The 60,948-nt window shown below is 48.9% G+C and overlaps 2 protein-coding genes across 7 annotated transcripts; both read left to right on the top strand.

The window, feature by feature from the left end:
* Window positions 1-1,268: 1,268 nt before the first annotated feature.
* Nadsyn1 (NAD synthetase 1) lies at window positions 1,269-31,458 on the top strand. 4 transcript variants are annotated; one of them, XM_034489043.2, is made up of 21 exons: window positions 1,269-1,462; window positions 2,884-2,944; window positions 4,658-4,774; window positions 7,343-7,396; window positions 7,949-8,038; window positions 12,629-12,680; window positions 13,243-13,331; window positions 13,495-13,612; window positions 14,818-14,949; window positions 17,682-17,756; window positions 18,432-18,556; window positions 19,105-19,153; window positions 19,558-19,660; window positions 20,473-20,641; window positions 22,106-22,241; window positions 22,921-23,027; window positions 26,832-26,963; window positions 28,281-28,350; window positions 28,829-28,957; window positions 29,376-29,552; window positions 31,265-31,458. In XM_034489043.2, the coding sequence occupies exons 1-21, from the start codon at window positions 1,378-1,380 to the stop codon at window positions 31,313-31,315; spliced, it is 2,121 nt and encodes a 706-aa protein (XP_034344934.1). In that variant the 5' UTR covers window positions 1,269-1,377; the 3' UTR covers window positions 31,316-31,458. The 4 variants fall into 4 exon arrangements, with proteins under 4 accessions (XP_034344934.1, XP_034344942.1, XP_076770237.1 ...); XM_034489051.2 differs by lacking the exon at window positions 4,658-4,774; XM_076914122.1 differs by lacking the exons at window positions 1,269-1,462; window positions 2,884-2,944; window positions 4,658-4,774; ... (2 more) ...; window positions 12,629-12,680; window positions 13,495-13,612.
* A 12,843-nt stretch (window positions 31,459-44,301) lies between these two features.
* Mrgpre (MAS related GPR family member E) lies at window positions 44,302-50,363 on the top strand. 3 transcript variants are annotated; one of them, XM_034490043.2, is made up of 3 exons: window positions 44,302-44,566; window positions 45,318-45,399; window positions 46,863-50,363. In XM_034490043.2, exon 3 carries the CDS (start codon window positions 46,909-46,911, stop codon window positions 47,839-47,841), a length of 933 nt encoding a protein of 310 aa, XP_034345934.1. In that variant the 5' UTR covers window positions 44,302-44,566; window positions 45,318-45,399; window positions 46,863-46,908; the 3' UTR covers window positions 47,842-50,363. The 3 variants fall into 3 exon arrangements, with proteins under 3 accessions (XP_034345934.1, XP_034345933.1, XP_076770205.1); XM_076914090.1 differs by lacking the exon at window positions 44,302-44,566 and adding an exon at window positions 44,683-45,122; XM_034490042.2 differs by lacking the exon at window positions 45,318-45,399.
* Window positions 50,364-60,948: the final 10,585 nt, after the last annotated feature.

The following is a 60,948-nucleotide window of genomic DNA, read 5'->3' as shown; positions in this document are numbered from 1 at the left end:
AAATCTCCACCCCTAAGAAACTCTATATAAAGCTTGCCTCCCACTCACTTCTCAGCTGCCTTAAGGCCGATCAGAGGTAGCCACTCTTCTGTGTCTTTTCTAACACATCTCTTGTGTGAGGTTTGCTATGCAGTGTGATTTGGCTTCCCTCAGAACTACAACACTTACACTGAGGAAACCTTTCCCCAGAGCTGCGTCCATTAATAGGTGTCTGGCAGAGGCTGTAACCCATCTATCAGGGCTTATTCTAAGAACTTCTTTCTTGACACAGCCTGAAGGGTCTGGATTGGCTTTCCTCTGAGGGAAGAAGTGCGGTCTGAATCCCTAGGTTTGAGAAAAAAAAAAAATGTCTGAAGAGTGACCAGACCTAGAGAAGTTGTATCCACTTTAATTGGGTTACCCAACGCAGGAGGGACAGAAATGAGAAAGGATTCAGGTTGATGCACAGGAAATCCACAGTACTGTGAGCCAAAGAAACAGGACACATGTACACAATGTTCCTCTGGGACCTCGTGTTGACATGGAGGAGAGTTTTGTCAACTTGACACTAACAGAATACACCTGGTAAGTGGAAACTTTGAGGAATTGCTTCCATCAGACTGGCCTGTGCATGTCTGTGGAACATCACCATAACTAATGATTGATGTGGAAGGCCTTGGCCCACTGTGGGTGGTGCTACCCCTGACTGGTGGTCCTGAGTGGTGTAAGAAAGCAGGCTGAGCAAGCCTTGAAGCAAGCCGGTGGGCAGAGGTCCTCTTAGGTCTCTGCTTCAGTTCCTGCCTCAACTTCCCTTCATAACAGAGAATGAGCTATAAGGTGAAGTGAGCCTTTCCTCCCCAGCTGCTTTTGGTCACATGTTTATCACAGCGACAGAAAGCAAACCTGATGCTACCTTTGGTGGCAGAAAACAAGCCTTTCATAATATATCAAAAGTCGCTAAGATAGCAAAGGAAGATCCAGGATAAACCAGTGTGAGTTTGCCTCTGTGCTCGACCTTGAGCAACAGCAAGCCGCTGAGACAACTTGACTGCGCAGGCGCTCCTTGAGGCACTACTTTAAAGGGTGCTTCGCTCAGGCGCTCTGCGTGGGGGCGGGGTCTCATGGAAGGGCGCGCAGCGCGAAAGTGAGAAGGGGTGTGGTTTAGAAGGCGGGAGGATGGGGCTTCCGGGTAGAACACGCTCTACGCAGGCGCAATCATGGATCGGGTGCAGAAGTTGAGCTATGACGACAGAGGGGCGGGGCTATGGCCAGCCGAGGGGCGGGGCCTCTAGAATACTATGGTACGCAGGCGTGGACTGGACAGTCGGGCTAGTGTCATCTGTACGGTCTCCGTCCCTACAGTCCCTACACCGTCCCAGCCTGGAACCTGCAACCAGGATGGGCCGGAAGGTGACCGTGGCCACCTGTGCACTCAATCAGTGGGCCCTGGACTTTGAGGGCAATTTCCAGAGGATTTTAAAGAGTGAGTCCTGGGGCGGCGGGAGACAGGAAGAAGTCAAAGTCCTCAATGAGTAAAACATGGCGGTCAAGGCCAGCTTTGCCCAGGAGAAACTCACAGTGTTGGGTGTGGGAACAGATAAAAGGATAATGCCTGGTGAGCTTTCAGGACGACTTCCCAGTTTGGGGGATATGTGAGGAAGCAAGGCAGGAGTGGAGATAGGCGTGCCCCGCCAGCCAGGCAGACACGGCCATCCTATAGGATCTGGTGGGTCTCTAAGGTTCCCTGGGGCAGAGCTGCGCAGTTTTGGAACTATTTCAGTGAGATCTGGGTGTTTGCAAAGACTAGAGATCCGTGCTCTAGGGTTCCTGAGGACATTCCTTGTAGATGAGCATTGGTAGAAGGCATACTGAACCCAGAAAGCAGGTAAAGGCTGAGGTCTCAGCTCAGAGGAGGGTGTTGCCGTTGAATATCCCTGTATTGTTGACATTCGCTCAGGTTGTCATGCTGAGCTGCTTCTGCAGGAAGGCTAGACAGGAAAAATAAAAGCAAAACAACCAAAACCCAAATGTATTATTACTTATTGCATGTGTGTGTGTGTGTGTGTGTGTGTGTGTGTGTATATATGTGTGTGAGTGTGTGTGTGTGTGTGTGTGTGCGCGCACACACACATGCCAGGGTGTGTATATGGAGGTCAGAGGACAACTTGCAGGAGTCAGTTGTCGTCTTCCACCATGCGGGTCTAAGTGAGCAGTTCTCAACTTGTGAGTCACAACTCCTTTGAGGGTCAGATGACTCTTTGACAAGGGACATCCTGCATCTCAAATATCTACATTATGGTTTATAACAGCAAAATTAGTTGGGGGTCAGGGGTTTACCACAACATGAGGAACTGTATTGAAGGGTCACAGTATTAGGATGGTTGAGAACCACTGTTCTAAGTGAGCTCAGATTGTCAGGCTTACCAATGAGTGACTTTACCTACTGAGACATCTGGCTAACCCAGGCGTTTTTATTTTTTTGAAGTTATTTATTGATCTGCTCTTGTTGTCTGAGTATGTCTTTGGGGTGAAGATGGGCTGCCTTGCCTGCATGTTGGCAGCAGCTCTCAACCTGCTGTGGGTGCTGGATGCTGGCACCATCCTAGGGATGGAATCCTTCACTTCCTGTCCACAGCTTTTCCTTGTAGCCAATTTGGGTGTCTGCTTAATGATTACCCGTCAAGGTGTGACTTATCCCTCCTCAATGCTAAGGTCACCCTACCCTCCCTGTTTCTGATTTCCTACACGTGGGTATAGGTGCCTGCTGTCCTCTGCTGTTAACACAACGGGCTGTAGTGGGTTGGAGCCTGGCTTTGGCTGTATCTACCGCAGCAGCCTGCTTTTTCTACCTTTAAATGTATCCTAGACGCTGAATTCCTTCTCCCTCCCTCTCTTTCCATATAGGTATTCAAATTGCCAAAGACAAAGGTGCAAGATACAGGCTTGGACCAGAACTAGAAATATGGTATGGCTAAGCACACGGGCACCCCCACCTCCACCCCTGGGAGGGAGGGAATGGAACAAAAGCTGGGAAGAAATGGGGCAGAGAATGAAAGCAAGAGAATGCATTTAGGATGGCAGCAGCTGGAGAGTGGGCCTGGTTCAGGGTGGATGGGGAAGGTGGGATAACTCCAGGCTTCCTGGTGGCCAAATAGGGGAGTGAGGTTGAATTTAAAGCTGGGCTGCCTCACCTTCCCTGATGCTGAGGTTTCAGTGTCCCTCCAACATTCCTCTGTCCCAGGGTATCGGTGCTGAGAGGCAGACTTGGGGGAGGGTATTAAATCACCATGAGTGGTATCTTATATGAAGGCCCCAGGAAGCCTGCTTGCCTCCCCGACATTAGGCCACCTGCAAGGTACCCTCTTTGCTGATCTGAGCCAAAATGCTGAGGAGTGATAAAGATAACGTATTTCAAGCAGGGGGCAGCCTGTAGCAGACATTCGATTTTCTAGCTCCAGCCCCAGAGCTGTGTGTGATGGGCTCTTGTGGTGTTTAACATGGTGGGTCTGTGTACTGAGACACCTTCCTGACTTTTCATTTTCTTTCTTTCTTTTTTTTTAATTAAAACATTTTAGATTTATCTATTTTGTGTGTATAGATGTTTTGCTTACACATCTCTCTTCATGACTGGTGCCCACAAAGGCCCAGAAGAACATGTTGGATCCCCCTGAAAACTGGTATTATGGGCAGTTGTGAGACAGATGGTTGTGAGCCACCATGTGGGTACTGCAGTTGGACCCAGGTCCTCTGCAAGAGCAACTGAGCTGTCTCTCCAGTCCCTTTAAATTGTTTTATATTGCATTTATTTGTGTTCATGTACATTCTCTGTCTGTCTGTCTGTCTGTCTGTCTCTCTCTCTCTCTCTCTCTCTCTGTCTCTCTCTCTCTCTCTGTGTGTGTGTGTGTGTAGGGTCTGAGGGATCAAATCTGCATCATCAGTCTTGATGGCAAGTGCCTTAACCACTGAGCCGTCTTGCTAAGCCCATGTTTTCCTATTTGACCATGAAGAGGTTTCCTTCTGCATTTTCAGCGTCTTTAATGGTCTTTCCCTCGTGCCCTTTTTGTGAGAGTAGAAACTGGTGCCTTGATACTGTCTGCTGTCTTGCTGGGCTACCACCTTGTATATCTCTTACCAACTGCATCTCTCTCTGGTTTGGGAATACCTACCAGCTGTCTGCTAAGCTCTGCTAGTTTCCTGTCTGTCTTTGAGGCTCCCTGCCATTTATGGGTTCCAAAATGCCTTCTCCTTATTTGTCCCCCTCCCTACTCTGCTCTAATGCACAGGTGAGAAGTAGCAATGGAATAATTTTGTGGTTGGGGGGTCACCAAATCATGAGGCACTGTATTAAGAGTCATAGCATTGAGAAGTTGAAAGCCACTGTTCTGTTATGTGGACATAAAGGAAGCAGACATGCACTTCTCTCCCCCACTTTCATATTGGTCCCAAGGCATTTTCTTTATCCTGGATTCACCTGTTTCACCGGTCTAAAGTCTTTTCTTAGAATCCCGACTCCAACAAAGGCTCGGTCTCCCACACTGTCCAAGAGCATCTGTATCCCTTGTTGGAATTATTCTTAATAGCTCCCTCAACTGGAAGGCTTTGGAAAACCTGACCCAACTTGTCATGGTATCCCTGGGTTCCTCCTCGTCCTTCACTGGCTTGCTCCTTCTCTCTTCAGCGGCTATGGGTGTTGGGATCATTATCATGAATCAGACACTCTCCTGCATTCGCTTCAAGTTCTGGCTGCTCTTCTGGACTCTCCAGTCACTGAGGACATCATCTGTGACGTGGGGATGTAAGTGCCTCACACCATGAAGGTGTGGAAGGGGAAGCTCAGAGGAAAGGCGAGTGTGTGGGTGTCCTCATTCTGGATGTGGAGTCCTAAGGAGACACCGAAGTCCTTATGTTGAATGTGAGTTTTGCTTGGCCCTGTAGCCACTTAACCTCCCCAAGGCAGTAGCTTTTGGAAGCAGTTTCTGAGTTCTTCCAGGAGTTTCGGGGCACCCATGAACACACTGTGCACAAACGCAAGCTACATTTGCACCCTGCCACACGGTTTTCTTCATGGTGAGTCTTGGGACAGCGGCATGCTTCTGCTGCTTCTGCACCTAACCGGAGGCTTCCCTGCCCTAATACATCATTCCAAACAAGATCAGAGGTAGGATATATGCAGGAGCACCCCGCCCTTCATCTGTCAACACCTCCTAGTCCTAGCTAGGGGTGGTTGTTGTTTGGTTTGGTTCAGGATTTTTGTTTTTAAATTTTTGCTAAATTTCCTCATTTTATGTGTAGTTGTGCATGCTTGCATACCATAGTATGCATGTGGAAATCAGAGCATAACCTGTCAGCTCTCCTTCCACCATGGCAGTCCTCTGGGTAGAACTCAGGTGGGCTGGCTTGGCAGCAATCCTTACCCTCTACATGGGAACATGCAAGCCATGAAGCCTCAAGTGGCATGAGTTCCTCAAATATGGCCCCACCCAGCACACTGACCTAGAACCTTCTAGTGTGTGCCTGACCGTGCTTTGCATAGTGGTCCCCTGTGAATGGGCCTCTGTAAGAGCAGCAAATGCTGAGGACTGTGGTGCCTCTTCTCTAGCCCCTGATGTGTTCTTATTACCTAAGGAGTTGAGCATTTTCCTATCCGGTGGCTATTGTGTACTGTTATAAAGTTGCTGGATTGGAAGCTCTGTATACAACTGTGTCTTATTTGGTTGAAGAATTCTTTGCATATGAAAGGTCAAAACCTGTTCCCAGATGAAGAAAATGTTTCTTTGTATACTGCCTGCTGTTTAATTTCCCTTCCTAGTTCAACTTGAAAATGTTTCCTTCTGTTCATTATCTGGTGGTGTCTGTTTTTGTTTGAATGGCTTCTTTTAGTGAGAAGACCTTTGTTTTGTTTTTGTGTTGTTGTTTAGTTTGGTTTGGTTCAGGATTTTTGTTTAGTTTTTATTTATTTTCTATTTTTTGTTAAATGCCCTTATCTTGTGTAATGTTGTGCATACTTGCATACCATAGCATGCATGTGGAAATCAGAAAACAATCTGTTGGAGTCAGTTCTCTCCTTCCACCATGTGAGTCTTCGAGATGGGACTCAGGTAGGCTGGCTTGACAGCCCTTCTGAGCCATTTCAACACCAACCTGGTTTGGTTTCTCTGATATAGAGTCTTATATAATCCAGGTTAGCCTTGATCTCTTATGTAGCTGAATATGACATCAAACATCTGCTCCTCCTGCTTCCATGTCCAGAGTACTGGGATGAGGCCCTTGCTTTCTGTAAGTCATCTGTGCATCCAGAACTCTGCACACTGTTGCCCAGTCCAGAACACACCAGTCCCATCCCAATGTGCTTCACTTGGTTTGAGAGAGGACTGGAAGCCTTGGTGACATCAACTACTCACAGTGGCCCTGCATGAGCCATGCTAGGCCTAGGGGCTGTTGACAGATGAAGGGCAGGGAGCCTCTGGCTAGGTGAGGAGGCCACAGAGGCAAGCAGTGATGGAAGCAGTCACCCCAAGCTCTGGGACATCAAAGGAGACTTGTTTCAGAACACTTTGAGTTTAATTTGAAAGCTAAAAAGGGGCGTTAATAGTTTCTCCAAAGATCTGAAGAAGCCTCGCACCAATACAAAGCACCTAGGAGCTCCGGGGGGGGGGGTAGGGGGGGAGGGGAGGGAAGGGGGAGAGAAAGAGAGAGACAGAGAGAGAGAGAGAGAGCACTCTGAGCTTTAATGAAGGCCTTGCTGTGGAAGTCTAAGGATCCCAGTTAGATCTCCAGAACCCATGTAAAAAGCCATGTGCATCAGGATGCTTTTGAAACCCCAGTGCTGAGAAGCAGGGTAGAATCGCTGAGTCTGGATTTGTGAACCCCAGGCTCAGTGAGAGACCCTGCCTCAAAAAATAAAGTGGAGCGGCTTGAGAGATGGTTTAGAGGTTAGAACATACTCTGTAAACACTCCGAGTTCAGTTCCCAGTACTCACATCACAACCACCTGATAACTTCAGCTCTAGGGCATCTGACACCTCTTTCCTCATGCACTCATATGTGCACACATGCACAGATGCATGCATTTAAATGTGTGTACAAATACACATGCATACCTACATATTTGTGCACATACATGCATGCACACATGACCATACACATAAAAAATTAAAAGTAACAGTTAATCTTGACAAACTTAAGGTGGAACTGAATAAAAGGACCTCTGATGCTGACCTCTGCCGTCCACATGTGTATGCATGGGTGTACACCTGTGTATATACAACAACAAAAGAACACATGACTCTGTAGTTAGTGCCACTGCCTCTGCTTGCTGTGCTTGTGTCACAAGACAGACACGCATCTTCCCTCTTTTCTGCAGGCCTATTATGCATCGGAATGTCCGATACAATTGTAGAGTCATCTTTCTCAACAGGTAGGTGAGGGCAGCTGGCATACCTGTGCCTGGCCCTTGTTGGGGATACCTTGTGGGGTACCCTTTAGTGAGCACAGCACACTGGCCCAGCAGTTCCTATGAATCTCCTTCTCTGGGGCTCAGGCACCCTCACTCAGGCTAGAGGAGGAAATTCAAGGTTGGGTTTGTTCAGGGGTTTTTTATTCTTGCCACCTGGACAGTAGACAAGGTGAGGGAAGTCTCCTTGCCACACTCCCCAAACCACCCACAGCCTACAGCAAAGTGCACATGGTGGGTGGATGGAGCCATGGAAGATTGCTTCCCCCACCCCAAACAGAAAGCTTCAGCTTAGAGAAAGAAAGAAGGAAGGACAGAAGGAGGGAAGGAAGGAAGGGGAGGGAGGGAGGGAGGGAGGGAAGGGAGGGAAAGAGGAAAAAAAGAAAAAGAAAAGAGGTTTACCCTGCTGGTCTTAAGCCAGCTCAGTATCCATACCTTATCCTATGGACAGATTTTGTAGCAGTGGCCTGCTTGTCCCAGGTGTTTGGTGTGAACAGTTTTTTTCACCTGCTGTAGGAAGATCCTGCTCATCAGACCCAAGATGGCCTTGGCCAACGAAGGCAACTACCGGGAACTGCGCTGGTTTACTCCCTGGGCCAGGAGCCGGTGAGTGGCAGGTTCTTCAGCTGCAATGTGGTCCTAACCACATACTAAGTGTTCACTAAATGTCCTCAGCAGATGCAGCCTCAGCTGGGAGGTGAGCCAAAAAACACTAAGGGGAGGAGTAAGGTGGGGAGGACTGTTCCTGCCATTCACACATAGTCAATTCCATACTGTCAGTTCAAATCTGAATCAGAAGAAACCATAAAACCTCAGCCACCAGTAAGTAGTCACTGGTCACTCAAGTGGATGGACACTGTGTCTCCAGTTGTCCTTTATGGCAAAACTCTGAGCATAGTCCATTTGACCTTTGGGAACAGGTCATTCTTCATCTGGGGTCAGGAGACTATCCTGTGCAGTATATGGTGGTCAGAGGTACCTACATAGCAAGCTCTAGGTCAGCCTGGGGAACATGGGGCTCCACACTTTACCAAATGTTTCCTAGGAGACAACATGCCCCCAGTTGGGAAGCCCTGCTCTGTGTTTTAAGTTACTGCCTTAGTCAGTGTTCTATTACTCTGAAGAGATACCTTCACCATGGTAATTTGTTTAAAAGAAAGCATTTCATTGGAGCTTGTTTACAGTTTCAGAAAGTTAGTCCAGCATCATCACGGCTGGGAGCATGGCAGCACACAGTTAGACTTGATGCTGGATAACTAGTTGATAGTTTTACGTCTGGATCTATAGGCAACAGAAAGAGAGAGCCCCTTGGGCCTAGCTTGGGCTTTGTAATCTCAAAGCCTATTCCCCCTACCCTCCCATCCCCTGGACACACTTCCTCCTACAAGGCCACACCTCCTAATCCTTTCAAATAGTGCCACTTCCTAAGCATTCAAATATATGAACCAATGGGGCCATTCTTATTCAAACCACTGCAAGGCCACACCTCCTAATTGTACCACTCCCTAGGTCAAGCATATTCAAACCACCACATTCTACTCCTTGGCCCCCATAGGCCTGTTCAAACACATGAGTCTTTGGGGACCATACCAAGCCATAGCATAATGCAAAAATAGATTTAGTTCAACTTCAAAAGTCTCACAGTCTTAAACAGTCTCAACAGTATTAAAAATTCAAAGTTTCTCCTGAGATTTATCCAATCACTTAACTGTAATCCCTTATAAAATTAAAATCAGAAAAGCATATCATATACCTCCAACATCACAGGCTATACATTACCATTCGAAAACATCATAGTTAGGAAATACTGGTCCAAAGCAAGACCAAAATCCAGCTGAGCAAACTCCAAATTCTGCATCTCCATGTCATGTCAAAGAACTATTCAGATCTCAAACTCCTTTCACCTTTTTAACTATAACAAACTTCTTTCTCCTGGGCTGGTTCCACTCCCTGTTAGCAGCTTTCCTCAGCAGGTCACCCAGGGCTCTGGCATCTCTAACGTCTTTGTGTATCCAAGACAACTTCAACCTTCTTCTTCTTCCAATGTCTGGGATCCACACATGATCTTCTGGGCTCCCCCAAGGGCTTGAGTCACCTCTCCAGCTCTGACCTCTGTAGCACTCCAGGGTCTGTTTGACTCCACTCCACTGGCTACTGCTCTTCATGGTGGTCATCCCATGGTATTGGCATCTCCAGTACAATGGCATATTCTGCTGCAACTAGGATTCACTAATAGCCTCTTATAGGCTCTTTTCATGGTGCCAAGCCTCAGCTTCTTTGCATGACTCCTTCAGTCCTGGACCATCAATTGCAACTGAGGCTGCACCTTGACCAATGGCCTTCCCTGGCCTCTCACAGTGCCAAGCCTCAGCTGCTCTTCATGACACCTTCATGTCTTCAAAACCAGTACAACCTGGGTGACTCTTACACATTACCAAGTCCAGCTGCAGCACGAGGTACAACCTTGGCTATCTCTGGAACACAGCTTCTTTTGTGCTCTCAGAAAACACTTCCCAGAAGATTTCACCTCAGTGATGCTGGTCTCTTCTTGATCATCACTAGTTTCTTAGCTCCACTACCCAGCATCAGTTGTCCCAGTAGTCCCTTCTGTTCTTTACTCTGAAGCCAGGGCCACAGTTCTGCTGCTTCCTGGGGCTGCAACATGGCCCCTTGTTCTATTACATTATCACCAGCTTTTGTGTTTTACAATTCCTTCACGGCCAAAGCTTGGTTGCCCCAGAACTTGCTCTGTAAACTGACCTGGAACTCAGAGATCTGCATGCTCTGTTTCCTGAATGCTGATATTAAAGGCATGTACCACCTTGCCTGGGCCTAAGCTTTTCATGGCCGCTATTCTTCAAGATCTGGATCAAAAACCTGTATCTTCCAGCCTCAAGATCTGGATCATAGTTGTGCTCTCCATTTCTGGATTGTAGTTCATTTAAGATTAAAAGTCCAAATGAAAACAATAACCAAGTCCCCTGTTCAACTGCAAAAACATAAACAATAAACTTACCTGGGTGGGATCTTACCTCGAGGTCACCACTCCCTTAATCTGTCTCCTTGAACATAGGAGCCAGCTCCGTTCTACTTCCTGGTGTTTCTTTGTTTTTTGAACCATACATTTTATTTACACTTTCTTTCTAAGCTTGCTATGCTTCATCAAAATGTTCTTTATGAAAGTAAACCACAGCACAGAGTCTAAATTGGGTTGTTTTGAGACCCCCTTTGTCAATGCAATTAATTTGACTCTTTTAACCTTGGCCTCAGATAGACTCTTCAGACAGGGCAAAAAGCAGTCACAGTCTTCACCAAAATATCACAAGAGCAGTCTCTAGGCCACATACCAAAACTCTTCTGAAACTAAAAATACTAAAAATCCTCTGAAACCTCTAGAGCCAGCAGCCCTCCACAGTTCCAATCACCCTCAGTAACAATGTCTTCCATAGTCCTACTAGGATAACCCATTAAGCCCCACTTATAGCATTCCACTGCTTTCCAAAGTCCTAAGATCCACATTTCTCCAAACAAAAGCATGGTCAGGCCTATCACAGCAATATCCCAGTCCCTGGTACCAACTTCTGCCCCAGGGTTTTCATTGCTGTGAAGAGACACCATGACCAAGGCAAGCCTTATAAAGGACAATATTTATTTGGGGCTGGCTTACAGGTTCAGAGTTTCTGTCCATTATCATCATGGCAGGAAGTGTAGCAACATCCAGGCAGATGTGGTGCTGAAGAAGGAGCTGAGAGTTCTGCATCTTGATCAGAAGGCAGCCAGAAGACTGGCTCCTCAGGCAGTTAGGAGGAAGCTCTCTGCCCACAGTGACACACCTCCTCCAACAAGGCTACACCTCCTAATAGTGCCATTTCCTGGACCAAGCAAATTCAAACCACCACAGAAAGCAAACAGAAAAGTGTTCAGTGTCTAAGCAGTGCACTTGGAGTGGCCTATCTGAAGTTAGAAGTGCCAGCTTTTTATTTTATGTGTTTTTATAGTTAAGTCCACTGGCATAGATCTTTAGACTTTCTGGACCAAAGATGTGTGTGGCATGTACTCTGCCTGTCAAAGGTAGTGGACTGTGACTCTATTGTCTCATTGATATGTTAGGTGTAATCATATCTCTGGGTGAACTCAGGACTTTTCCAGGGTTGGGGATCTCACCTGATTTCTCCCTTGAAACAGTGACCTAAGTCCAATCTCTCTAACCCCCAGTCTCTCAGAAAACATGAGCCCTGTGTGGATGAGTCTGTCATAGGCTTCTGTGTGGACGGTGGCTGTGCCTCTATGCACCTGTGTCGTGCTTCCTGGTACCCAGGACATCATCTCTGTGGGATAGTAAACCATGCCAGGAAGATTGGTAAGGTAGAGCAGGTCTGAGTCCCCGGGAAACTCAGGGTACACACCTGAGACAGTTGGTGGCTCTCTGCTCCCTGCCAGATTCCTGGCCTGGAACACGTGCCACACTTAAACACATAAGGAAATGTGGCCTGTGTTCACATAGGCCCATAACAGAGCTCTCTTTGCCAATAAGGCACCTAGAGGCCCTGAGGATTTAGCCAATAAGCTTCCCTTCTTAGATATTCCTTCCTGCAAAAGGTATTTAACCTTAGGGTCTACCCTGAGAGGTCCATATGTATCTATTTTCCACAATGAACAACCAATAAATGGTTTGGAACCAAGGACTGTCTCTTTCATCTACCACTGCCATGGGGAGCATGGAGAAGGCCTTCATCCACAGAGCCGCAGCTGAATTCTCCTGTAGAAGTCCTCTCTGCATTCCCAACAATAGCCACTGTCAAGCTAATAAAAATCACTGCTGAGCTAAGTCAGAGCTTCCCCTGCCCCAAGGCTAGTCCTCTCAGCAGTGCCTGGATGTCTTAAGGGTCTGAGAATCACCATGAGCCCAGCCTTGTCACAGGCCCAGGGACCTCCAACACTTCGTTCTTGACTCCTCTGTCTGGCACCTCAAGGATGACTGGGTGCCCAGGGGTCTGGGAATGCCAGCTTCAGCTTTCTCACATCTTAGACTGCATTTTCCCATGCCCTGAGTCCCCAATGGCTGTGGCGTGGGATAAGCAAAGTCAAGTACTTCCTGCGTTTTCACCTCCCCAGCGGCAGTGCCCAGCAGTGGGGTGGAACTCGGACCCACACATCTCAGCTTTGCCATGCTTTGATTTTTTTTTTTCCTTTCAGACAAACTGAGGAATATGTCCTCCCTCGGATGTTACAGGACCTGACAAAGCAGGTGCATCCTCCCTAGAGCTTCCTGCTGGTGCAGGCTGAGGGTGGGACACGGGAGAAGCTCTTGGGTAGTCAGAGCTTAGCTGGGCAGGTGGGAAGCACAGAGTGGAACCTCCATGCTGACTGTCGGAGGGCTGATTACAAGGCAGGCTGCAGGAGTCAGCCCTGAGGGGTTAGACTCCAATTCAGGGACAGTTTTAGGAAACCACAGACAACCAGCTGGTGGTGGGCATATTCCTGAGCTTTGTCCCTCTTCTTGCACTGTGGACCTAGGATTGTGGTTCTTCTTGTAGCCTTGGTGAACGGTGGCATTGTTGGTGGCAGGCGATGGAGTGGAGGAGAGGGCCTGTTGCAGCCATAGTAAAGCTGTGTGGCCTATAGTCATGAGTGGGAAAATGGGAGAGTCTGGGATCAGGAGAAATAATGTATGCTGAGATGGTACATACCCATGGTGAGGAAGGAAAGCCTTAGGCATGGGACAGTATGTTAGCCTTCAGGAAATCAGAGCAGTATGTAGCCCAGTAGATGGCCCTGGGATCTAAAGTGGTCTTTTCTTTTCACTGCAGAAAACTGTGCCCTTTGGAGATGTGGTACTAGCCACCCAGGACACCTGTATTGGGAGTGAGATCTGTGAGGAGCTCTGGACACCACGAAGGTCAGCCAGCTCTCTGTGGTGTCCATTCCCTGTCCTGGTCCAGCCAGTGGGAGGACCCAAGCTTTGCAGCCTCCTAAGGTCAAATGTCCTTAACTGTGGAGGTAGATAGATAGATAGCTAAGGGGCTACAGGAACCCGTTAGCCACTCCAATTCTCTTTACAGCCCCCACATCGACATGGGCCTGGATGGTGTGGAGATAATCACCAATGCCTCAGGCAGCCACCATGTGCTACGCAAAGCCCATACCAGGGTGGATCTGGTAACCATGGCCACCTCAAAGGTGGGCATTGGGCAGGGTGGGTAGAGCATGGTCATAAATTAGGAGTGTATCAGGGAGCCCCCAGGAGTAATGGCAACTGGGGCAGGGCTCAGCCACTTCTGGTTCATGCTTAAGGCTGTGGTTGCAAGCTGTATTCTATTGTCATGCCTGGTCTCTCCCAGACTCCTCTTCCTGGTATCACCTGGTCCAAACTGCCATCATTCAAAGCAGATTCTGTTGATACTGCTGCAACAGGGAACCAGGGTATGCTCCCATCCATGGTTGTCCTGGAGACTCATACCAACTTGCATGTACCCACCACTGACCTTGGACACAGTGGAACACTACTGTTAGTCACTGGTGCAGATAGACATGTCTCGGGTTGAAGATGGGCACAGGTGAGTGATAACATCCAGCTCTCACAGAAGTCACCCAAGGTCACCAGTGCTTCTGGTGGCCCCAGAGCTCAATGCTGCCACATCACACTCCTCTAGCTGTCGTGGTCCTGCCAGATAGGGTCAGCAGCACTGCATTGAGAGCTGAGGGAAAGTAAAAGTGGATTTATGGGATGCCTGATACCTGGTGTCATGTGGCACGATTCTTGGGAAGACCCAATACAGGTCTGCTCACCCCAGATAGAGAACCAAGAAGAGACCAAAATAACAATAACACCAAAGTACAACATGGTAAACCAATGAGTTCATTTGAATTACCCAGCAGTGTAGGTGAGAGGTTACAGACAGGAGCAGGGATGAATCAAAAGTAGCTGTATCACCAAAGTTCATCAATAGCTCATAAAAGCTGGAGTCTTAGAGCTTTCCTCATAACTTGCAGGCAGTTTGACAGGTCAGAACATCTCTTCCAGGCAGTTTGGCTGATCTGAGAGCCTCTTAGCAGTCCTTACTGTTTATGTCATCATGCAGAGGGAGGGGCCTTGTGCATCTGGTGAATTTCAGGAACTTCCTGAGACTTGTAAATTACTGACTTCCCAATGTTTTAATTTGAAGGAAATTGTAGTATGTCTGGCAAGGCCACATGAATTGGAGCTATAGGGCTTGTGTTCCTTCCTGCATCTACCATTTCTATCAGAGTCTGGATGCCAATGGCAACTTGGGACCAGGTGGAAAATGTCAGTCTGGTGCATCTAGGTATCTTGTACAATGCTAGTTGCAGTCATAGGTTATATCTATCATTGACAGCCGTCCTGTCACCTGTATTTCTTCTAGAATGGTGGTATCTACCTGCTAGCCAACCAGAAGGGCTGCGATGGTGACCGTCTCTACTATGATGGCTGTGCCATGATTGCTATGAACGGGAGCATCTTTGCCCAGGGCACTCAATTCTCACTGGATGATGTGGTAATGGGCCAAGCATGGGAATGGGGAGCAACCTTCACACTGCCAAGTCAGTTGACTGCCAATCTGTATAGCTTTCCCCTGACTGTGAGGAGGGATTTCCCCTTAGAGAATGTTTTGGCTGAACATAGAACAATGGAAAATGTTCATGCTGAGTATGGACTGTAAAAGTTGCTTTTATTCTCCTGGTGTAATTGTCATCTTGGAGGCTTAGTGTCTCCATCTGCTAACCTAGATCTAGTCCTGAAAGCTTCTAGCCCTTGTATGATCTCATCTAGGCCTAGAATGTCTTCAGCCTCTGTAAATTACTGTTGAATAAGCTTACCCCTTCCTAACTCTTTTTGATCTCTGGCTGGCTGATTCAACTCAGCTGTTCTGGCTTGAACTCCTCTCTAAACTGACTGATTCAATTTGGCTTCTCTGGGCTTCTCCTGAATTGTTCTACTTGACCTCAAACTAAGTCCGTCCATCTCTTCTGATCTTCTGGCTCCTTCTCATTCTCTGGTTCCTTCTGTCTTCAACTGTGTCTAGCTTGTTTTCTCTCTCTCTCTCTCTCTGCAAACTGTCTCTGTACAACTGTCCCAGTAAAACTGCCCTCTTTCTCTGTACTGTTCTCTTAAGTAGCTTCCCTTTCCTCTCTTCTTGTGAGAGTTTGTATCCTATTCTGTCAAATCTTTCTCTGATTTGTCACATTGCCACGCAATTAGCCATCACTTCTAAACTTAGGTGCTTCCTTCTACAAACTTACTTTACCTTCATAATTTGGGACTAAAGGTGTGTACTTAAGGGCTGAGCCATACCACAACTAGAAACAAGGTTTTTTTTTTTTTTTTCAGTAAATAACACAATCTCAGAGTTCACAGTGTGATCAAATATCCTGCAACTATGGACTACAGAGAAGGACCCCAGGGTGTGAACACATTGAGGCAGATACCCTGTATCTGGGACATGGGGACACCTGGCTTCATGCAGGGGATAGTGGGCTTGTTTGACCCATTTTAGAAGCTGACAAGATGACCCCCACCCCCCATCTAGGCTTAGCAAACACTAGGCTTGGTCCTGTCATAAGAAATGGTGATCACCAGGCTTAACTGGGGACATTATTTTAGGGGAATTTGGCCTAAGACTTATCAGTTTCCCCATGGTCTGGTAAGCCTGCATTAAAGGGAGGCCTTCCTCTAGCATTAGTAACTTCTAATTAGTGTAACAAAACACCCAACAGATGTTCTTTAGAGAGGGAAGGTCTACTCTGGCTCACGGTTTGAGGGTGCAGTCCATCATGGTGGGAAGGCCTGGAGGCAGGAGAGTGAGGCAGCTGGTCACATGCGTCCACAGCCAGGAAGCACAGAGATGAACACAGGTGCTTGGCTCCCTTTCTCCTTTCTATTCAGCTTGGGACTCCAGCCCATGGGCCGGCGCCATCCACACTTGGAGCACATCTTTCTACTTCAGTAAACCCAATACACTCCCTTTGAGACAGGACCAGAGACTTGGATCCATGGTGATTCTAAATTGTATTGAGCTGACAAGCAGCATTAACCATTACATCCCACTTGGGCCCCCCGGTGTTGGGAGGCAGAGAAGAGACCCCTTCCCTCCCATGGGAAGGGGTTCTCTAAGCATATGAGGCCAGCCAGGCAAGGGACAAAGTGGGAGTAGCACAGTTCTTCAGCAGATGGGCTGGAAGGCAGAGGGCAGCCATACACAAACCCCACTAATCCACCAGAGGGGCTAGTGAACTGCATGTTCAACGCCTGGAAGATGTGGGTGTTTGTTGAGGACCACACTGCCCCATGCTTTGGGACTGAGTGCTCTGGTCCGAGGGGATCAGACAACAGGATCTAGCAAGAGAGAGTGAGGATGGAGTGGCAAGAGACGTGAAGAATAGAGACAAGACAGGGTGTGTGGTCAAGTCCCGTTTACTAAAAGAAAAATCCTGGGTATATATACACTTCACCTCGTGCCTTGCAGCCGTGGACAAGCAGGGGAACACAGCTGAAGACACTTTACCATGTGCACCTTGCAGCTGGGGCCATTAAACAACAAAACAAGATATGTGGGAAAAACAAGATGTTTATCAGAGGGTGCTCAGCTGTTGTAGGCTGTTGAAAACAAGTCTCTTGTCAGGGTATATGGTTCCAGATGGCTGCAAAGCTGATAGCTGCTTTCTGCTAGGAGTCAGTTCCCAACAGGTGTTGGCTGCCATGTTGCTCTCCATGTTGTTCCCCGCCCCCGTCTATCTTCCTCTGCTCCTAGGATGGCTGCAGCAGTTCTAGTCATCCCATCTATAAATGGCTATGTTCAGAGTTAGAGAAGAAACCATTGCTTTCTGTGTGTCTTTCAAGTAAAAAAGATACACCCCTACCCCAAGTTACTGACAGAGTTGTGTCTCCTGCCATAACTGGTGGGTTGCTGGGAAATGTCTAAATGTAGTCCAGGTGCTGGTGTCAGCTGACAGATGCAGCTGGAGGGAGTTCAGGTCGCAGCAGCTTCCATGTCAGGCAGCACTCACAAACACCTGTAACTCTAGCACCAGGAGTCCAGTGCCCTCTTCTGGCCTCTACAGGAACTGCATTCACATGTACATACATACAGGCCCACACATACTTGTGAATAAAAATAAAACACTTTCTTTTCAAAAAGGAAAAGGTTCAGGAGGGCAATGGAGCCCCTGCTGTGAAAGTTTGACCCATGCACATGAGACAGCAATCCTGTGCTTTCTGCTTCCCACACAGGAGGTGCTCACTGCCACACTGGACCTGGAGGACATCAGGAGCTACAGGGCAGAGATCTCATCTCGGAACCTGGAGGTAAGTGCCCTGGAGACACCAGCCTGAGTGCTCAGGTAGGCCTTGCAGGTGGCCTGGTATGCTGTGGGCTTGGCCGAGGCCATGGGGCCAGCATGTGGAATCATGCAGAGACCTGTCAGCTTGTTCCCTTCCCCTGCTCCATAGCCACCACTGGTCTGCTTTCTGCCTGTAACCATGGGAACGCTTTCAGAGATAGTGCTGTACCACATCTGCTGTTGTATGCCTGGCTCCTCTCACTAAGTATAGCATTCTTGGAGTCCACCATGTGGAAGCATAGTGGGGCTCTGCTCTTTTTCAGGCAGGGTACAGTGGTATTCTACCCAGTGGCTATACCACTGGGTTTCTACCCACTACTCCAGAGTTTTGGGTGAGTATGGGTTTCTTTTTCCTGGGTGTGTCTGTCCAGGAGTAAATCCTCTGTCTCACATGTGGCTATTGAAGAGGACTGCTCTCCTGAGTGGCTGTTACCCCCCACCCCACCCCCCATTCCCACAGTTCAGGGAAAGCTCTGTAACTTCTCTGCCTTTGCAAGCACTTGTCGGCAACTGTCAACTTTGATCAGTCCTTCCAACTTCCCCATGAGCCTGTGTCTCCGATGGCTGCTGGAGTCCTGTGCCTCTCCCGTGAAGGCTCCAAACTGCAGCTGTCCCTGTGTCCTGATATTTCCTCTGACAGGCAACCAGGGTGAGCCCATACCCCCGGGTGACGGTGGATTTCGCCCTTTCGGTCAGTGAAGACTTGTTGGAGCCGGTGTCAGAGCCTGTGGAGTGGACATACCACAGACCTGAAGAGGAGATAAGGTGGGTGCCCACCCCCTGGGCCTAGATCCTGTTGCTTTGTGGACACCACTGTCCCAGTGGCTGCCAAGGTTTGTCAGGTGTTGGGGCTGCAAGGATTCCCAGAGTCTGCCTAGCTTGGGTGTTATGCTTCATTGGGGTTAGAGATGCAGTGGCTGTTGCATAGTGAATTCAAGGACAGCCAGAACTGCATAGTGACATAGTGAGGCCTGTCTAAAAAAAAGCAACAAAAAATGTTGTGGCTGATGAGACCAGGCCAGGCTGCCTGGTTCTTCTCAGGGTAGTCTGCCTGGACTATGATCCTAACCTCTGAGGCACTGTTCCAGACCTCAGTGTGGTACATGAGGGATCTTGGGGGGGGGGGGGGTTTTCCAGCAGACTTGTTTCAGAGCTAAAATGCCTAAGTTGACATGAAGTGCAGATAGCAGATAGCCTAACAAGAGCCCAGGGTTGTATCTCTGCACTGCCTTCTGGGGGCTCATGCAGGGCTACTGCATAGGTGCAGTGAGCCAGGCTTACGGCTCCAGACTCAACACTGTCGTCTCCTGCAGCCTTGGACCTGCCTGCTGGCTTTGGGACTTCCTTCGACGAAGCAAACAGGTAGGCTGTTTTTTCTCCATGTGCTCTCCTAGTTGGTGTGTGAGTCTAGGGTAGGTTGATGCTGTTTTTCTTTGGGGGAGTGTATGTGAACTGGCCAGAGACCAGATGGATGAAGCCTGCTTTGAAACTGGTGTTCTGTGGAGCTGTTGAGAGATGGAGGAATTCCCACATCTCCTGAATTGTGCTCATCATAGAACTGCAAAAGGCAGCCTGGGACCCAGAACAGCATCTCCTGTCCTTTAGGAAACCTCTTGTCAATCACGTGTCATTTGTCCACCCCTGGGATGGCGCTGAGCCCTGCATTCCTGTAGGGCTCTGGGACTCACAGGGTTGTGCTAGGCTGAGGACTGAGTGGGGCACAGCCTATCTGCAGCTTGGTTCACACAGTCCTTGGCCCCCTCCAGGCTGGATTTTTCCTGCCCCTGAGTGGCGGTGTGGACAGTGCAGCCAGCGCCTGCATCGTTTACTCCATGTGTTGCCTGGTCTGTGAGGCTGTGAAGAGCGGAAGTAGGTGACATGATGGCCATTGATCTGAGGAGGGTGTCAGGTTTGGAACCAGGCAGAGAGCAGAGGATAAACCCAGGTCATGGGTGCTGTGGGTGAGGGAGGCTTCATGGCTGGGGACAGATGTCATCTGTTCTACTCAAGTCCCAGAACCCAGATCCAGTAACAGCCATTCCTGGACAGTTAGATGATGTGGCCTTATCTACCTGCCACTGTCTGTCAACAGTGCAACCCTAGGGGCAGACACTGGTTTTGGGGTCTGGCAACCTAGATCAACCCTATTCCTCCTCCATGGGTGTAGTGGTACTAAGAATAGCCTGAGCAGCAGAGGAGCTGGAAGTTAACCTGGCACAAAACACAGGTTAGCCCAGTGCAGAGCAGTGAGTTAACACAGCTAACCCTGTGGGAACAGGGGCCAGTGTGCAGGCACCTGGAAGAGGGACTTGCTCTTTTTTTTTTTTTTTTTTTTTTTTTTTTTTTTTTAATAGGACTATGGGCAATGGACCAGGCTAGATTTGTGGTCTCTAGAGTTATCAATGGGAGCTAGATGCAAGGGAACTTGGGAGATGAACTGTGGGAGATGGATTATGATGGACCTTAGCATCAGACCAGGGGTAGCTGGGTAGGCTCTAGAGATGAACTGGATTGACGTGTGGGAGCTTAGGATCAGACCGGGGTACCTAGGACCTATAGAGTCTCCAGGGAGATAGACAGAGGCTGGCACTTGGAAGATGCTGCCTGGCTGCATGGGTGCTTGGGAGGGAGACCAAGACTTTGTGCAGATAGTGATTCTCATCCTGCCCTGGTGGCCCCAGATCAGCAAGTGCTGACAGACGTCCAAAACCTGGTGGACGAGAGCACCTACACCCCTCAGGATCCCCGGGAACTCTGCGGACGGCTGCTCACCACTTGCTACATGGCCAGCGAGAACTCTTCCCAGGAGACCCACAGCAGGGCCACACAGCTGGCTCAGCTGATTGGAAGGTAGGACTCCATCGTCTCCTGAGCTCAGGCTGGCACCATGGCAAAGGCGAGAGCTGTGGCTGCAGGGTCTTCATGTGCCTCTGGCAGCTGAGTGAAATGCTGTTGTGGGTGGAGTCAGAATTTAAGGAAATGATACAGCCAAGCCCCAGACTATACAGTTCACATGTACACACACAATACACATGTGCATGTACACACATAAACATGTACCACCCAGCCTTGCCCCTAGGTGCAGATGCAGGTCAGATATCCCTGTCAGCAGGATGCCATAGAGCTGGTCCATCAGGCTTTGGACATAGCTTGCAGGCTGTGTGGGGAAGATCAAAGAGACTTTTCCAAAAGGTGTGACTGCCTCATCCAGAATGTTCTTTTATTCTGGCTCTTTAGAAAAACAAGAAACTGTCTGTCACACAGTCAAAGCCTCCCACCAGCAGTTCTGTTCTTGGGCTTATGCCTGAAGGAGTTACAAGTCCAAACAGTTTCCTCTACGGGATGTTCCTGGCTATCAGCTCGCCACAGTAATGAGAGGAGGGAATGACCCAAATGCCCATTGGCTAATGAATGGCTAAACCAGATGCCATCTGTGCACACTGTGGATTGTTACTCTGAAGTAAAAAGGTGTGGAGTGCCTTTGCAGCATAAGTGACCCTTAGAACTGTCATGCTGAGTGAAACACAGCAGGTGTTAAAGACCACAAGCACCACTCCATTTGCATAAGTTACCCAGCCGGGCATATCCATAGTGGATCAGTTAGTCCCGACAGTGGACTGGTGATTGTCAAGCTGGGGTGATGGGAATGGCGAGTGATGGTTACTGAGCAGGATTTCTTTCTGCAGTGGTGAGCAGTAATGGTTTTACAGTGTTGTGACTGTGTTGACCATGGCTGGGTGCCATGCTGTCGGGTGGTAATAGAGGACCAGAGAGAGGGCTAGTAGCTTGCCACCAAGCCTGATGCCTGAATTCAATCCCTGGGACCCACGTGCTGTAAGGAGAGAACCAACTCCCAAAAGTTGTTCTCTTACCTCCACACACGTGCCATGCAATGTGTGTCTCCTCTGATACATGTGATAAGAAAATGTTTTTAATTTATTTTTAAATTATATATGTAGTGTAGGCATGTGCATGTGAGTGACAGAGCGTATTGAATCCCGGAAACTGGAGTTACGCAGGTGATTATGAGCCCCCATGTAAGTGCTGGGAATCAAATCCAGGTCCTTTGAAGAAGTAGTCAGTACTCTTAATTAATGAGCCATCACTCCAGCCCCAAGGGATTTTTTTTTTTTTTTTTTTTTTTTGAGACAGGTCTTGCACTGGAGCTCTGGCTCACCTGAGATCCACCTGCTTCTTTCTCTCCAGTGCTGGGATTAAAGGCATGCACCACTACACACAGGCCCAGGAAATGTTTTTAAAGGTAGTTAAGGCATGTCTTAGCACATTGTGCTGACCTCTCTCCCCTCCCCCCAGCTACCACATCAGTCTGAGCATTGACACTGCTGTCAAGGCTATCTTGGGCATCTTTAGCCTGGTGACCCGGAAGTTCCCTCAGTTCTCAGCACATGGAGGGAGCAGCAGGGAGAACCTGGCCTTACAAAATGTGCAGGTAGGTGTTTGAACCTGGCTGTGGTCCTCACAAAGATGTGAAGGGGGAGGTAACAGCAGACAGGAGCCTGGGGATGAGATGGGCAGTGCAATTAACCTTCTGTAGTCTACTAGTGACACTGGCCACACAGCCATGCTTTGGGTCTGTGAGTGTGAGAGCGTGGGAAAGTGTATGTGGGCATGTGTGCCCGTTTGAGCCTTGGAGAGGCTGTGTGCCAGAGCATGACCACACACGAATAGATGTGGGGACCTGTGCATTTCATCGAGGCCTGGCATGGCTGGCCCTGCCCTATCCCTGGGCTGTCCTGGTTAGCCTACATGCCTCGTGTCAACAGGAAGAGAAAAAGTTTCCAGGGTTTGTCTGTTTGGGCGTCAGCATGCCATCTCTGTTTGCCCCTTGTGTGCATGGCCACCTCTTCAATGGCAAATGGTGTGGAGGGCACTGCTGAATATCTTCCTAGCCACCATTACTCAGTGCTAGCCTCCTGTCACTCTTGGTGCTATTACCCTACTGTGGACTGGTGCAGGGGGAGCCCGGGAGGCTTTTCCCAACAGTGCACGGCACAGCTTGATTCAACCTGTTTGTGTTCTAACTTGGTTGCTCCTACACTAGGATTACATTATAGTGCAGCTGCTTCCTGGGTCCTAGCACAGGATAACTCCCCTTTTCTCTCACCCAGGCTCGGATTAGAATGGTCCTTGCCTACCTGTTTGCTCAGCTGAGCCTCTGGTCTCGGGGTGCTCGAGGAAGCCTCCTTGTGCTTGGATCTGCCAATGTGGATGAGAGGTATGTTTGGCTTGGATGGGCTCAGGCACCCCAAGTCTCTAGATGGAAGTTTGGTCCTTTCAAGACACAGCCTACCTGTAATCTCAGGATCTCCAGAGAGTGCAGACCAAGACACTTCTGTCTTTCTCCAGCCCAGCTCACACTCATCCACTCAGGTGATTTCTGTCTCTGGTCTACCTCCAGCTCCTGTCAGCCATGCTAGGACCACCACCTCCTCTTCCTTTCCTGGCCCATGCTTCAAAGGTCATGTCATTGCAAAAAGTTTTCCAAATTTTTTTTTTCTCTGTGAACTGAAGACAGATCCCTTTGTTCTTTGCTTTAAAAACAGCCAGTGGTTCTCTTGTTTCCAGGTACAATCCACCCAACCTCTGACCCAGCAGTGGAGACAGTAGATCCCCTTCCCAGGCACGGTTTTCCCTTTTTCCTTGGGTGAGCCACCATACCTCCTAACTGTCCCCACGTGCTCCTCGTTAGCTGAGGAATTTTAAAACATCATGTATTCATTGATTAGTCTTTTCACCTGTCTAGTCATAAACTGAGTCACCCATCTGTCCATTCATTCATTACTCTGACTACCCATCCACCAGCTAACCCATACATACATACATACACCTACCCACCCATACATACATACATATATATATACATACATCTATCCACCCACCCACCCATACATACATATATACATCTACCCACCCATACATACATACATACATACATCCACCTACCTACCCATATATACATACATATATATATCCACCCACCCATACATATATACATACATATATACATCCACTCACCCATACATATATACATATAATACCCCACCCCACCTATCTATCAACCATACATACATACATACATCTATCTACCGACCTGTCTATTCACCCACACATCCATATATCCATCCCAATTCATCCATTCATCCGCCCACCTGTACATACATATATCCCCACCCATCCATCTCTCCATCCACCCCTACATACGTACATACATACATACATACATACAAACAATACTGGTACTACACCCCATCCATCTATCCATCTACCCATATATACATACATATATCCCATCCCAACCCATCCACCCATCCATACATCTACCTACCTATCCATTCACCTACACATCCATATATCCATCTACCTATCCATCCATATATCCATACATCCATACATACATACAAACAATACCCCATCCCATCCATCTATCCATCCACCCATATATACATACATACATCCCATCCCAACCCATCCACCCACCCATACATCTACCTACCTATCCATTCACCTACACATCCATATATCCATCTACCTATACATACATACATACATACATACATACATACTTACAAACATCTACATATATCTTCAATCATCTATCTATCCATTCACCTACACATCCACATATCCATCCACCTGTCTATCCATCCATACATCTATATGCACCTTTATTTATCTATCCATCCATCCACCCACCCCCCCACATATACATACAAACCCCTCCCCCCACCCCTACCCCCCAATATTCACAGTTTGGTTTGGTTTGAGACAGCTTCTTACTATGAAGCACAGGTGGCTTCAAACTTACTGTGTAACTCGGACTGCCTTCAAACTGGAAGCAATCCTCCTGCCTCTGCCTTCTGAGAATGGGGATTATAAGATTATATCACCACACCTAGCAGGTTGTGAGTGTGTGTGTGTGTGTGTGTGTGTGTGTGTGTGTGTGTGTGTGTGTATTTGCAGTCAACGTGTGCGCCATGGCATGTGTGTGGAGGGCAGAGGACAACTTCCGGTGTCAGTCCTTATCTACCTGTGTGAGGTAGGCTGTCATTGTTCACTACTATGTACTCCAGGCTGGCTGCCCTCCAAGGTTCTGGGAATTCTGTCTCCATAGGAGTGCTGGGATCACAGATGAGTACTCTGTGTCCAGCTTTATGTGGGTGCTGGGGATCTGAACTCAGGTCCTCGTGCTTGTGTAGAGAATGCTTTACATACAGGGCCATTCCCCAGAGCCCAAGACTGTTCTTTTTCTCCTCAGTGAAAAGGGGGGCAAGAATCACCAGTTGAGAGGAGGAGACAGGAACATGATGGTTGCCACCCCTCTGCAGTGGCACCCAGGTTTGGTTTTGTTTTTTTGCCAAGGATTTTTTTTTCCCCAAGAGATGGTGCCAAGAGAAGCAGTGAGTCTGGGGGAGCTTGGAGAGAGATGAGGCACAGCCATAAGGATGATGGTATAGTGCCTGTGGCATCTTGGGCCCAGTAAGTTCCATGAGTGGCTTTAATGACTTGTTAGAGGACTTGGGACTTGGTATAGAGTTATCCTGGGGCTGTGGCCTCTACTGCAAACTGACTAGCAGTGGGCTCAGGTCAGGACAAAGCAGTCTGGCACTGCTTGCCACGCCTACTCTCAGTGATGTTACTAGGGATATGTCCAATTCTACATGCTGCTGCCAGGTGGTGTCAAGGGCCACCTCCTGGGCAGCTGGTTACTCAATATTTGGGCTTCAGGTAAACCCAGACTGTCAGGTACCTTCTGATGATACCTGCCAGAAATCTCAGCTCCCGGGAGGAATGCAGGGCTTCAGAACAGTCCATGGAATTTGTACACATAACTTGAGCCCAGAAACCTCCATCAGGGAGGTACAGGGGAGCCTACGAGCCTGGGTTTCTAACATTAGCCAAGCCACTTGGTGGCTGCCTTCTGAAAGAGGGCTGTTGTCCCAAGCCTGTGGGTGACTCATAGGTGAGTAAGGGTGGGGTGGATATGTTCTTGCTAACAGAAGGCCAGGGCGAGGCCAGAACAATGGCCAGGAACACACTATAGGCAGCCATGGCTGATGACTAGTGTCACCTGAGCAGGAGGTAAAAGAATGAAGCCAGATCCCACCAGGGTCCATGAGGCCATGGAAAGTGGAGATCATCATGTGTTCTGGGCCCTGCTGGTGGCAGTCTGAGTCCCACCACAGTTGTGCTATCCCTCTGTCCCACCGGAAGACACTTACCTGAAGCTAGCAGATGCATCCATCACTGTTTGCCGCTTTAGCTCGGAGCCACTGGGTCACCAAAAACTCCTATATGGCCAGGAGATGGGGTGATGTCACCTTGTGACACAGTGGCTGGGGACAGAGCTGTGGCAGTGCTTAAGTTGGGAGGTGTGTAAACCCTGAGTTGTTTGTTCTCACGGCCACTGCAGGGTAGCTGCTCCAAGCCCTCCAAGTGTTCAGGCTGCTGGTCCCACCCCCAGGGCCCTGGAGGCTCCTATGCCCACCATCAGCCCCACCCTCCCTGTACTCTCCAACCATCAGCATCTTGATGGTACCCTGTGGCCTTGGCTCTCTAATTCTTACTCCCTTGGAGGAGGCCTGTGGTTGCTTCTCAAGCCCACCCTGTAATCCAGGTCAATCTCTGTCTGGAGTAGTTTACCTTTAGGGACCTTTTTGCCATGTGAGGTCCCAGATCGAAAGCTGTGGCTCAGAGCTTTATACCAGGCTGAGTGTGTACTCGTGCGAGATCCTGTCTTCCCTTCTGAGGCCTCTGTCCCTTGGCTCCACTTAGCTGACCCTGGCCTTCTAGACAAGCTGTTCCAAGTGGGCTGATTGTGGTACCCAAGCGTTTTGAGCCAAAACAGGTGTCTAGCCAGTGTGCTCAATATAACCTTGATGGCTTTCTCTAGGGCCTGGGCTGTGCTGGGCTTCTGACTTCTAGGGCCCCTGGAAGAACAGAGCCCTTGGCCAGCACCGGTATACCCTATAGCCCTCAATACCTCAGGAACCATGAGGACTCTGTCTGTTCTCCCTGACAGTCTCCTCGGCTACCTGACCAAGTATGACTGCTCCAGTGCGGACATCAACCCCATAGGTGGCATCAGCAAGACGGACCTGAGAGCCTTTGTCCAGTTCTGCGCAGAGCGCTTTCAGCTTCCTGTTCTGCAAACGTGAGTGCTCCTGCCAGTGTTCCTGTGACTCCTGGGCCACCAGGACCATGCTTGCTCTACTCAGCCACCCTGCTTAGCTCCCTGTGCCCTGCTCTTCAGCTTCTGTTCCTGCACCCACAGTTCTAAGTTGTTGGGACCCCGCACTAGTCCCTGTTCGGGTGCCAAAAATGTTGGGGCCTAGGCTGGCCCACTTTGGCGGCCACTGTATCCCAGCCCAAGCTGCCGCTCCAGTCCACAGGTCGGGCGGGGTTCAGCAAGAGAGAGAGAGTGAGGTCAGTCTCGAGGAATGGAGACCAGACAGAGTGTGTTTCAGTCCCGTTTATTCTTCAGTCTCTCTTCTTAGTCCAAGTCCCAAGTCTTGAGTTCCTAGTTCCTAGTCCCTAGTGCCTCCAAGTTCCAAGTTACTTCTTCCAAGTTCTTTCCCAAGTGCCTGCTTCTCTGTCTCCTCTGTCTGCTGTGTCTGATCTCTGTCTGCCTCTGCCTTTTATATATCTCACTTCTAAGCCATGCCTTTTGGTCACACCTTTAATCATGCCCTTAGGTCTTGTCTCTAAATCTGATCTCTAGGTCACTTATAAGTCACACTCTTAAGTCACACACCTTTAATCTCACACACCCAAGGTATCTAAACCAAGATTATCAGAGTGTGCTCAGCTGTTGTAGGCTATTGTAATCCAAGTCTCATGTCAGGGTATGTGGCTCAAGATGGCTGCAAAGCTGATAACCGCTTTCTGTTAAAAGTCAGCCCCCAACACTAAGTGTCTTAAGTGACAATTCTTCCAAGACTGGCTCTTCTGCTGCTGCTGTCTCAAGGCAGGGAGACTGTGCTGGCACCTGGCAGGCCTGATCTCTGGGTACCTGTTGAGGACATCCACAGCCTATCAGCCTGTCTGGACACTGCAGCATTGCTCCTGGTACCAGGAAAAGTCTGTGTCCTTGCTCCCCTCACAGGGACCTCCATCAATATGTGGAGATTCTTTTGCTTGTCACAGAGAGTTTGTTCCTGACAGCTCACAGGCATAGACTGGGGATCTTCCCAAGAGTCCTGCAGTGTGTCAGACTACCCCATCATACCTGCTCTGCCAAGTCTGTTGATCCCAAGAGCCCTGCAGTGGAGGGTTCCTGCCCTGCACTCATCAGCTTCTTCTGCCCTTGATTCATCATTCTTTGGGTCTTGAAGACCCAGGACCATGAATGAGCCCAGGCATAGCCCTGCTAGTCATGGCCAACCCAACTGCAGTTTGTCTAGGGATGTCCTGCCAGAGCTCAGGAGCACATTTGCAACCCTGGTGACTAACTCGGTGTGTCTCCCTGCAGCATCCTGTCAGCACCAGCCACTGCAGAGCTAGAGCCCTTAGCTGATGGGCAGGTGTCTCAAGTGGATGAGGTAACGATGGTGGATGTGTCTCCCCTTCTCATTTGGTCCTTCTGCCAAGGAGACTTTGCTGCCCTAGGCCCCTGGCTAAGTCAGGCTGACAGAATCACTGACCTCAGATACCCTGAATTAGCTTTCTCATGGTGGGTAGGGCTGGGGAAAGGGGAGATACAGGTGGGTCAGAGGGAGTGTGAGGACAGCAAGCAAGGACTCACAGCAGGTTCCTCACAGCAGGTTCTCTACCTCAGAGCAACCTTGGAATAGAGTCCACCACCTCCCATGCCTTGCAGGGTTTTAGTCATCTTCCAATGACTGTATTTCCATGACCTGTATTTCCTGTCATCCAATGAGTTATGAGAACACAGCTGGGCACCAATTTCTGGCCCTGGGGAGCCTCACCTCCCTGGACCTTTGGTCCCCAACTGCAGAGGCTCTAAGGACCCTCCCGGCACCACCCCACTGCATTTTGAACATACTTCTGTCCTCATAGGAAGACATGGGGATGACATACCCAGAACTCTCCATCTTCGGCAGGCTCCGGAAAGTCGCCAAGGCAGGGCCCTACAGCATGTTCTGCAAACTGCTCAACATGTGGAAAGACAGCTGTACACCGAGACAGGTGAAGCCATGTGTGACATCAGGCTGAGCCACCTGGGCATCACCCCAAAATAATGACCTCATTTCACACACTGTAACATTTTTTGGTTTTCATCTTTACCAGCATGGGGATTCCTGTTTAACCTAGGTATGGACTAGCCATGTGGGTATGCTCCTGCATTATAGTAGGTCTCAGAATACAGTAGGTCTCTGGGCCAGAGGCCTCCTGGAGCATAGCTCTGGGCTGTCAGAACCAGGTCTGTAGAGTCCTGCAGCTCAGTGAGTGCCAGCCCAGCTGATAAATCTCCACACTGCTATCAGGAAAAGCCATGGGCAGGGCTGGCACCTGCTGCCTGCTTATTTCCCCCCAAAGCAGGGCTCTCAGCTTTGAGTCTTTCCTGCCTCTCTAACCTGGAACCTGTGTGCCCCTTGCCCACCAGGTGGCTGAGAAGGTAAAGCTATTTTTCTCAAAGTACTCCATGAACAGACACAAGATGACGACCCTCACGCCAGCATATCACGCTGAAAACTACAGTCCTGATGACAACAGGTTTGACCTGAGGCCCTTTCTGTACAATACAAGGTGGCCCTGGCAGTTCCTCTGCATTGACAACCAGGTAGGCACGGCAGAGAGCTTTTTGTGTCATGCCTGGGAGGACGTACAGGGCCTGCCTTCGAGGAGAAAAACTTTTTAAAATGCAAAATGGCATGATATGGATGATTTTATTTTATATGTATTTATGTATATGCACATAGATAAGCATATATAGTTTTGGTTTGATTTGGTTTAGTTTTTGAGACAGGGTTTCTCTGTAACAGTCCTGGCTGTCCTGGAACTTGTTTTGTAGACTAGAAGGGTCTTGAACTTACAGAGATCTGCCTGTGTTTGCCTCCTGAGTGCTGGGATTAAAGGAATGCGCAACCGCAGGCAGACATATTTTTGTGACAGGTTCTCTCTATGTAGCTCTGTAGAACTTGCTATGTAGACCATGCAGGGCTCAAACATCCAGAGACCCTCCTGCTTCTGCCTCCCGAGTCCTGGGGTTAAAGGTACAATTTTAATTAAAGCAGACTTAGCTCCCTCCCTCCTTTCCTTTTCTTAAGACCACAGTGGAAACACCCACAGATGGCAAGTTAAACCCAGCTCCTTCCCAGCCTGGCTCTGTTCTGCTGAACAGAGACAGTTGTTCAACCCAGATTAAAGAGGGCAAACCTTGGACAGTACTGTGCCAAGCTGCAGAACCCAAGGGACTAGAAGGGACTGGTAGGAATTTTGGCTGTGGCAAGGATCACTGAGCAGCTGGCATGCTTTGAAGTTGCAAGGTGTACTTCCCACCTCCATGTTGTTAGGTGGAAGTCATCATGACTGGGCTGGGGTCAGTGCCTCTGACATCCAGAAAAAAGGTAGGGATGCTGCCAGATGGTCCCCTGTCCGTAAGAGACTCATCCAGTCCCTTTGATCAGTAGTGCCACAGCCAAAGAAGGCTGGCATGGTGCTGGAAAACCCTCTGGGCTTCTCCTTGTAAAGAAATGACTCTGTGTCCAGCTGACTTTGGGAACCACCCCGAAGTCTACCCCCCAGTAACCCAGAAGACTTGGTGGAAGTCAGTGGGAAGAAGAATGGCCACTGGGAGCAGGTGGAGGCCACTGGGAAGCTGAGAGACATGGGTCAGGACGTTATGTCCTGTGTCCCCGCTGGCTGGGCAAGCCTACACCCTGTGTAGCTGATGTAGCTGATGTAGCATGCTTTGTCCCTGCATCCTGCTGTCACTGAGTCACAGGAATGGCACAGTTTAGCCACCAAGGCAGAGGGTGGGAGCTGCATCCTCTCTGTTTAATTTACTGTTGTCCCTTGTAACTATTGTGCATATCTATGCTATGGAGTTGCTCCTGTGAGGTACATGTCCATGGAGGCTGGAGACACTGGATCTCCTGGAGCTGGAGTTACAGAAGCTTGACGTCGCTACTGGGAACTGAACTCAGATCCCCTGGAAGAGCAGCAAGTGCTCTCATCTACTGAGTTATCTCTCTAGCACCAAGCTCTGACTTCTTTAGTAGCAATAAGGGCTTGGCTGCTCTACCTCCCAGAAAGAGCCACTTGGTGGCAGTTTCTACAGATCAGCAGAGGATTCTGATGCTCTGTGGCCCCACAGTGGGCAGAAATAGAAGCACCTGGAATCTCACCATCCACAGTGGCCCCTGTGCCAAGCCTTTCCCCAGTGCTATCTGTACTCTATCCCTGGGTGTCCATAACCTTCATGGCCCTGGTGGGTAGTTTCAGCAGCTGGTTCTTTGAAGGGTGATGGTTCTGATGGGCTTCTCTCTCCAGGTTCTACAGCTCGAGAGGAAAGCATCACAGACCTGGCAAGAACAGATCTAGGAGAACTTTGAAAAGCCATCACCTATATGGAAACAGTTCCTCCCCAAGGACCACTAATATGAATTCAAATCACCAATGGCTCCTGACATAGCCTGCCTGGAGCTATGTTCTGTTTACCTTTCAAGGAAGATAAATTTATTCTAAGGAAATAAAAAATATAAACAAAAAATGTTCTTTTTAAGATTATTTTATATGTATGGTCTCTGGCCTACATATATGTCTGTGTACCACACACATGTCTGGTACCCACAGAGGCCAGAAGAGGGCATTAGGTCCTCTGAGAGTAGAGCTAAAGATGGTTTTGAACCATCATGTGGATGCTGGGAATTGAGCCCAGGTTCTCTGTGCAAGCAGCCAGTGTGGCTTTACAGACGTGTGTATAGGGGGAAAAAAAAGCCATGTACATAAAAATAAAACTAAATAATATATAAAAATATAATATATAAAAATAATAAGATTCTAAAGGCAAAATAAGCTTATTTATGTGTACATACGTGTATATGTGCTTGTATATGGATGCCCACAGAGGCCAAAAGAAGGCATTAGATCATCTGAAGCTGCAGGTACAGGCAGCTGTAAGACGCCTGGGATGGGTACTGGGAACTGAACCCCTGTCCTCTGAAAGTAACAAGCATTCTTAACCACTGAGCCTCAAGCATGCTGTCACACTGCCCAGTCACAGTGCTGTCCAGTGTGAGTATGGCATGGCCATCATGGCTATAGGATGTCCCATGTGGGGATGGGCCTGTGTAGCAGAATTGTGATGTGGTTTCTGACCAAGGAGGGGCATCTTAAGCCTGAAACACATGAGAAGCCATCCTCCTCCACCCACACCTGCCTCCCTGTTTTGGGTTCTAGTGGGAACCTGGATGGTTCTGCCAAGTTTGCTCATGTGGAGTCTGGGAGCCAGCCATCCTTACCCTGACCTTACCCTGTGGGAACCTGCCTGGTCTGGAAGCAGTGCTCGGATGGGATGGCATCTGGTCCCTTGCTCTGCCCACAGGGCCTTCCAGGGCTGTCCTCTCCTCTGCATCTGTTCTGTTCACATGCAGCTGCATCTTCTGCCTGGCTCATGGGCTTACGTCCTTCCTGCTAGGCTGGCTATCCAGGTGTAGAGGAGGGGCTACGTGCTATATCAGAAACAAAGATGAACACATTTGTGTCTTTTCCACAATGTCAGAGTTCATTGAATAACAATATATTCACAAGATATAGAGAGCTGTTTCGGCAGTGGCAATAATGTGCCAGACAATCCCACTTTCCTTGATAACCTGGCCAAGGCAAACGTTTCTTTCACTCCAGTCTTAATTACTAATATGAACTATCAGAATATACATAGCACATCATATAGTGTGTGTGTGTGTGTGTGTGTGTGTGTGTGTGTGTGTGTGTAGATTATTGAGTAACCACAAAGGGTTGACAAGGAGTTCCCAAGAGGTCAAATAAGTCAAAACTGAAAAAACAGTAGAAGGCACAGGAGCCTCTATTGATAAGATATCAAAACAGAAGCTGGGGACGCTGTGGCAACCACTATAGGAGAAAGGGCAGGATTGGATCTAGGCAAAAGAACCAGCAGGGATGGACAGATAGCAGTTCAAGTAGGGTGCATACAGTGGGGAGCCAAGCCACGCTGCAGCCCCTGGTAAGTCAGGAGTTCTCTGCCTTTCAGTCTCTGATGGGCACACATTGGCTGTCCAATAACAGGTCAGGAAGGGCTGGTGCCATAACAGCAGTTGGATTTTTGAAGGCTGGTGGAGTTGGGGTTCTAATGTGCTTCTCTCTCCAGGTTCCAGTTTGAGAAGAAAACACCACAGGAAGTGGGATACGGAAGCTATTGCCTACAATGGAAGCACCTACCCCAGAGGTCCTTAGTGTGACTTTTTTAAAATTAAGATTCTCCTTTGTGTGTGTGTGTGTGTGTGTGTGTGTGTGAGAGAGAGAGAGAGAGCGGAGAGAGAGAGAGAGAGAGAGAGCGAGAGCGAGAGCGCGCATGTATGCACTGCACTCTGTGCACAGGTGGCTGCCAAGATCAGAAGAGGATGTTAGAACCCCTGGAACCAGGGAGGCATGCAATTGTAAGCAATCTGATATATATACTAGGAGTTGAACTCAGGTCCTCTGTAAGAACAGTAAACATGTAATTGCTGATCCACCTTTCTGTCTTCCTACTGTGACTTTTTACTCACCAATAGCCAGTGTCCTGAGTCCAGCGGGGGGGGGGGGTGGGGGGGGGGGGCAGGGGGCGGGGGAAGCTGTGCTCCTATCATCAGGTGGAAGGACCCTGGGGATCTGTCACGTCTCTCCTTGCAGACAGTCTGAAGTTGGGGGAAGTTTGCTTCAGAGGGGACAGGTGTTCGGCTGTGGGAACATGGAGGACAGGAAGCTAGGGAGGAACTGGGCCCCTTTTTGGTCTCAGGGCCTTTCTTTAATTTCTCAGGCTGACCCCACTAACCAGGATGGAGGAGGCAGGCAGGAATATGGCATAGATTTCCTGCTAGGATAGAGGCTTAAGTGCTCAGCCTAGACAGCACTATCCCTCTGGCAGAAACAGAAGAGGGCAGGTGAGGTTTGAAGGTCCTTAGGGGAGGGCTATGGCGTGAGACAGGAAGCTAAGGGTAAGACTGCAAACCCATTTATGTCCACCTCCAGCACAGAGGTTAAGGAAGTCTTAGTCAGATACCTTTACTTCCGTATTCGTAGCCTGTACTCTCCTCCACCTTGGCATGGTGCCCAGCCCCAGTCATTGCCGACATTGTCACTGGCCTGCAGCCATTAGTCACTGAGCTGAGTCCTGCCTGGCTGTGTAGGAGTGGTGCCCTCTAGTGGCAGGTCTTGGGGACCTGTATGTGGATCACATGTAGGTTGTGTCAGTTTATCTGTGTCCATTCTGCTTGAGGTCCTGCAAGGATCGTTTCTGATATTTTCCTCTCTGTTTCCCAGCAATTCTCATTTATAATAGACTTTTACAGAGACTTGTGTAGTAGGCTGGGCTTTCCTCTGATTTTGTGGTAGGTTCATAGTTTTATCAGACACTGGATGTGTGCACCAGCCATTGGCCTGAATCCTCTACCTCATCTTAAGTCTCATGTGCTTCTGGAAGGAGAGTAGAGGAAGAGACAAAGATCAGGGATACAGGGCTGGAGTCAGGTGTTATTCTCAGCAGCATTGGGACATCTAGGCAGTAATGGACATGAGCCAGGGGAGGTGAAGCATAGGGCCACACATATGATAAACCTAGCCGTGCCTTTTGTGATACCCAGGGAAGCAGCCTGACTGCAGTGGGGTCCTCTGCAGGAAGAGAGTCACCTTAAAGACAAATTTAAAAGCTGCAGACCTGGCATAGAGCCAGTGTGTATCTCCGTGTTGAACAATGTTTAGTGTGTTTTCTCTAGCAAGGAATGGAGGGAAAGACCAGTACTACAGGGTGTGGAGATGCCCCAAGGCTCAGCTATAGAGGTGTCTTGGGTCATGTGAGAGTTCAAATCTAACCCCTGCGGGCTGGAGAGAAGGCTCAACAGTTCATGGTGTTTAAGAGTACACACTGTTCTTGCAGAAGACTCCAATTCAGTTCCCTGCACCCTTGAAAGGTGACTCATAATCACCTGTAATTCCAGTCTCGGGGGCTCCTACAGCCTCTTCTGGCCTTCAAGTACCTGTACTCTCACACACACATTTATACATAATTAATAAGTTTTTGAGGCAGGGTATTCATTTTGTGGCTCTGCAACTAACTCAGTATGTAGACCAGCCTGGCCTCAAACTCACAAAGATTCACCTGCTACTGCCTCTCAAGTGGTGGGTTAAAGGCACTGTCTGGCTTATATACAATTTTTTAAAAATATATTTACACATAGAAAAAAAATCCAGTAAAAGTCCTTACCACCAAGCATGGCCACCTGAGATTGATACTTGGGTCCCATATAGTAGGAAAAGAGAACTGACTCCCAAGAATTGTCCCCTGATCTCCATGTCAAGGCACAAACCTACTCATACACAAAAATAAATAAATGTAAAAAATTAAAAATCAGGAGCTCGAGAGCTGGTTCAATGGTTAAAATTGTATTTAGCCACTTGTAAAAGAGCTGGCTGCTATTCCAAAGGTCAGGGTTCAATTCACAGCACATATATGGTGGGTCGCAACCATCTGTAGCTTTAGTCCCAGGGGATCTGAGGTCCTGTTCTAGTGTCCAAGGGTATTCTATGCAGGCAGAGACAGGGTGCACAGACAAACATGCAAGTGAGACACCTATACACATAAACAAACAACAATAAAAACCTCCTCCTGTGTGGCAGTGCCCTAACGGAAGGAAGACACATCTCATTGCCACACCCTGCACCAACACCAGGGGCCTTTTCACTTTGGGAAGCTGGCCACATTTCCTGCTGCATGTTGAGATTTTGTGCTATCTTCTGAACTCTGGGAGCAGCTATCCCTGGGGCCATGGGTCGCTTGGAATTTCCTCCACATTATGAGGAACACAGCCAAGTACTTCAAAAGACATTTTTTTTAAAGATTTTTTTTTTTATATATGTGAGTGTACACTGTCACTGTCTTCAGACACTCCAGAAGAGGGTATCAGATCCAGTTACAGATGGTTGTGAACCACCATGTGGTTGCTGGGAATTGAACTCAGGACCTCTGAAAGAGCAGATAGTGCTTCTAACCGCTGAGCCATCTCTCCAGCCCAAGACACTTGTTTGTACCAGAATCTTCCTGGTATCTTCGAGGTAGATCTGTCACAACATATCTAGTACATTGTTGGGAGCCAACTTTTAGCAGAAAGCAGCTATCATCTTTGCAGCCATCTCGAGCCATATACCCTGATAATAGACTTATTTTTCAACAGCCTACAACAGCTGAAGCACACTCTGATAAACATCTTGTTTATCCCACATAGCTTGTTTTGTTGTTTAGTGACCCCAGCTGCATGGTGCAGTGGTAAAGAGTCTTCAGCTGTGTTACCCTGCTTGTGCTTCTAAATACCCAGGATTTCCTTGCAATAGGAGGAGACAGACAATAAAAGAGGCAATAAAGGAGACAATAAGAGAGAAACAATAAACAAGAAACGAGACTTGGTCACACACTCTGTTTTGTCTTCATTCTTCGTGTCTCTCCCCCTTCTTTCCCCACTCTCTCTCTCTCTCTTGCTAGACCTGCGGACAGGAGCAGCAGAGCAGTCCGGAACATTTTGGCCCCCAAGCGTGGGTCAGCTTGGGCCGGGACAGTACATGACCTTCCAGATGTACAGGGAGGCCACCCCAACATTTGAGAGAGGGTTCCAAAATGTTTCACCTGAAGCTATCCACAACAAGTTCTTGCCTCCCACTCATGGCACACTAGAAGCACATGTCCTTTGAGGTCACAGCCATGAGCCATCCCTCCCATTTTCTTTGGCATGCTGGAACAAGATAGGGCTGAGAGATGAGGGAAAAACCAAAGCAAGCCACACACAGAATTCCACAAATGCTACATCCCTGAATCTACAGGGGACAAGGGTCCCCTAGACCAGGAAAGTTGCCACACTGCGCCTCCTGTGAGTCTACACTACCAACTCCAAAAACCACCATGGAGGAAAATGATGTCTCAGGCCAGGTACTTCCTGAAAGCAAGCTGAAACAAGGATTTGAGAGAGAATGGTTGCCTAACAAGACCATCCTAGGATGCAGAGCTGAGAAACCAAAAGGATCAAACCAAGGTGGCCCCCAAGGGAGAGTTGCCCAGTCAGTCATGCCTGTGGGAAATTGAACCTGAATCTCTCCAGAACCTTCTGTGAAGCTCTGAACCATCCACTAAAGGTTAATGAGAAATCTCTACTAACTGGCCCAGTCACTCTTTGCTTTGGGGCCCAAAGGTACACTGACCTCTACACAGTGCCAGGCTGCTTAGTGACTATCTGGTGCCTCTGCCTTCCCACAGTGCACCATGGGCTAAACACATGGAGTATTCTCACAGTCACCGGTGGCACAGAGTGAGTCCAAACCCATCTCTGTTCGTGGATGAGCAGTGCAGTCAAGAAAGCCAGGAAGTGATGAAAGAGATGTTTGTAGTCTGTGTTGCAAACTAGCATTCATGCACTGGAGGTGGCTCGGCACGCGCCACCCTTACAGAGTTCAATTCTCAGCATCCACCTGAGTAGCTCACAACCCTCGGATCATGGAAATAGATGACATCTCAGTGCCACCTGTCACCCCACAGAGCAAGGCTGCCTTGGTAAAACACTGTCCCTGACCTGACACAAATGTTCGTGGTGGTGGTAGTTGGAATAAGAATGTCCCCCTCTGTAGATTCATGAATTTGAACACTCGGTCCTCTGTTGGCATTGCTGTTTGGGGAGGCTGTGGGACCTTTAGGAGGCAGAGCATTGTTGGAAGTAAGTATGTCACTGGAGGTGGGCTATGAAGTTTACAGCCTTGCCCCAGATCCTGATCTATTCCCTGGTGTGTGTGTGTGTGTGTGTGAGTGTGTGTGTGTGTGTGTGTGTGTGTGTGTGTGTGTGTGTGTACCACATATTCATGGTGCCCTCACAGGCCAGAATAGAAAGTCAGATCCTCTGAAATTAGCAGCCAGTGCTCTTACCCATCTGTCAGCCATCTCTCCAACCAGATAAAGACTTCTCTTCCTTTATCTGCTTTTGGCTGTGGTATTTTATCATAGCAACAGGAAAGCACATACACAAGGCATAGGGCAAAGCTCACTGTGCAGGTCTGTGAGAGAAGACAGAGTTTGGGAGTCGCCCAAAGACATACCTAGTTCAAGACCCCAATTCCTTTCCCCTAAAGATACTTCCAGGTCTTCCGAAAAGCTGGTACCTGCTGCAGCAGACCTTGGCCTCAGACCAGCAGAGTCCCCAGGCAAGGAGGCTTCTAGGGAGAGAGTTGCCACTACACATTGGCTTAGATTTTTCAAAACCTACTTTAAAAAGGGTTCTCATTAAAGGGTTCTTCCAACCTCCCTTTTGGCCCACCACCCACCAGAGGTGGTGGAAAAGAAAGATTAATAGGAAACGGGGCTCTGGACCTGTTTAGAAATAGTTTTTAAGGGCTATCCCAATCTTTGTTGTCAGCAGTCCAGTCCATTAATAAAACACCAACCCACATCAGCAACTGCAGTCTAGTCCACTTGGCAACTACCACTCAAATCAGCAATGGCGTATCATGAGAAGTTCTTTGGCAAGTTACTCTCCACGAAGTCATGAGGAGTGAAGATCAGCAATTCAATACAAGGTAAACCAATGTCAAAGTCTCCTCCACTGTCTGTGGAGTCATATTTATAGTCTTTTTATATGAGAGGACATCATGTGTCTGCTTCACCAAAACATCTTTTCACCTGTGTCTGCTTCACCAAAACATCCTTTCACCTGTCTGCCTCAGCAAAACATCATCTGACATAACTGAGTTTCCAAGGAAACCAGAAATTATCACTTCAACACAGTATCCAGGCCTGATCTACACAGAGACCAGTGTAGCTGCAACCACACTACAGAATAGAACACAGCAGACCATCTGCAGGTGCAACCAACATCAATTGGAAAACATATTTAATAAAATCTTAAAAGTTCTAGAAAGTGGAGCTGTACAACAAGAACTCCAGATGTTTCTAAACACCTGGAGGATGTGCACATGCTTCTTTATCCACTATGTATGAGACTTGAACTCCCAGATTTTGGTTGTCCTCAGAGATAATCTGAGGAGCAGTAGATGCCAGAGTGTCCATTTTATAGATGAGAACAGAAAGGCTCCAAGGCCTCACTACAACTGATGAAGCCTGGAAAAGAACCATGCGGTACATTCCATCCCCCTGCCTGTATCTCAGCCTCTGCCTTCCTCATCTAGGGCTTACTCAGATGCCCAAAATCCCACTCCTGATTATTACTTCCACCTCTTACTCTAGAGAGCTTAGCCACACCGGTCAGAGGGCCTCAGAACACCACTCACTCATGCTAGCTTGTTCACTCACTTGGTTGCTCACTCACTCACACTTGCTCACTCACTCATACTCACACTTGCTCACTCACTCACATTTGCTCACTCACATTTACTCACTCATACTTGCTCACTCACACTTGCTCACTCACTCACACTTGCTCACTCACTCACACTCACACTTGCTTGCTCACTCATGCTCACTCGCTCACTCACATAAAGTCTCTTCCATATTCTAGGCTTGAGATCAAAGGCACCTCCTCAAACAAAGCACCCCTCTGCTGCACACAGACTTTCAGTATTCCATTCCTGCCCTCTCTACCCATGCCGCATCCCTCCTGAGTGTGGTGGACTCATCTGTCCCTGAGTCTTCCTTGAGCAATCTCATCCTGTTTTCTATGGGCTCTGAAAAGACTGCAAGGACCCCCCCACCCCAATCTCTGGTCCCATCTGAGATAGACCTGAATGCACCAGGCCAGGCTTGAAGAGCTGTGTCCATGTTATGTATCCATAGTGCTCCCCATGCCGGAGCCCTTTGCCTTGTCTGTACCTCTCTGTTTCACACTCCAAATCCCTGTTGTTCAGGCTAAGCTCAAATCTTGTAATAACCTCTAATTTGGGGCTCAGAACACTGAGTCCTAGGCAGAAGCTAATAGTTACTGATTTTTACTTCCAGAGAATTCTGGAACCAGAGGGGGATCCTCCTGGCTAGAGCCTTAGGTATGATAAGTAGTTGAACTTCCAGGCCTGGCCTTGATGCCCTAATCTGCCCCACGCCAGCCACATGTCCTCTCCCACTAGCCTAGCTGGACCTCATCTAGCTCCAGAACCACTAGACCCCCCACCAAAGGACCCCCTTCTCCCCACCAGCCAGCCTTGGTGGAAGCCCTTCCCCTATGTTTCTCTAAGGCCAACTGCCCCTTCTGTTTTCTTCAGGCAAACAGATCCCAGGAGATGTACCCACCCTGGCCTGCCCACTTATGTCCTGGGATTGTGGGGCTGTTTCAGCAACACAGACTTCTCAGGAACAAGATGTCACCATAACATCAGAGCTGGAACAGCCAGCATTTCCAGGAAGCTCTGTAAGCCTGGTTCAGCACTGGAGAGCCCTGCCTGCGTTGGCTAGATGGCACTCTCACTGCCTACTCCACCCGGTTTCATGCCTGTGTGAATAACTGTGCTTCTCCTGAGACCTATGGAGGCCTTGATTGTTTCTCAGCTGCCCCCTTATCTCGCAGGTTGGAAAAGTACAGCCAAACTCCAGCTCTCGTTTCCAGGGTTGTATCTTTTACAGCCTAGCTCCCTGCCAATCTGACCCTGGTCCCAGTGTCCAACCTCTGCAGTATCTGCAGAGCCAGCCCCAGGGGCCAGTAGGCAGCAACAATGGAGGTGCATTACAGGATGTGGGTGGAAAGTTTTCTGTGTTCATAATGTGTGTGACCAGCTTAAATACCAGAACACTACTGCCTTTACAAATGGATGGAAACTATTTTCTAAAGAGTTGCAAAGCTGGGGCTGGAGAGATGGCTCAGCATTTAAGGGAACTGACTACTCTTCCAGAGGTCCTGAGTTCAATTCCCAGCAACCATGTGGTGGCTCACAACCATCTGTGTTGGGATCCAATGCCTTCTTCTGGTGTGACTGAAGACAGCTACAGAGTACTCATATACAAGAAAGAAAGAAAGAAAGAAAGAAAGAAAGAAAGAAAGAAAGAAAGAAAGAAAGAAAGAGAAAGAAAGAAAGTTGCAAAGCTAAAATCACCCCCTTTCTCTTTCTGTGTACATGTGCTCAAGTTCCTGCATGTACACATGTCCGTGTACATGTGTACAGGGTGTGTGGTGCAAGTGTGCGGAGAATGAAAGCCAACATTAAATGTCTCCCACAGTTCCTCTTCATCTTATTTTTGAGACAGTCTCTCACTGAACTTTGAGCTCAATGATTGGCTGGGCTGACCAGCTATCAAGCCCTAGAACACGCCTCGCCCCCTAGCCCCAGCACTCCTCCTTCCCCAGTGCTGGGGTTACAGTCAACACATGGGGCTCAGGCCTGCACAGCAAGCATTTGCAGACAGAGACATCTCCCTTGTCCAGATGATTCATTTCTTAACTGCCTTATGGACTTACTAGCTTCACATGCATTGTGGATGCAGAATTATTTGTGTTCAGTTAGAACCCCAATTCCTAGCTGGGTGATGGTGGCACACACCTTTAATCCCAGCACTCAGGAAGCAGAGGCAGGCAGATCTCTGAGTTTGAGGCCAGCCTGGTCTACAGTGAGTTCCAGGATGGAGGGCTACACAGAGAAACCCTGTCTTGATAAATCATAGAAAGAAAGAAAGAAAGAAAGAAAGAAAGAAAGAAAGAAAGAAAGAAAGAAAGAAGGAAGGAAGGAAGGAAGGAAGGAAGGAAAGAAAGAAAGAAAGAAAGAAAGAAAGAAAGAAAGAAAGAAAAGGAAAAGAAATCCCGATTTCTTTGGTTGAGAGCTCTTCACATTGACTATTTGCAGCTTTGAAGGAGGCAGACCATGTCCTTAACCCTGTCATATGTATCTGTACACAGCTTGTGTTGAGTGTCCACCAGAGCCTCTGAGTACCTCGCCTCCATGGGAGCTGCCTCTTGGCCATAACACATAGTAGGAAGACATATAGGTGAGTGGTAGTACACTTGCCTAGCAAGTACAAGGCCCAGGGTCCAGCCCCAGCACTGCAAGAAAGTGTCTCTGGGAGGGAGACATGGTGAAATACCAGGACTGGGAGGCAGAGGCAGGGGCATCACTATGTGTTCAATGCCCACTTTAAGGACATAGCAAGTGCCAGGGCTGGACAACAAGTCTGTTTCAAAGAGACACAGGAGAGGCATCCCATCTTAGTAATTTGTATTTTTGTTTTCTAAGTTAATCTACATAGAAGTTCTTCAATTCCATCAATCTTCTAATTATACTATTTTTATTTTTAATAATTTTAAAATTTTTTCTGGTTTATTTTCTGGGGTTCTTAAGTTAACATTTTGCCTTCATAATTTCCTGAGGTTTCCTTACTGAGCTTCCCCTGGTGAACCCCTGTAATGCCTCCTCCCAAGTGCTAGCTGGAGACCTCTTCTGTAGACACCTGGGAGGCATGCCCCATCCAGGTGCATTCTCTTGGGGAGCCCTGTCCTGACTGCCTGGTGCCAAAGTCTTCAACATCACTATCGAGTTGCTGGTTTCTGTGATGGGGCAGCGATTCCTGCTGGTACTCTCCATTACTACTGGGAGCGTAAGCGGCTGTTGGTTCCAGGCCCCCAGAAGACATCACCCCACGCTGTACTCTCTGCAGTACTTACAGCGGTCACAGGACACTCCCACACTCATTGCCTTTTGCTTCATCCACAGTTCATCATGACTGCTCTTCTGACCCACCCTGAGGCCACACATACCACGGACCGCTAGCATTTCTCGTAACAGTTGCCAAGAACCCTATCACTCTGATCAAAGCCAACAGCACTGCCAGACCCAACCAAATGGCATGTTTGTGTGGGACTCCTGGGACAATCCCAACACTAACAGGGACAGTCAAGAGGCAAGAGCTGCGTGTCTCTGAAAAACACAATCTGGAAAGGGAACCGTAAGACAGTGCAGAAGCAGGGCCTGCAGGAAGTTACCTTCTCCTTCGCAGTGCAGGAGGCAGCAGCTTATACAATCTTCACCCACCCCACCCCAACCCCAGCCTGGGACTCAAAGGAGCTGCCATTGTTAGCATTCATTCAGCCTTGAGCCCACACAGTCACACCTCAGGCGTTTGAGGAAGGCAGTCAGCCAGCTGGTAGCTGGTATTTCTCAAACGTCAGACAAGGAGCAGTTTTTCAAGTTTTACAAAGACCACAAACTGGAACCAACTGCTACTGCCAGGCTGGGAGAACTGCTGAGCACTTTGGACTGTAACAAAAGCCAAAGCAAGAGAGAAAGAGAGGGTTCAAAACCTGAGGTGGGGCTACAATGGAGCTCAGGTGGCAGAGTGTTTGCCTAGCAAACACTATGTACCTATCACCTTGGTTTGTAATTTCAGCACTTGGGAGATGGACTCAGGAGGATCAGAGATTCCTTGGCCATATAAAGAGCTCAAGGCCAGGCTGGGCTAAAAGAGACTTTCAAACGAACGAAACAGAAAATGTGGTGCATACACAAGACTAGAGAGGACCCTTCTCTTCTGCACTGGACCGCTCCCCTTTCTAGTGGCCCCTGCTGGCACAGCCTCTCAGGGAGAGGCCAGCCAAGCCAGCAGCAACTTGCAGAGATGTACAGAATCCCAGCACCAAATAAGGCCGAGAATGGAGCCTGGAGACATACCCCAACAGGTGGCACCCTCAGAACTCAGCTGCCAACAACCATCAGACACCATGATTTCCTGAATGTGACTGTCACCCTGTGGTCATGAGGGGAGATGCCAGAGCTTCAGGGCTGCAGCCCAGATTTCTTAAGGGACACTGTCACTGTCAGAAACTTGTTCCAGCTTGGCTCCACAAGTGATAGGAACACAGGCATCGTTGCCATGGGGACCCTTTACACTTGGTGGATTTCCAGTTCCGCTTGGGACTCTCCCATATATCTAAAACGTTTTCCCTCAACACTAAGGTAAGAAAGAGAATTGCTAGGGCCTGAACTTCCAGAGATCCCGAGCTAAAATATGTGCATACTCTTTCTCATTGAACACCAGCTGTGACCAGTGACTCATGGTTTTAAGATGATCAGAGAGCCCTGAATTCTTAGGGTTCACCTGTATAAAACTGTTTCTGGTTCCCCTCTCTATTGGAGACTGTACACACACCAGCCATTGTCCTCTACCTCAGCCACAACCTAGCCTCCCACTGCCCTGCTGCCTGGCATTGCCAGGGTTAGTAGCCTCCATTTTCTGCTCAATAGAGACGGAGGAGTCTCTGAGGCCTGGCACATGATGGCCTCTCTGTGCCATCAGTAGACAGAAGTGATCTCTAAAGGGTCCCTGGATGCCTGAGTCTAGACAGGAGAGCCTGTGAGGTCATTGCTGGGCGTGCCTGGGCTTCCTTGAGCTATCCTGGTTTTCTCTGAGTACCAGGCTTTCCAGGAAGACTGTAGGAAGGAGCTAGCTATCTCCTGCTATCCTCACCTGAGCAGAAGCTGAACCCAGCTTGCAAACAAAGTCCTTAGAGAGGCTATTTCCTGACCAGCCCTATCCCCTCCGACACCATGTGACACTGAGGAGCCAGCCGGCTGACGCGGAGTCTGAGCGCCCGCCTGCAGCTCGGCAGCTCAGGCAGCAGTAATTTCCTGGCCAGTTCCTCCAAGGCCTGGGGTGGAGCCGGGAGAAGCAGAACGGTGAGCAGCAGTGGGATACTGGTCAGAGCTCTGGGGTGGCCCAGGAACTGGATGTCTTCTGGGTGATGGGGGGGGGGGGGGGCGGCGGCTGGGTGAGTGGGGGAGGAGCAGCTGGCCTGTCCTCCATCCTCTGACTTGGGCTGTGCCATCTGGTTTGCAGGCAGCTCTGGGCCACTCCAGAAGCTGAGTTAAACTGCACTTTCCCCCCACCTGTGGTGAAGCTCCTGTCCCAGCAGTCCCCCAGCCTCACTGTACTTATTGTGTCCCCTGAGGGAGAGGAGGATGGGTCTTACTCCATGGAGAGAGCAGGAGATCCAGGAGACAGCTGCCCCGAGCACTGGTCCTCAATCCTCACTGTCCCCAGCAAGAGCAGAGCCAGGGTGGGGTGTGCCTGATGCCAATCTATAGAAGGCAGAGCCACGCCTTTGTCCTACTCCAACCTCCTGTGTTTCCAAAGGGAAGCTTTCTCCTCCATTGTTGTCCTCCCTCTCCCTGGCTCCACCCGCAGAGCTCCTTCCTGCTAGCAGCCCTGGGACCCCAACCTACAGCTGGGCAGGTGACCCCTAAACAGCCCCTATACAGGGCTCTAGTGGAAAAGGGACACTGGCCTTGCCCTGCTTGTCACCCCATGTTGTTGCCCTTGTCATTCCCCAGTGTGGCTATAGCTTACCTCCTCCCACCCCTCCCTCTCTTCTTCTTCTCTCTCCCCACCTCACTATTTATGTACTCTCTCCTCTTCCCTCCTTTCCAGGCTTTCTCTGGGGTATGTAGGACTGTGTTCTCCCTAGCTCTTGTTTCTAACTGGCACGGAGGTCCTTGGTATACGGATACAGGTAAGTGAGAAAGCCAGGCCGGAAAAGGAGAGGGAGGGAGGTTGCCGTGCCTCAAGGCTGGGAAGACCACCCACTCCTTCAGAGCCAGAACCTCCCTGTGGTCCTGGAAGCTGCTCAGTGCATGGGTGGAAGTGAGTGGTTGAGAGGGTTCTGTGTCAGGGGTCTCACCTCTGAGTCTTCCTCCTGATCACGGCAGCCTCTCCAGGCTTCCTAGGTGTGGGGACGATGGCTCACCCCACCAGTAAGGACAGGAATGCCTGGGGCCATGGTCAGTGTTTTCTCCCATGGAGTACGTGGAGTACGGGCTTGGGCTGCCTGGCTGCTTAACGTGGGAGAACTCGGCTCCACCAGCTAGACTCCAATCACCCCACCACAGTCTCTATACTCTTGCCCGTTGCCCCTCAGTGCCTTTCGAGCTAAGAGAGAACACAAAGCCAGGAGTGGAGCCTTTAATCTCCACTTGGGGATTGACATCCCTACTACCCAAAGGAGAGCAGAGGACCAGCTGCACCAAGGCAGGAAGAAGACTTCGGCCAGTCTCTAGGGGAGAAAGGGCCCTGTCCTATCTCTACAAATCACACACACACACACACACACACACACACACACACACACACACACACAGCTGAAGACAGAGAAGACGGTGATGGGGACAGATGACCACAGGTGCTGGGACAAGACAGGGGACCATGCTGGTAGGATGTGGGTGCCTTTCTGAGGTCTGGGTATCTAGTGAGATATGGAGTTTAGCTGCCTCAAGGGCACTGCCCAGCTAAGTCAGGATTGTACTACCTCTCCAGCCCCGCCCTTTAGCCTCAGTGGGTCACTGCCTCAGGCAAAGAAGGCAGGAGGTGAAGACTCTGTTTAGCGCCATCACCTTCAAACAACTGCCTCTTCCCCCTCAAGGAGGGAAAGGGGCAGATGAGTGACCTCCCTGGTCCCTAAAGGGTTGGACTTCTGTCTGGCTGAGGCACATGGCAAAGGAGAGATTGCTGGGCCTACCTTTCCTATAGGGTATGATGGCCAGCTAGAGGGTCCAGAGGGTAATACACCCTCATGAAATGTTCCAGAAAGGCCTAGAAGACTTGAGAACTTTTTGTGCTGATGGCAAACACAAGGGAGCCTCCAGAGTTATCCCTCCAGGTCCTATGTCCCCTGTACAAAAGGAGCCACAGGTCTGAGTCCCTCTTTCACTCCCCCCATGTTCCAGATCCTCCAGATCCTCCGGGGAAAACACAGAGCACACAGTATGAGTAAGCCCCTGGGATGGGGGGCTCTTTGAACAACTGACAGAAACCTTTCTATTTCACGCTCTGGAGGGAGGTTAGGTTAGGTGATGAGACAGAACTGAGAGGAGTGCACCTCCTCCAGGGGCTGTCACCTATTATTCCCTGGCTACCTGGGTCCTCAGAAGTGGTCAGGTGCAGGCTCAGGCCCCTGAGCTGGTGTCATTATGGTTGCAGGGGTGTCTGGAGAGCGAAAACACAACAGAGACTTGGGCAGACAGCCATGATGTCACTGAGCGTGAACACACATTCCCCCAGCACCCAGGGAGACATGGTGTTCAACCTGACCATCTTGTCCCTCACTGAGCTCCTCAGCCTGGGCGGGCTGGTGGGCAATGGAGTGGCCCTCTGGCTGCTCAACCAGAACGTCTACAGGAACCCCTTCTCCATCTATCTCTTGGATGTGGCCTGTGCCGATCTCATCTTCCTCTGCTGCCACATGGTGGCCATCATCCCTGAGCTGCTGCAGTACCAGCTGAACTTCCCTGCATTTGTCCATATCAGCCTGGTGATGCTGCGGTTCTTCTGCTACATTGTGGGCTTGAGCCTCCTGGCGGCCATCAGCACAGAGCAGTGCCTGGCCACTCTCTTCCCCGCCTGGTACTTGTGCCGCCGCCCACGCTACCTGACCACCTGCGTGTGTGCACTCATCTGGGTGCTCTGCCTGCTACTGGACCTGCTGCTGAGCGGCACCTGCACCCAGTTCTTCGGAGCACCCAGCCACCTCCTGTGTGGGATGCTGTGGCTGGTGGTAGCAGTTCTCCTGGCTGCCCTGTGCTGCACCATGTGTGTGACCAGCCTGCTCCTGCTGCTGCGGATGGAGCGTGGTCCAGAGAGGAACCAGCCCCGGGGCTTCTCCACCCTGGTCCTGTTGGCTGTCCTGCTCTTCCTCTTCTGCGGCCTGCCCTTTGGCATCTTCTGGCTGTCCAAGAACCTGTCCTGGCACACACCCCTCTACTTCTACCATTTCAGCTTCTTCATGGCCAGTGTGCACAGTGCAGCCAAGCCTGCCATCTACTTTTTCTTGGGCAGCACACCTGGCCAGAGGTTTCGGGAACCCCTCCGGCTGGTGCTCCAGCGAGCACTGGGGGATGAGGCTGAGCTGGGAGCTGTGAGAGAAGCTTCCCAAGGGGGACTTGTGGACATGACTGTCTAAGCACAGTGGGTCACAACTGCAGCTCCAGCCCATGGAGGCCTTGGGAGCTGCCTGATGATGTAGGTAAAGCTGAGATCAGAGCTCCATTGGTAAGAACCTGGAGGGACATCTTTGCTGGTGACCCAGTCATGTGTCCCCTGGGAGGATTCTGGGAAGAGGCAGACAGAGAGTGATGTTTCTGGGGTTGTGCATGTTAGGCAGAGCTCCAGGACCACCTCATGACAGCTGCTTCCGTAGCCACCCATCCCCCTCCTCCGTGGCTACAGTGAGGAGACAGGGCAGGCATGAGACAGTCATGGTGGTGGGCAACTTCTCTCTACCACTAGCATCCTCCTAGCTAGAGTGTGGGGTGACTTTTCTCTGTGCCCCATACTCCTTCCATTAGTGAGGGATAAATAACCCTGAAACTGGACATTCAGTTAGGTATGGGGAAATAAGTGGCTTGGAAGTCCTCAGTGGCTGAAGTATAGCAGAAAGCATCCTCCTGACTCCACATCACCACCAGAAAGCAAAGCTGCCACAGGCCTGCCATCCCAGCTGCTTGAGAAACCATGGCAGGATTGTAGCCTTTGACTGGGCTATATCTGTAACTCTAGTTCCAGGGGATCTGTCTCCCTCTTTTGGCTTCTGCGGGCATTGCATGCATGTGGTATACACACATATACATATATACATACATACATACATACATACATACATACATACATACATGTGTGTGAGTCCAAATGTTCGCACACGCGCGCACGCGTTCACACACGCGTGCACACGCGCGCACGCGTGCACACACGCGTGCACACGCGCGCACGCGTGCGCACACACACACACACACACACACACACACACACACACACACACAGTGAAAATAGAGTTCAAGGTCAGCTTAAGTTTTAGAGGACCCATCTCAGGAAACAAAGCACAGAGGGAACTGTGTAGAAGAGAGAGACCACTGGATGTAAACCCCACCCAACACTTCAGAAAAGCTAGTGGCTCTTGGGTCTGAATCTCAAAGTGAGGTTCTCTGTGTGGGCAGCAAGATCCCTCCCAATGCACCTTTACCTAGCAGGACAGAGCCCAGGGCTTCAGCACCTGGACAGTTCCTGGCTCATTCTCTGTCCTGGAGAGGACCTACCCGTCTAGCAGGGGTTCTCTGAGGAAGCAGCCTGGCTGCAGGCCACCACAGGTGCCTGAGCTCCTGCCTAGCCAGAAGCACAGAGATGAATGGGAGCCGCCCCCCCCCCCCGCCCCCTGCCACAATCCAGGCACAAGCGGCTGAGATCCAGGACTTGGGAGCCCACCAGCCTTGGGAGGGCTTGCCACCATCCATGGATCATCGCACTAACTCAGCCCTTACTTTTCTACACTTCCTCTTTGAATACAGTCAGTTGACTTACACATATGCAGTGCTCAGAGTTGTGTCCAGCAAGTCCCAAGAGGATGTTATTACATCATCAACACTCCAGGCCCACATTCATGACTTGCTGGTCTCCTTTGACATCTGTGTGGGTGTAGTTCTGACTTGAACCAGGCCAACAGATGGAGGGACATTTGGTCTCCATCACAACTAAACTTATTCCTGAGTCTGGACATGGACAGCAGAACCCCGCCTGGCATCCCAGAATTGGCAACTCACTCCCCCCATCTCCACTCAGGTTGTGCTGGAATACATCCTGTGGTATGGTGCCTTCACCTCAAATTCTCTGGCAAATATAAATGCATGGATACCAGAAGGCTAGGAGCTTGGCGTGCTGGTCCTCCTCTTCCAAAGGAGTCCTTTGCATCCCCCATGAGGGCCTTCCCTCCTCCACACTGGAGCTTAGAAGCCAGTGTGGCCATCTGTCCGCCTCCAGGACAGGATTCCTAACTTCAGTTTCTCAGCTTGGAGAACTGAGAGCATTAAGGGAAGTAGCCTGCCCACAAGTCCAATTTTTGGCCTCTGGACACCCACTTCCCCCTGGAGGAAAGTCCATGCCAGCCTTACAGGTGTCTACGCAACTGGGCATTAGCCCAGAGTCTTTGAGGCTCAAAGAAGTCCGTGAGACAACCTGGAACATGGCACAGACCCTCTACTCCTCCACAGTTAGCTTCAGCTGCTGACTTGACACAGTTCAAAGTTATCTGAGGGAGTCTCAGCTAGGAAACTCTTTTGGTCTGTGTACATTGTCTTGATTGCTAATACATGTGGGAGAGCTCACTCCACTGTGAGCAGAGCCACTCGTAGGCAAATGGACCTGGGCTAGATAAAAAGCTAGCTGAGCACCAGCCCAGGGGCAAGTCAGTAAGTGGCTTTCCTCCATGATTCCTGCCTCTACTTTTACTTGAGTTTCTGCCCTGACTGCCCTCAGTGATGGACGGCGACCTGGAAGTGTAAGTCCTGAGTGCCCTCAGTGATGGACAGCAACCTCGAAGTGTAAGCCCTGACTGCCCTCAGTGATGGACGGTGACCTGGAAGTGTAAGTCCTGACTGCCCTCAGTGATGGATGCTGACCTGGGAGTGTAAGCCAAATAAAGCCTTTCCTCCTTGAGTTGCTTTTTGTCATGTTGTTTATCACAGCAACAGAAAGCAAACTAGTACATATACCATCTGCCTTGTTGGGCCAAGGCTGGCAGGAGTGTCATAACCTACCCTGGGTGCCCATGTCTCCCATCTACTCAGACCCCTTAGCCACCCTGGGGTACAGTCAGATCGGGAGCACTCAGGATACACCCTTCTTCCCAAATGGGTTTGGGACACCTGAAAATTCTTCTCCACTGGACTTCATGCATAGAAGACTCTTCCCAAAGATCTCCAAATACATATGCATCCTTCTCTGAGATCGCCATGGAAACAACCCACTCCACTACCTCTATGGTGTGTGTATTTGTGTGTATGCCTGTGTGTGTGTGCCTGTGTGTGTGTGTGCCTCTGTGTGTGTGTCCCAATGGCCTAGACTTGTTGGTTGTTCTCTAGGCTCAGGTCTGCCTGCTCAGTCTTCTTGTCCAAGAGACCATCCTGTCTTTGCAGCCAGCTCCCATCCTAACCACATCTCCCCATTTGCTCTCAGAGCAACAAAAGTCTCACAAAGGACCCCCAGCCATCTTGAACACCACTTCCACCTAGTGTGACCTCAAAGCCAGGTTCTGCAACCTACCCTTCCTAGTAAAGCCAGACCCTGAGAGGCCCAGGGTCTAGGAGAGCTAGCTGGGCTAGCACCATCATGGCCCACCCACCTCAGAATCAGGGGACAAAGGAGCTGCTCTGGAGTACAGATTTCTCAGGAACAGGACATTGTTGTGATGTCACCACTGAGACAGCCAGACATTCTTGGGAGCCACTGTAAGCCTGGTCCCTCCCATGGCCCACAGGGAGCATGAAGAAGCCCGGCCTATGTTGATAAACAGCATAGATTGATCAGAGACAGCGGCCTAGTGGCCAGTGGCCTGAAATAACAACAGACTGCTCACCCCACCCTGTTGCACGCTAATAAAAAACAATGTTTCTCCCAAGACCTGCAAGGGCCCTGCCAGCTCATATCTCACCTATCTCTTTGTCTTAAAGGTCAGAAAGTGCTTTCAAGCTCCAGCCTTCCCCTGACCTCCATCTCCTGCTGTTTCCAGGGCTGTGTATTTCACAGCTCCTTACTGCTCTGACCCAAGGTCCAGCCCTTTGGTACCTGCAGGGCCACCTCCAGAGAGGCCATGTGAGCACCTGAGGTGGTGGCATCTCACTGGCTTTTATGCTTCCATACCATTTAACAGGTGGTCACTAAGACACATCAGGCCTGGTTCTTTTAACGAGACTGTGTTAAAATTTGGGGTCTATTAATGACATTCTCAGGTGTGGAGTCTAGTCTACACAAAGCTGAGGATCACACAGTGACAGATGCCATGTCACATAACCTTCATGGGACTCCAGAGATGGAGAGGACCAAACAGGAGCTACAGCCCAGGAGATTGTGCCCCTGGTGGTGAGAAGACACAGGCTGTTCTCAGTATGGCAGGCTGTCTCTCAGCCCAGGGGAAGAACAGGAAGACCTTGGCCTCAGCCACCCCTCCTTAGGAACTCAGCACCCCCTGAATCCCAGATCATGTTCTGTTTTCAAGCTGCCCTGGTATCTGATATCTCTCTGATGCTGAAAGACACCCCTTCCAGAGCAAGTTAACTCCTAGAGATGATTAGGTACTGGTCCATGGTTCCAACTACAGGCCTAGATGCAGAGCCCACAAGTCTCCTTCTTTATAGGGTTCTTATCCTCCTCTGTCACCTCTGCCCTGAGCTCCCAAGGCAGGAGCTAACCAGCTAGGGAAAGCTTTGCACCCAAGGCCCTGACATTCTCTACCTGGCCCATCAAAGTACTGTCTCTTGCCTATACATCTTCTGCCCCCTGACTCATTGTGGTGTGTTAAGATTGGAGCCAAAGCTGCAGTTTCTAGGGTCCCAAAATAGCATGGAGGCATCAGACTCCATGTGTGTTATGTACATCAGCCAGAGACAGGAGAAGTGGCCTAGAAATGATGTCCCACACAGGCTGATGAGAAAAATGTGGAAGAACTTGCACTAGGTGTAGCCACCAGGACAGTGGCAGGCTACTGGAATGGAACAGGTTATCACAGGCCTGCCTTTGATTCAAGCCATACACACACACACACACACACACACACACACACCACATGCATATGCACGCACACACACACACATGCACATGTGCGTGCACACACACACACACATGCACACGCACACACACACACCACACTCATATGCATGCACACACGCACACATGCACACGTGCATGCACACACGCACACACACATACACACACGCGCACACACTTTGCATTTGAAAGTCAAGTACAAGGGTCTGGAGAGATGCTCAGAGGTTAAGAGCGCCAATTGCTCTTCCATAGGACCCAGGTTTGGTTTCTAGAATCCACATGGCAGCTCAAAACCATCTGTAACTCCAGTTCCAGGTGATCTACTTTCTTCTGGGCCATGGGGGCACCAGGTACAGACATACATGCAAGCAAAGCACATATAAAATAAACTAATTTTTTTAGAAGAAAGAAATCCAAACACACTGAGGACAGAGCTGTTGATGTGAGAGCGGTCCAATGAGTTGGGAAAGCAGAGGCAGAAAGGTTAGGCCGAAGGTCACACAGCCAGAAAGGTTAGGCTGCCAGTCACTACATGGCCTGTGCAGGGAAACTCCAGATTCATGTGTACCTCCATAGCATCCTGAAGAGCACCAGAGTCCACACCCATTCAGCAGCCAGGAGGTGTGGTTCAGCCCTCGCTGGATACAGAGCATCCCCAGGCTGACCCAGAGTATGGGATCCAACTGGTCTGGCTGTGAACTTTGCAGATCCACACTTCTAACAATCCTCCAACAAACTGTGTGCCGTGTGGTACTGGGCCCATCTGCCTCTTTCTCAGGGGTTTCGTGGCATCTCAGGCAGGTCCTCAGACAAAAAAATTAGAGAACCAGCAAGGAGGTTGTGATAGTTTGAATATGCCTGGCTCAGAGAGTGGCACTATTAGAAGGTGTGGTCTTGCTGAAGTAGGTGTGTCACTATGGGTGTGGGCTTTAATACCCTCGTCCAAGCTGCCTGGAAGCCAGTCTTCTAGCTGCCTTTGGAACAAGCGGTGGAACTCTCAGCTCCTCCAGTCCCATGCCTGCCTGGACACTGCCATGCTCCCACCTTGATGATAATGAACTGAGCCTCTGAACCTGTAAGCCAGCCCCAATTAAATGCTGTCCTTATGAGAGTTGCCTTTGTCATGGTGTCTGTTCACAGCAGTAAAACCCTAAGACAGTTTCCAATGTACATCCTAACACCAGCGGCTGAACTTAGGAGTTGTCTGCTGGGTATCACTGGCAATCAGGGAACATGGAGTGTTTAACACAATAGACACAAGTCACAATAATCCCAGTACAAATGATACCCTCCTCCTGGCTGCCCCCAGAAGATAGTTTCTTCCTGGCTGCCTGCCTTTGGATCAAGAAGTAAAACTCTCAACTCCTCCAGCACCATGTCTGCCTGGACATTGCCATGCTTCCCACCATGATGATAATGGACAGAATCTCTGAACCTGTAAGCCAGCCCCAATTAAATGTTGTCCTTTATAAGAGTTGCCTTGGTCATGGTGTCTCTTTATAGCAATAAAACCCTAAGACATCCTAACACCAGTGGCTGAACTTAGGAATTGTCTGCTGGGTCTCACTGTCAATCAGGGGACATGGGGGTGTTTATTACAGTTAATAGACACAAGTCACACAAAGCCCCACTCCTACAGGAAGGAGGGAAGTTATATGGCACAGGGGCTGGGAGGGTGCTAACACCCCATCCTGTGCAAGAGGTCTCAACCTTTCAGGGAATGTGGTCCTCCTCGGGTTGCTGTGAGGCCATCAGGTGTGACTACAGATGCAGGAACAGCAGCCAAAGTTGACAGGATCAAGGCTGTAAAGGTCAGCGTAAAGGTCCACACAAGGACTTGAAAGGTGGGCCTGGCTTGCTATAAAAGGAATTGTTTGGCCTGTATGCCCATTTTTCTTTCTCTGATTCCTTTCTCTCTCTCTCCTTCCCCCTCCCCCTCTCTCCATGTGTTCCTGGAAGACCTTCTCCCTTCTTTTTCTCTTTCTTTCTGTCCCCTCTCTTTCTCTGCCTCTACTCCCTTCACATTCCCCTTCCAACGCTCCAAATAAACTTTATTCTATACTATACCCATCCTATGGTTAGTACCTCAGGGCCTGGCCAATTGAACTACCATGCAGGACCTGTACCAGTTGGGTGGTAGACTTAGGTGCCCTGTTCCCAGCATCCTCATATGTCAGCCTGGGAGACACTGAAGGCAGAGTAATTGCTATTTGCCTCCATGTTGTTTAGACAATTAGACATGGGTGCAGACTGAGATCCTCCTTTGGACAAGAGAATCCATGTTGCTGTCATGTGATACAGGAGGCATAATTCATCTTCATTTGGATAAGGAGGCCTACACAGCTGGAACTGGGCAGGGCCAGAGACAGGAGCAGCAAACATCAGGCAGGCCTTATTTCCCATGCATGCTTATCCTGTAAAAAGGCATGTGACTTACCGTCATTGGTTGTGTTCCATCCAAAGGTAAGGATACTCCTGAGCTTTGGAATGTCCTGCTATACAAGTGTCCTGAAAATTTAAACTATTTACTCAAGCATTTAACTGTTCACAGCCATTTAAAACATATGTCTGATCTTGATCACATTAAATAAACGTGGCTTTCTTTGAACTTGTTTTGAGTAACTTGCTTTAGACTTGACTTTGACAACATATACAGAAGACTATATATATATAATAGGGAATTGGTCTCTCTCTCCAAGTTTGCTCCTGTAACTGAATTACATTTAGCATGATTACAAACACAATTCTGAGCACAGCAAAGAATTTGATCATTTATAAGATGGCTGAACTTATATCTGTTAGTAATCTTTAATAGTTTACAATAAGTAACTCTCATAAGATTAGGATTTTATAATTTTACATTTAAAGATTTTATGTTCTTACATTTATATTTACATTAGTCATTTTAACTTTTATCTATTTTTAAATACTATGAGGCTTAACAGAATAGACATAACAGACATAATAAATAAATTTTTGTTGTATTTTCTTATAAGAAATTTTTCTAATGGGAGGTGTTAGGTAATATTTTGGGCCTCTACTCAGTAAGTGAAATAGCCTTTTATTGTTGTATAAGGGGACGTCTTCCACGTTTTTAGTTTTTAGCCTGTGCATTCAGAAAAACTCAGTTTGCATGTAATTGGGAGCTGGGAGGAATGACCGGACACTCAGACGAATGTCCAGCAGCCTTAATGTCCTAGCTCCTTCCTTAAAGAAATATGTCATTTATCAAGTTTTCTTTATTCAAAGCAGGCACAGTTGTACTTCTGGAGATGCCAGTTGCTCAGTTTAGAAGATACAGTACAACATCACCTCAATAAAAGAAGGTTGAGTCCAAACGATACACATAGAGTAATGCAATATTACATGTGTACATACTATTAATGTAATTGTGATTGCCTTGAAATTTTCCAGGTATGCTTTATAGAAAACATAAGACAGACTGTAAAGCTTGTGTAGCATGTACAGGTGAGGTTTTACATCATAATCATCATTAAATTTAAGTTTATAACATCTAACAGAACTTAGCTGAAGCAGCCGTGTTAAAATTATGATGTTGAGGTTGTTGTGATAGTTTAGGTGGACAATCCTGTCCATGTATGAGCATCCTGTTAACCGGTTTTATTATAGATACTTTTATACCTCGAGATAAACAATAGTAGCCTCTATTGGAAATAGTTTACCTCTTAGCTGTTCTCAAGCATGCTTCCTCAGCTGTTTTATTGTTTCCCTTTTCCCTGTCACAGAGTCAGGGGCCAGCCTGACCGAGGACAGAAACTTTGAGATAAATATTCTTGGGTCTGAAGTGGCAGGCCAAATTTCAGAGCCAATTTTTCAGTAAAAACAGCCAGTGATAATTTTGCAAAAATATTATCCATATCCAAAAGGCATTTTAATATAAAACTGAACCCAGTGATCTACATAGCCATAACATGTGTGTGTGTGTGTGTGTGTGTGTGTGTGTGTGTGTGTGTGTGTGTTTACAGATGAAAGCTGCCTTGGGCACTGTTCTATTACTGGGAAGAGACACCATGACCATAACAACTCTTAGAAAAGAAAGCATTTAATTGGGGGCTTGCTTACAATTTCAGAGAGTTAGACCCATTATCATCATGGCAGAAAACATGGAGGCATGCATGGTGCTGGAACAGTAGCTAATAGCTATAGCCTGATCCACAGGCAGAGAGAGAAAGAGGGAGGGGGCTTGACAGGAACTTTTAAAACCTCAAAGCCCACCCTCAGTGACGAAGTGACATACTTCCTCCTACAAGGTCACACCTACTCCAACAAGGCCACACCTCCTAACCAGTCTAATCCTTCCCAAATAGTGCCACTCTCCATTGACTAACCATTCAAATATATGAGCCCGTGGGGTCCATTCTCATTCAAACCAGCATAGGGACAGACAACCTGAAAAGCCTTACACGTAAGTGAAAAGTAGAAATAGGAGTCAGAGTATCCAGGCTTGGTGGGCAGAAACAAATGCAGACCAGAGGCATAAAAAAATCCAAAGAACAAAAAGACTGTCCTAGCTCAGTGAAAGGAAGCAGGTTTGGAGACCCAACGGAAATGCCAGCACTGGGGCCCAGTGTAGCTTCTGTCTCCAGTCTCCTTCTGAGCTGAATTAAGTTTCAGCTCAGGTCAAGACTGAAAGCAGGAGCTGGGTGACAATGATGAGAGCAGTTAAAATGATGGGGAAGGGGGCTTAGTGGGACAGGGACCTGGCTCTTTGCTATTTTGTTTAAGAAGGTTGTCTAGGTCTATAAGAACATCAAAACTGAAAGTTTCAAGTTGTGAGGGGCCAATAGTGGCCATCATTAAGAGAGTACTGTGGCCATATTTGAACAGATAATTGAATGAGTTTGGTGGGCTGGAACTCACTAATATGGAGGTTTTAGAGCCCATTTAAAAAATCTGGTTTGAACTAGAAAGGATAGGCAGGACTGGGGGAGACTCTTACCCCACTACCTGGGGTATCCTCAAGTTTAGCAAAAGATTAAAGGAACATTAGTGTTAGGAACCAGGCATCCTCACACTCATAAGCCTTGAGGGACTCACAAGGTCAGTCAAATGTGGGAGTGATGTGGAGAAGGAGGGAGACGCTCCTGAAGCTTGTGGTCTGGTCAGCGCATCTCTGAGTCAGACGCAGGCAGTTACTTTTGTCCTGTAGAATTTAGGTACATGGATGGCAGTGATCACGTGGTGAAAGGCCTCTCAGCCTGGAGATCAGAGTCTGGGAGGAAGTGGTCAGAGGAAGATGGATGGAGAGGATTCAGAGGAGAGCAGAGGGCTGGGTCAAGCTGAGTCTATACAGAGCACCAATAGAGCCCCAAGGACTGAGGGTCTGTCCACTGGATTTTCACTATTCCTGGAAGCAGAGGCTACAAAGTCTAGGATTAGACTGGTGGCTGTTTAGCCTATATAGTAAGCTTACAAGGTGTCCGTGCTCTCAGAAGAATGACCCTGTGGAGGAAGGAAGGGGGACTGTCTGCCCAGAAGACCCTAAGTGTGTCCCCAGTTTGAGTACCAGAAATCAGAAAACAGCCAGAGAAGCCAACAGACTTGACCTCAAGAGGCTGAGATTGCTTTATTAGAGCATCAAGAGGCCCCAACCTTTCCGACTGTTGAAGATTGGGTACAATAGAGTATCTGGGGATATGTATATGTATGTATGTATGTATGTATGTATGTATGTATGTATGCATGTATGCCTACACATATATACAGGTGGCCACCCGGAAGTTAGAGCTATGTTTGTGTAGTTTGACTGGGAGCAGAGTGGGTTGTTTCTAATACTGGCACATTATTCCTGTAGGTGGAGTGGAATGGCCAGGCTGGGACTAAGCTATTTTTTATAGCCAGGGGCTATTGCCCAATACAGCCTGACTCAATTCCTCATGATCTGAGGCCTTGTTCAACAGGGACCAAACCAAAAAACAAAATAAAACAAAAAATATCAACCACAAGTCTCCTCCTATGTATGAGTTTTTGGTTTCCTCCCCCTCTGGCTCCTCCCCTTGGTCATGGCTTTGCTCTTTATCTGCACCCTTATGGTTTTACCTTGTCTTTTAAAAGTTTATTTACTAAACTTACCTGTACCCAAACAGAATATCCCACAGAAGCTCTCTTCATGGGTCTTACCCTACAAGAGCTCCATTAGATTCTGATATAGCTGCAAAAGGACCTTTTAGACACTATGGAAAAACTGGCTGCAAAGACTTTGACTCTCGGCCAGATACGATTCTTTACATTAGTCCTCCGGTTCCCTTCCTTTAACGTTCCTCAGCCTCCTGCTGCTTGTACTGGCTCACTCTGGTGCAGCACTCCTGGCAACAGGACTAGTCCCTGTGATGGCACACCCACGTCCCCTCACCAGCTTATCCAGCTTTCCCTCCCTGCCCCAACTCCAGCTCCTTCTACATTCCTGGGCAGTCTCTCAGCTTCAGTGTATAACCAAACCATCTGTTTTCGCTTCTTTGCTGATTATTTCTCAAAAGTCTCTCCAGGAAAGCATGATGGCATCGACATCATCCATTACAGCCGATCTAGTTAAAACTCTCCTGCTAAGTGACCAGAGGACCCCTCTTCTACAGACTCTGAACTAGACTGCCTACACCCTCACTCCTAGACCTCTGCCCGTGCTCCGCAGGAAGACGCTTCCCCATAAACTCCAGCCCTAAATCTGGAAAGCCGATCCTCTTTGACCCGATCCTTACCTCTTAAGAGTTGGGGTATGCTGGAATAAGTCTTGAACAAACTCTGTCAGACCCTGACCAAGGCCCTGTATTGAAAGTCCAACCCCTTCCCTTCACTGCCATTGCTAAACTCAGTCGCTCTCTATGACCTTCATCCCCATCGCCAGGACAAGGCAGTTTCTAAAGACAAACAACCTTATCTGGACAAACAACTCCAGGAGAGAGAAACTGCAAGCTTGCATGTAGCCCTAGCAGGTGCATTCCCCGAACCTCCTATATAAACCCCAAGTACCCCCTTCCCGTTTGGCAGACACCCCTTTCCCATTGCATCTGCCCCTGATGTTTGAAATAAACAGTCCTCTCTGCCAAGGCTAACTGGTCTTTTTTCTGTGCCCCCTCCCCATTCCCTTAAGCTGCCTCAGAAATCTAGCATCAGTATTGTTAGGAATAGGTCCAGGGTCCCAAGGAATTACCACATGATCCCATCAAAACCATTCAGCAAGTCAAAAGCGTTACCCCTGCTGAAGGGGCAAGCACACCCAGCTGGGTCCCCTCGTGTTTTTACTCCTGATAAAGGGTCCTGTGCCTCACTGTTGGTGGTCAGCACCCAGCCTATCATTCTCCCCTGATTGACTGACCAGAGCAACCGAGTAGAGAGGCAGAAAGAGATTTTGAGCAGAGTACCTACAGCCTTGAGTTCAAAAGTGCCGAACTTGAAGGAGTCTCAATTTCTGCCATGCGATCTTTACAAATTTTTAAAGAAAATATGGTCTCATGTAATCCTTTGATAGAAAAAACACAGTACATTTTGTTTACATCTCCCACAGTGTTACCCAATGGCAATGACAAGGCCAGCTCCAGATTACGACTCACCTAGGACACTGTGTAACAAGTCACATGAGTTATAGTGAACCAAAATAAACAAACAAACCAAAGGACAACAATAACAACTGAAACCCCACCAGGACCATGGACAATGGAGAAGCTGGAAAGATTTGAGGGCAGTCTCAAGAATTTTCTACTTGTTGACCGTATCTAAGAAGCATCTGCCCCATCCTTCTAATGTCCCGACAACAACCATGTTCAATGGAGAACCAATGAGTTTATTTGGTTTATTACAGAGCATAGGCCAGGCTGGAAGGTCTGCACCCAGCATAGATAATGGCTTTATAGACAGAAACACTTCCCCACAGTCTTTCCCCAATTGCATACTCTACTCGGGACCCTGAAGACTTGCAGTTTGAACAAAAATGTATACAAATGACTGAGGGGGAGGTTCCCATGACCCTCCTCAGTCCCTCTTTCTATGAGTGAACTTCTAAATTAACAAGTCCATCGGAATGATCTTTGTCAAACAGATACAGCTGAGCTCTTAAAAACGGCAGTGGTTCGGCTCAAAGGATGGGAGGATGGCGCTATTCAACAGGAGTTGGTAACACGGTTCAGTGGGTACCGCCACCAAGCCTGACGACTTGAGTCCAATCTCCAGAACTCATATGGTGGAAGGAGAGAACTGACTCCCACAAGTCCTCTTCTGTCCTCAACACACACACACACACACACACACAGAGAGAGAGAGAGAGAGAGAGAGAGAGAGAGAGAGAGAGGCATGCATGCACACACATACATGCATGTACGCACATACACACACACATGCACATACACACACACACACACACACACACACACACACACACACACACACTTATAAATCATAGCTTTCTCTGGACCTAAAGGCCCTTGGGGACCTCCTAGGTGATCTCAGAGGCTTGGCAGTTTGCCAC

Source organism: Arvicanthis niloticus, chromosome 1, assembly GCF_011762505.2.
Source record: "Arvicanthis niloticus isolate mArvNil1 chromosome 1, mArvNil1.pat.X, whole genome shotgun sequence".
Lineage (NCBI taxonomy): Eukaryota > Metazoa > Chordata > Mammalia > Rodentia > Muridae > Arvicanthis > Arvicanthis niloticus.
This window is presented reverse-complemented; position numbering and strand designations above follow the sequence as displayed.

Bases quoted from the DNA above. Each gene is read 5' to 3' on its own strand.
- Mrgpre (XM_034490042.2), top strand. From the start codon at position 46,909: ATGATGTCACTGAGCGTGAACACACATTCCCCCAGCACCCAGGGAGAC.
- Nadsyn1 (XM_034489043.2), top strand. From the start codon at position 1,378: ATGGGCCGGAAGGTGACCGTGGCCACCTGTGCACTCAATCAGTGGGCC. The intron at 8,039-12,628 runs GTGAGTGGCAGG...TTTTCCTTTCAG, and splicing joins ACTCCCTGGGCCAGGAGCCG to ACAAACTGAGGAATATGTCC. The intron at 29,553-31,264 runs GTAGGCACGGCA...TTCTCTCTCCAG, and splicing joins TCCTCTGCATTGACAACCAG to GTTCTACAGCTCGAGAGGAA.